The sequence below is a fragment of the Nothobranchius furzeri genome, chromosome 2 (assembly GCF_043380555.1).
Source record: "Nothobranchius furzeri strain GRZ-AD chromosome 2, NfurGRZ-RIMD1, whole genome shotgun sequence".
In the NCBI taxonomy this organism is placed as follows: Eukaryota; Metazoa; Chordata; class Actinopteri; order Cyprinodontiformes; family Nothobranchiidae; genus Nothobranchius; species Nothobranchius furzeri.
The window spans coordinates 50,293,459-50,365,547 of NC_091742.1; the positions used below are offsets into that span (position 1 = coordinate 50,293,459).

Genomic DNA, 72,089 nt, shown 5'->3' on the forward strand with positions numbered 1-72,089 from the left:
GGCGCAACTGGTGTCTGCATTCTGGAGAGAAAACTGCAAAAGGGAAAGGATTTGTTCACGTTAATCCTTACCAGGAAGATGTAGAAGAGCGTTGTCATACAGATATGATTGAGTTTGGAAGGAATGTGGCTGGTGTTAATTTGGGTGTGAAAGGTCCAACAATTTAGAGTTCACTTCCCTTTTTTGACTTTGTTTCAGGATTTATTGTTGAGTCAATGCATTGCATTGATTTAGGGGTCATGAGACAGCTGTCTAACCTTTGGTTTGACAGTCCTTACCACTAAGAGCCTTGGTGTATAGGTACAAAAATAAATGAAATTGATAGAAAGATTAAATATTTTCAACCTCCATCTAATATCACTCAGTTGCCAAGGTCGCTCCTTACCAGGGCTTACTGGAAAGCCTCAGAGTGGCGAGCTTTTCTCTTGTTTTATGCCCCTATTGCTTTGAAATCTATTCTTCCTGGTAGATTTTTTGCACACTTTCTTCTCTTGTGCCACAAACAGAATACATTTCACAGTTAGAGCTTTTTTATGCATCTCAATACCTGAATGAATTTGTGTGTGATTTTTAAACATTAAATGGTAAATTGCATATGACATACAATGTTCACATTCTTCTTCATCTCAGTGACAGTGTAAGAAACTGGGGGGCTTTGTGGTGCTACAGTTTTGAAGGTTGCAATGGGTTTCTGTTAAAACTATGCCATGGTACCCAATCTGTACCACTGCAGATAGTAACATCTTTTCTTTTACTTAAATATGTGGAGAATATTGGGGAGATTGTGATGAAAAATTCCTAACCAGCAGTAAAGCAGCTGTTCTATTCTATGAGGCAGAGCTATAGTATAAATAAACATTCAAGAAGAGTGGACGGTACGGTGCTTTTTGGTCAAGGTTATTCTAGACCACTCAATCTTTATGAAAGAAATGCTGTTGAGAAACACCTTGGTCACTGTGTAAGAGATCAAGTGATGTTTTACCGCAAAGCAGCACACAACTTTCAACTGTTTTTGAGTATTCATTACAGAATGAAACTTAAACGAGATAACAGTTTGGTCAGGATATCTGATGGCAGTATTTGCCAAATTGCCTCATTTGTCGGTGTCACAAGCCATGATGGTACTGAATTGTGTTTAGTAAAAAAATATGTGTCAAAACCAGCGTTGTTCCTTACAGGCTACTATGGACAATCTAAGTGCCAGATTAAACATGTTATTTCTGTGCCATGCACATTTACTGAGTTGTTTGCTTTAGATATTGGGCAACTGTCTGAGAAATGTGTTGTATATAAAAAGATAATAGTTATATAATTTGTTTGCTAGCCAATAGCTTAGAACGAGATTAATGTGCAAGCTCTGTGCTACCCAGATTTCATACTGGCTTTTCACTGATTTAGAAATGTTTAAAAAGTTCTGAATCCATCAAAATCTGCTTTCCATGGACAGAAAACTCTTGTCCACATCATAATCTTATAGTCTTTTTGATACCAAATTATAACTTTTATTGCTGCCAAAGTAATATTTTTGTCCTATTTTTATTGTACTTATTTAAGTATTATATGGTGTCTTGTGTGTGTAGTGGTGTTAATAGTTGTGTACATTTTTCAAAGGTTTGAGTATTATAACTATTTTACTGCTAAACTGAATATATATGTATTTATTATGTATTTAATATTAGGGATGCACCGATCAGGTTTTTTGCTGCCGATCACCGATACCGATATCAAAGAATGCTGATCACCGATACCGATCACGTGGATTGGCCAGAAATTTTCTACAACATTATAATGAGTGCCACAAACTACATAATCTGGGAATAAAGGAAATGTAACCTAATCTAAAATGGTCTGTATTAGGGTTGTCACGGTGTGAAGATTTAACCTCACGGTTATTGTGACCAAAATTACCACGAATTTCGGTATTATCGCGGTATTTTTTTTAAACGTGCTACATTTTCACACAATTAAATAAACCCTGTATGTCAGGAAATATTGTCCTCAGTTTGTGTGTAAATTTTGTCTAAAATGTGTTATTTTGTAATTATGTTGTTTATTTCTTTACATTTTCCCCTTTAGTCTTTAAAATACCAATATTTTCCCATAACTTCTTATTTTATGTCTGTTTGATGTCATCATTTTAAAAATATTAGATCAGATGATACTCAGTACTCAAGTAGCCTTCTAATCAGATACTTTTTAACCTTACTTGAGTAATAAACCCTATATCAGGAAAATATTGTCCTCGGTTTGTGTCCTTCCAGTGAGCTTTGCAGATGTGGGAAAATGTCATCAGGGAGTGATCATTGTTAAATTCATAATTATTCTCAGAGAGAGACCAACTCTTATCTGCCCCTGGGAGCCCCGTAATGCATAGCGTCAATTCAACATGGCGGTGTCCGTGACACGGTTTATATGCAGGTAGCGGCGCTGCGGCTGCTTTATATAGCGACTCGTTGCATTCTCCCTCAACCCAAATCCTCGGATCACGCATTTTAGCTAAAACGCTAACGTTAACTTGCCTTGCGTTGACTGTAGAGTTGTGGGTGATGGTCACGCAGATGTGTCATGAGATTTGAAGCATTGCTGCCTTTCACAGACACTTTTTCTGCACGTGCTGCAAACAGGATAGCCGTCTTCTATCAACTGTCCCTCGGCATTCTTCAAATATCCAAAAGATGCCCGTACTTCCCACTTTGTCTTCTTTGAGGGATAATAAATGTCCTGAACACTGCCATCTCCTCCTTTGACCATTATTTCAGCTTTAGCTTCAAGAAAGTTTTGGTTGTAAACAACAAAGCGCGCATGTGCCGCCGGCAACTTCAGCAGATATGGTGGCTGGTAAGGGTCACCGCGCCTACACCGCAGCCACGGTAAACCCACCGAGATAATATAGTTTTTTTTTAAAACAAGACGGTTTTTATTATTGTCAACTTTTTTTTTACCGGGGTTTACCGCTACACCGGTTACCGTGACAACCCTACTTGATCGGTCTGCTTTGGTCTATTTTGAAAACTCCGATCAAAACCGATAGGGGCGCTATCGGCCGATTGGGATCAAATAACGATCATCGGTGTATCCCTAGTTATCACCCATGTATGTTTTCAAAGGTTTTAGTTACTATGAAAATCATGCTTTTATTTTAAAACTAATGGTGTTAGTGGGAGAGGGAGAGAGTTGCATAGTGTGGGAAGGAAAAGAAGGGAAAAAGTGAAACCCATTTTTGAAGCGGAAACATTCTTAGCAGCTGCTAATGAATTGAATGTTTTTGCTTATCAGGAACCAGTTGTGAATAAGTTGATTCTGACTGAAATATCAGGACAAATAAGTGATTTAGATGATGTTGTTGTATTGTCCTTTAATAGCTCCAATGTTGTTTTATTTAATGAATCTAGTGAACCATCAGTTCATGACAAAGATTATATTTCAAAGGGTTTAATTAGATTAATTAGGTTTTTGATGATTGGACCCCCCTCCCCCCAATTTCATGTTCCTCAGGCAAATGAAAAAGTGACACTTCATGGGTTCAGTTAGCCTGAGATGATGTAATGCTAACGAATGCCAGACATGGTCGTTAAGCTCCGACGATCCACATTTAGCTTTACACTCCCTTGCTTTAAGCGGTTTGTGCGATAAGACAAACACAGGGCTTCCAGTGGCTCGACAACCCACAGGGAATCAGCAGAATTTACTTTCCCTCATCGACAGTCCCTCAACAAACAGAGCCAGCAGGACAGGGATGAAGGAGCAAATTTATGTTGTGAGACAAAGACTAGCTGTGGGTGGAGGGACAGATCAGCATTTGGGCCAGGCTATCTGGCTGGAGGCTCCCTTTGGTGGTCTGTGTTACTCCCATCCGGCTTCATTACTGTCTTATCTCTGGGTGAGCAACACAGCCAGCGAGAACAGGCCAGAGAAGCTCTGCAAGGTTGTGGACCCGACACACCTGCCACCTCAGATAAAATAAACATCAGAAAAAGACACAATGTAGGCTCCTGCTCCTCCACGTTTTTTTAGTAGCTCCGGTTTCTTCCACGTGGCCTTGTTGATTAATCCCTCTCTTCCTGTCTTTGTCTCTGTGTTGTTTTATCTCCCCCTCCCTATGTCCTGCCCTTTCTCCTTCCCAATGGTCCCTCCTGACAGGAGTGCAATAATGAGACAATAAATTAGGACCATCTCGTTTCCCAATACGCCACCAGCGCAGAAGCTTGACGTGACCCAGCTCACCAAATAAAGGTTAAAGGCTAATGGGTGGAACGCCGTCAGTGCTGCGGTTTGAATAATCAATCACTCCAATATCACGGATGCCACAAAAAGCTGTAAACATCCCTGTGAATTCCCTTACTCCCACAAAAACACCTGCTGTGTTTCTGCTCATTTCCATAAAACAAACAGGAAAAGGTTCCACCGACACAAAGACTGAATGACAATCACATTTAATGTGATGTATTTAAAAAGGCTTTTATTTAACAACCTGTTTCAAGATGAAACAGAGCGGCTGGTTTCGCTTCTATTGTTTAGAAGTTTGAAGTTTTTGGGGTTTTTTTTTGGTCTTCAGTTGGCTTTTACAAATCCTCCTTCAGTGGTAAATCTAATCACCCTTACGGGTTTAACTTAATCACACGAAAACAAAAAAACCTGAACTATCGAGTCGCTTTAATCCACTTTGTGAATACATATTGGAAAACACAGCTTCCAAATTCCAAAAGGGATTAAGCTCTAAACGACAGAGACAGAGAGGAGGCCTCAGAGAGGAGCTAAAAATTACAGGTGGAGTGATCCCTTCTAAAATTATCCAACTCTTTTATATTGCGCCCCTGAAGAATTCATGCTCATGTTTAATTCCCAAGCTCTGATAACGAATGTCTCCTCCGAGCACCTGAAGATTAACAGACTTTTACCAGGTGCTCTTTGTCTTTTTATAACACACTCCAGCTATTTAAACGCTCAGCTGTCTGGCTGTCAGCTTGCAGCATGGGGTCATTTAAAGGAAGCTATCTTCAACCCACGAACATCCGTACGAAGTGACACTCGACCACCTGACTAAAGGAGTAAGAAAGGTGGCAAGTGGCAAACAGACAAGCAAACACCATCACCGGAGCTCGACTTTCAAAACCACTTCAGTTTTACTTTAAATTACTTCTGAAAAGGAAAGACTACAGACCCAACTAAAAGATTTTCACGAAACTTTTTTTTGTTACAACTCAGTGAACAAGTCAGGTACTGTTTTATAGAAGAGATGAGGCATAACCAGTTTAAAAATGCTTTTCTGAGTTATTGAGGTGAAGCTTTTTGAGCAGAACTTCAAATATTTCTTTTCATATTATGTGTCATACATAAAGGGATAAAAATGTTACTTGTTCTGTTTGTGTGGAGACTATTGATCAGACAGTGGATGAACTTGTTTTTACAAGAGATTTCAGTCTCAGAAAATTAATGAGTTCTATTGTCCTTTATGTTTTGTAGACCTAAAAGGTGGAATAATTACTGATGGACTATTACTTTTGAATCCACACTAAACTGGGTTTTTTTTCTAAATATTTTAAACATGCAAGTTAGAGAATGGTCATATATGTTGTTCATATTATGGACCACAAAGAACTCTGATTAGAAAAATGTTTAGTGGTGAAATAAATGCTGAGTACAAGGAAGCAGCACAGTGGTAATGGTAGCATGAACAACACTGAGTGTAATCTGACAGAGGAATGAAATATTACAGCTATCCATGCAGGGAGGATGATTGGATGACAAACAGCTGTGGCAATTGGCAGATGAGAAGCAGCTGTGATTAGGCTGATCAATAAGGGGAGCTAACCCCTCATTCACACCACGCACGGAAAAGATTCGGTCCAGTTTGTGCACAGCTTCTGAACTGACTGCCAGTCATGCTGAGCTGCAGCTTCAGGGTTGTCGGTGCCTGTCGCGGTGGCAACCCCCAAACTCGCTAGTACACCACCGGTTAGGGATGTCGTCAAGCTGAATGTGGCATGGTGGAGAAACAAGGGCTCGGGCGGGATTCAAATCCCACCCGGGCCCTTGTTTCTCCACCTTGCCACATTTGGCGTTGTTGGCAGGATCCATGAAGTACTGTCAAGTAGGTCCATGGATTTGAAGTTTGTAGCACCCTGCACGTGAGCACGGGGACATGCTTGTGGAAAAAGGAGGGAAGATGTGACAGCGTGAGTGTCACTGTATCCCAACTGATCAGACGCCCTGGTTACTTGGCCAAGGGGATGTCCCTTTGGCTGACTGGTAAGCGCGCCTGATTCTCACCCAGGAGTCTTGGGATCGAATCCCGCCCGGGCCCTTGTTTCTCAACCTTGCCACATGAGGAAAGAGTCCTATCTGGTCTTTTGGCCTGTGGGACTCCAGAGGCATCTGTTGGGTACCAGCAATCTGAATGGAACGTGACTCGGGTGGTCGCAGAGGAAAAATCTCAGGTGTGGGAGGAGTTTAGTGAAACCATGGAGCAAGACTTCAGTACGACGTTGAGTAGATTCTGGTTACCATCTGGCACCTCGTAAGGGGCAAGTGGTGTGCTACCAACACCATTTATAGTGAGCATGAAGACCTCCTCAATCATATTGGTACGTCTTCCAGTGAGGGAGCAGAGTCGGGGGACTTTGGGCTGGTCTCTCCAATCTCTAGGGCTGAGGTCACTGAGGTGGTCAAAAAGCTCCACAGTGGCAAGGCTGCAGGGGTGGAGGAGATATGCCCAGAGTTCCTTAAAGCTCTGGATGTTGTAGGGCTGTGCTGGCTGACGGGGCTCAATATTGCTTGGACACTGTGGAAAGTTCAACTGCATTGGCAGACTGGGGAGTGGTCTCCATATTTGAATAGGGGGATCATATTGTGTGTTCTGACTACCGAAGATCATACTCTTAAGCCTCCCTGGAAAAGTCTATTCAGGGGTCTTGGACAGGAGGATGCGTTGGATTGTCGGACCTCGGATTCAGGAGGAGCTATGGGTTATTGTCCTGGCCGTGGAAAGCTGTACCAGCTTTATACCCTTCACCCAGACAGACAGACGGAGTAAAATCAAGGTAATTTTGAAAATAAAAGTACTGCAGTGATGCAATTTCACAGAGCTGCCAACTCACGCACTGAGCGAGAGACACACGCATTTGACCCTCTTCACACGCTCTCACGCCACACCTCCAATGTATCACGCTAAACCCGCGCCTGCACTCCCCAAACGCGCATCACACACAGTGTGTAGGGGCTTATGAAGAAAAAAACCCATGATATTAACTATAACATTAGCTACTGAACAACATTAGGGCTGCACAATATTAGGAAAGCCTGCGATATTCGATAACAGTGCTTAATATTGCGATATCGATATTACTCACGATAAATGAACAAATACTAAAGTATACAGTGTTGATGTCGTCTGGGGTGTGACGTCTGCTCTGGGTTCAAAGCAAACAAACTAATGCATGAATTCCATTACAACATAACATTTTTATTGAAAAACATGCAGCTGCACCTGCTACTGTATTAGCAGCAAAACAACAAACTGCAAGCATGCAGTTTCTCAGTGACTTTAAAACATCACCTCCACCATAAAACCTTTTCTGATGCTCCAAATACAGAAAAACATCCCTTACCAGGGTTTTTGAATACATAAAAATATCAGAAAATAAGTTTAAATGTTAAATAATAGTTAACATCACTTAAATGCAACAGCAAATTCTCTCATTGCTACAGAACATTTTCTCCACTTATGTGGTTATGATATAAGGCTGTTGCTGTAATTGGGAAGTGATCTGCGCTGGGCCAAACTAGGAGAATATTAAGATTTTCTGAGGGAAAGAGAAAAACAATTGTCTACCTTTCGGAAGAGGAACTGGCAAAAAACTACATGGAAAATATGTGAAAACGTTTGATTTTAACCCCAAATTGAACAAGTTTACCTAGATCTTAAAAAGCAGCTCAGATGATGAAACTGCAACTATGATTCTGATAACAAGCTAACAAATTGAACTAGCTCCTCTTAAGATAAGCGGCTAGCAGAGCTTGTGACTGACAGTTTATGTGCAGCAGCAAATCAACTATCCTGATTAACAAGGTTATAAAAGCTCATAAATGAAAAATCACTTTGATGTGTGGGGGAACTTTTCCAGGCCCTCTTTAGCAGGGTGGCACTGGGAGGAGAGTGCTGTAGCCTTTTAGCTGGAAGCTAACCAGAGCCTGGGGCTAACGATGGGTTGGTTCACCGGCACGTGTCGGAGTCAGCCCGGTTATTATCAGCTGCTTAACGACACCGAGCGGACTCACGTTCACATTTGAAAGCAGCGCTGATTCCAGAAACCTCAGCACAAAGTGTGTTTGTTAATCTGAGCCAGCATGACGAACAGGGGAAGCGAGCGGCAGCGGAAAGCGGGGGCGGGGCGGAGATAGTGGAATTTTGGGGTAAGGGTCTACGTAGGGGGTGGGCGTATTACGTGAACGGACCCATCTGATTGGCCGCATATCAGAAGGGCTACATTTGATTGGTTAAATAATACTTCCGCGTAAAAAAACAGAAATGGTTTACAAAAAGTTAATGTATGACACGGATAGAAATGTTTGAACCAAACATTTATCGCCGTTTTTGACATGCTTTACGATGAGCCTATAGCACGTCCAGTTATCGCGATGACGATAATTTTTCGATATATTGTGCAGCCCTAAACAACATGCACACAAACAACACTTAAGTAATATAACTGGCATTATTTCACACACAGAATCCCATCTGTATAATGCAAGCCAATGTGCTTTTTTCCGTTCTGGTTGTGAGATGGGCGGAGCGGTGAGCTCCACCTGCTGTTGATGGGACGGGCATGCCCGGTTCTCCCAGAATCGTGAGCTGTAGCTGAGCGCGCCACCAAAATGACATGCTATATTTAGAAATGCAACCGCATCGCCAGCCGATTTTGACACAGTTTTAATCCCGAATGTTTTTCTTTTGTTTTTACTCATCAGCCACAGATCGCTGCTCACAGCAAGCTGGGCTTCCTAACGTGGTGACTCACTCTCATGTTCCCTCTCCTACATTAGTTGGAGACATGGTGAATTAATACATCAGGAATCCTAATGTTTTAATTCACCGCTTCACCACTGTGTTTTTCCTGTTTGTGAGACGAACCCCTCCTCCATAACCAGGTTTCTGGTACGGAAGCCTGGAAGGGCCAAAATTCCTCTAACTTTTTTCTGCTGCTGATATGAATTACATTTGATAGAACAGAGTAAATTTTATTAGTCCCACAGAGGGGAAATTACACAGCAGCACATAATATATTGAATGACATGATATTGCCCACCCTAGATGGAATTAAAACATTTACCTTAATTATAATTAAAAGTTCCTGTGTGATATTTCTGACACGTAGCTGTAACTCTTTACTGCTGATAGATAGATAGATGATAATAGATAGATAGATGATAGATAGATAGATAGATAGATAGATAGATAGATAGATGATAGATAGATAGATAGATAGATAGATAGATAGATAGATAGATAGATAGATAGATAGATAGATAGATAGACAGACAGACAGACAGACAGACAGACAGACAGACAGACAGACAGACAGACAGACAGACAGACAGACAGACAGACAGATAGATAGATAGATAGATGAAAGATAGATAGATAGATAGATAGATAGATAGATAGATAGATAGATAGATAGATAGATAGATAGATAGATAGATGATAGATAGATAGACAGATAGATGATAGACAGATGATAGATAGATAGATAGATAGATATAGATAGATTGATAGACAGATAGATGATAGACAGATAGATGATAGATAGATAGATAGATAGATAGATAGATAGATAGATAGATGATAGATAGATAGATAGATAGATAGATAGATAGATAGATAGATAGATAGATAGATAGATAGACAGACAGACAGACAGACAGACAGACAGACAGACAGACAGACAGACAGACAGATAGATAGATAGATAGATGAAAGATAGATAGATAATGTGAAGAAGTTCAGGAGAGTTGGATGTTAAATTTTCCTCACGAAAAGAAAATTTGTATTAAACAAAGGTCAGTTCCCTCTGTAAAGTCAGAGGTACATGGCCATTGAAAAGGAAAAACAAAAAGAAACTGAATTCTGACTTTTTCCCCAGAATTCTGAGACAAAAACTCATAATTTAGAGAAGAAATTTGGAGAAAAAAAGTCAGAATTCTGAGAAAAGAGTCAGAATTCTCTTTCTTTTCTTTCTTCGGTAAAGAGTAGTGTCCCCCCCCCCCCCCCCCCCCCCCCCCCCGCTGTTCTAAACGGTTGGCGAATTGTCCGCTCCCAACCCCATGACCCATCTCACTCTTTGGGATGTGCAAAGCAAAAGTTGGCAGCCCTGATTTTATATGTATGTAGCTTACATGTTACCCTACGGCTTATTTACTCCCAGTATCGTTCCAGAAGTGCACGGTGTGTTTTCCACCTTTAATTCTGGCAGTGGAGTGGAACAACATCATATATGACATCAAACAGTGATATCAAACAACATTTTCTTCATTTTGGTTCAATGGCGGATTGCATAAACTAACCGGACCTTTGAAGTCTTGAGGGATCTCAAGTTTCTTGAAGAGCACAGCGAGCAAGTCGTGTGATATTTCAGTTTTTCTTTATTAATAACTGCAGAAATTTATAAAATTCTGTGTTTTCCTGTCAATATTTGGTGCTGTGTTTACATTAATGAGGAAACAGATTTATTTAATTGATTTTAGCAAAATAAAAAAAAGAGTAAAAAATTGATGGGGTCTGAATACTTTCTGTACCCAAGCTTCTGGTTACAAGCGTTGGGTATTGACCGAAAAAACGAGATTGCGGATACGAGCGGCCAAAATGAGATTTCTCTGCAGGGTGTCTGGGCTCTTCCTTACAGATGAGGTTCAGTCATCCTGAAGGGGCTCAGAGTAGATCCGCTGCTCCTCCAAATCAAGAGGAGCCAGTTGAGGTAACTCAGGCATCTGGTTAGGATGCCTCCAGAATGCCTTCCTGGTGAGGTTTGCCTCAAACATCAAACCAGGAGGAGACCTAAAGGAAGACTCCGGACACGCTGGAGGGACTATGTTTCTCAGCTGGCCAGGGAATGCCTTTGGACTCCCCTGTGGGGCTGGTGCCTATCTCCAGCTGTCTTTGGGCAAACAGGTGGGGTACACCCTGGACAGGCTTTCTTTTCCTCAGGTTTAAAGATAATTGCCAAAAATCTTTAAACATCTCATGTTAATTCATATATTTTTTCTTCGGTATCTCCTTAAAAAGAAAGCAATAGTTCAAACTCCTGGATAGTAAACACATCCCAACACAAATTCATAGCTGCTGCTCATCGTAAAACCTAACACTCCTCTGCTGCTGCTGCAGCTCCTCTCACTAACTCAAGCCAAACTTTGAGTGATGAAAAAGCATATTCAGATTTCACACTCCAATAACAACAAGTAATCAAGGCCAACGGTAGAGGCGCCCCGACAGAGGCAGCAGACCGAGGCGGAGCGACGCTGCCGCAGCCCTGAGTCACATCTAAACACCTGTCTCCAAATGGACACATCAATCCCTATTTCACAGCCCGCTTGGCTTCCTACAGTCATTCACACACACACACAGACACACACACACATGCTCATGATATAGCTTACAGATGCATACAAACATAAACCTTACATATATCCCTACATATCTGTTCAAAGCAGATGTTTTCCTTTTTTAGAATCAAAAGCGGGTTAAAATATGTGGAGAAATGTATTTGCCGAGCTAAAACAGGAGAAGGATGCAGGTGAGAGTAAATGGGTTGGAATGCAGCTTGGTAGAAATCAATCTGTTGCAATGCAGCACGCGGTAATCTCCCTCTTCAGCAGGAAGGACTGATTCACAGCCTTGGAGTGGTGGTGGTGGTGTGGAGGGGAAGGGTATATAGGTGTGTTGTGAGAGAAAATGGTCCTGGACCAAAAAATAAATAAGGTGGGTAGAGAGAAGCACTTAGCACCTGGGATAATACCCATTCTCTCTCTCTTTTTCTCCTCCTATCCCTCTCTTACTAACACACACATACACACACAAGCACTTTGCCTAATAGAGTAGCAGCAGTAGTCAGCGTTTCCCATGGCAGGCTGTAATCGCATGACTGGACTCGGTGATGGATTTTGGGTTCGAGGCAGCATCAGCAACACTGCAATAAACATGCACACACACACCGACGTACAGCGTTCAAACGTACATACACTTAGGCAATGTCACAAAAGGTATTTTAGTACTAAAGAGATAATGTTATGTGGAAGTCATATGAAAAGGGAAATTTAATGGTCCGCATGCAGCGAATTCAATCATCATGACAATCATCAAAATTGTCCGAAAATTACCTCTGACACTTTTCACATTACCTTAACGAGTCGAGTGGCTTCTGACCGCAAATATCCACACGTCAAATACAAGCACACATAGTGTATGATTTAGTGTTTTTTAAAGACAGTCTTTTAATAAAAAACATCAACAAGTTGATTGAATACGTGCCTCTCCTGCAGGGCCATTATATTTCATCTACACTGTAACCGTTTCCAAAATGAAATAAAAGTCAAGTCTGATTTATTTATAAGCGCAATTAAAAATAAAATCGAAGACTTAGCGTTCCTTGAAGGAATGCATATTGCCAAAGTCTTAAACTGAGATCCGCTTATGGGAAATGATGGAGTTATGGAACCTGATGTCATCGAGACTCCGTGAACCACCGTTTTTGGATAGAGGTTTGTAGTTTCTGAAAGTTTTACTGAAATCCATAAAGAAGTTCATGGCATATTTTTAAATAAAACACAAAAAGATGCAGGTAAAAGCATCAGACTTTAAAATTAGCCATCACCTAAACTTATGTAAAGATGTGTCATTGACACATCAGTAGATAAAAACTACCGTAAAAAATGTTTTTGGGTGTTTTAGGGAATTTATAGAGTTGCTTTTGGAAATCTGAAGGAGGTTTGAACAAACTTTTCCTTTATAGGATGAATCTTTGTAAAGGTGACCACTCAAAAGACAAGAAATGTTGTCTCTGAACATTGCTCCAACACCATGCTGTAGTTCTTTTTTAAACACAGAGCAGTTTTGTTTACCTGTTTTCCCGCTAAGTTTCGTTTGCGGCTGCAAACTTCCTCAGGCTGACGCTGATGGTGGCGTCACTTCCTTCTCCGTTCATCTGCGGGCAGCAGAGGACGTTTTGGCCCTCTGCTGCCCGCTCTCCCCTCTCTGACGATGCAATCCCATGCACGATCCAATGTGTAAACTCCATCGTCCCTGTTCATGGTCCCACATCCACGTCTCCTTTTCTCGATAGCTTCTTTTATCCATCTTTTGTATTTTTGTTGTTTGGTGTTTATGATCCTTGTGTTGTCCCAGTCCATTACGTGGTTTTCTCTTGTGCAGTGATCTGTTACGGCTGACTTCTTTATTGTACTTTCTGCTTCTTCTTTTGCTGCTCTTGTGTGTTTTCGACTTGCCTCTTTCTCGCACTCCTTTCTATGTTCTATTGTTCGTGTGTTGGCGTCCGGTCTGTTTCTAACTGTTGTGTATGGTTTTGTTGGTGTGTTTATGCTGTGTTTATTCATTGTTGCTCTTATTTTTTATGTTATGCCTTTGATGTATGGTAAGCTTACATAGGCGTCATTTTAACCGGGGACGCCGGGGACATGTCCCCGGCAAAATTCGTGATTGGCTGCTGTGTCCCCCCCACTTTCAAAAAAGCCTGCTGATGAGGATTTTTGTTTTACCAGCTCAGATCTTATACCAGGGGTCGGCAACCTGTTCCCATCAAAGAGCCATTATTACCCATTTCCCACAGTAAAGAAAACACCGCAGTAGCCGCAGCGTTGTGGGCGGGGCCTACCCTCAGACAGCAGAGCGCTGCTCACAACAGGTGACAGCAGCCGGGGGCATCGCACCCGTGGGGGATTCAACACCCACACTTCTCCAGCTGTTTGCTCACCTCCACACCAGTCTGGTTTCTTTATGTCGCACTCTCTCTGTTTGCCTCATCTCCTTCTTCACCTCCCGCTTCTAACAGCCGATGTTGGGTTTCCAGGAGAGCAGGAGAGGGAGGGACAGAAGAGCTCGACTGAATTCATAATTTTACATCTTGATATTAGCTGTACAAAGTCTGAGTTTGATAAAGTGAAGAACAACAATTTGCAGAGGTTTATAACTGGCGCGGCGCCAGGTTTTTATTTTTGGGTGGGCCACGGTAATTCTGGATGGACCTTAATAAGCAGTGACTTAAGTGAAGCAGGCAGGTCGCGCTATAAAATTTCGTTTAAAAAGACGTCATAAATGTGTTCCCCCGTCATTTTTATTTCTAAAATATGAAGTAAAAACTCCCAATTTAATTTTCATTCATTTGTCATTAATATGTAGTCTACACCCGTGCGTTAAGTGGACCATCTTTCAGTAAAAGCAAAGCATCCAGTCCACCTCTCCAAATGCGTAAAATGTGCATCAGCCGCTAGTTAGGCGAGCCGCGCGCACCGTCAGCTATCAGCCCAGACAAGAGCAGAGCAACTAGAGAAAGAATAGAGGATAATTCTGTCTGGATGTGGATGGAGATTACATTTTACAGCAGCCTGATCATCATTTAAATACGTAAACCATCACCTGTCTTCTAGTCCATGCTATCAGCATTATTTTAATTGGTGTATGTGTGTGTGTGTGTGTGTGTGTGTGTGTTTTCCACTTCAAACACTGGTCTAACCAACCAGACCAGCGTGTCCAGTAACACATTAATGTTACAATTAAACTTGATTAACCCCAGAGCCATGTGCACTGCACTGTACTGACTGTAAATGAGGGGGAAACGATTTAATCGGATCCTTTTCTTTTCAACATGGTTTAATGTAAAGTTTCATTCAGTACAAACTTTAGTTACACCAATCTAACTAGACAGAGCCTGGATTTGTATTCTGAACAGTTTAAACATGTTTAAAACGGAGACATGCGTGACGCGTCTAAAATTCGCACCTGCTCCGCTATTATGGAAATTAAACTAACAAGATGAATAACATGAACTTATTTTAGGCACAGACAACATCCCCCACACTTTTGAAAAGCTTGCAACGCGCCTGATCGCTCGTGTACGTCAAAGTTATCTTTCATTAGACGATAATCAATAAAATGATTTATATAAAGTGGATCCAGAAGTTGTAGCCCGTCTCTGCCTTCAATTTTTGGTATTTTTCACCCTGTTAGTGGTTTTACTGAGCAGGTGCCACTTTTGTCATACGTTTCTTTTTAAAACATGTTTAGACTGTTCAGAATACAAATCCAGGCTCTGTCACGTTTGATTGTTGTAATTAAACTTTGTAGGTGGGGAAGGTCAGAAAGCAGCTCAGAAGCGCCTATGATTACACACAAGCGTGAGGCGTCAACCCGGTCTCACAGTAAGACCGGGTTGGAACTGTTCAGGTTTACGCAGACAATCTTTACATGTAGAATTGGCTTACAGATGTAAAATTAATGCAGTAAAATATAAAGCATTTTATTTAAATATCCATTCATTATTTTACAAGCAAGAGCCGCATGCGGCTCCAGAGCCGCGGATTGCCGACCCCTGTGCTAGCCTACTTTATTGTCCCCAGCAATTTTTAAACACCACTCAAGTGTATGGTTATTGTCCCCAGCAATTCTGAAATTAAACTGACGCCCTTGTAAGCTTATCACTGGTTTTGGTTGTTGTCTTTCTGGGTTTCTGGTTCTTTGCTTAGGTTGTTCTTTTCTGTTGTTGTTTGTTGTTTTCCTTTGTTTATTGCCCATGTCAGGTATCCGCAGGTCTTTAAAGCAGTGGTTCCCAAACTTTTTCCCAAGGGACCCCTTTTTTACCAGTAAAATTTTTGACGACCCCCTCCCATTCTCTCTTCCAGTACAAACAGTATTAAGAAATGATAAAATTGTTCAAGCACATTTTAATATGCTTTGATTCCATAGATAACAGTAATAGTAGGCTCCAGTACAGAACAAAGTCATTATCAAAACCAAACAGAGCATAATGTGCTTGACAGTTTGTATTACTTTTCTGAACACATTGTTTCTTGTAAACACTGATAAATCAATCATTCCTTTCAATAAACGTTTGACACATAAAAAATACACTGAGAAAAATGTACTTAAATGTGTATATTACTGTTTAAACTAGATTATTTACTGTAAACGCTGTGATTAATCAATCAGTCCTATCTTTAATAAACTTTTGACACTTGAAAAAAAAAACGGTGAGCTGAGCAAAAGTGTCTTAAAAGTGTGTTACTTTTTCTGTACTAATTATTTCCTGTCTTAATATCAGTAAACTTTTCACTCATGAAAAAAAAGTTAGCAAAATGTAGGCTATAAACAAGTAATAAATGAAGTTTTAACCCCTTAAAGAGCAGGTAAAGTGTGCCTCGTAGTCCTTCTCCACCCACGTATCAATTTTAAAAAAATGCAACATTAGTAGGCGTTGCCTGGAGGACCGAGAGGGCGGAGCCGCGACAGTGAAGAAGACGATGGCTAACTAGACAATGCTAGCTCCCTTCTCTCTGAGCAGTTATTAGAAGTGGAGGACGTTTCTCCCCCTCTTTACCCAGACACTCGAGAAGAAAGGGACCAAGTCTATTTGGAGGAGACAAGCGGACCTGAGCCTTATTGTTTTGAGCTTGTGAGTTGCCTGAAACTAGCGGAACCGACCCAACAGAACCAGCTCTGAATGGTAAGTAGCCGTTAGCCATAGCATTGGATTAGCTGCAGGGTTTGGCTCCACGGCCCTAAAAAGCTAGTATTCAGCATGTTTTAGAGGTTTATCTGCTTCAACACACCTGGTTTTAATCAGCAACAAATAGCTGAGCTGCTTAACAGCTAATCTAACCTGTTAAAGCAGGAAAACCACTGAAACGTGCTGGATAGCAGCTCTCCGGTAGCCCTGGGCTCAAGCTACAGTCTGCTGCATAGAAAGTTATGAAAATACCCCATGAGAAAATTATTCTGTAATGTGTTCAGCCCACTAAAACTGCCCTGATTTCATTATTTACTGATAACAGCTGCTCTCTTGGTTCTAGGTCCTCTGGTGTCTGCAGCTGGTCTGGCGTCGTCAGGATCAGGAGCTTCCAGAAGAATGTGCCTTTCAATGACTCTTTCCCCCTTATTTGTTATATTAATTAAATAAATCTCAATTTATATATTTCCTGTTTTTGTTCATGTCCATAAATACTTAAACATGCTTGAAATTAAAACGAGCTTTTAACAGTGAGGTGCTAGTTTAATTCATCACAATAGAGCTAGTTAAACATACAACAATGGGATAATCAATGTAATTTATAAATATCCATTAAAATATCAAAACTGGAATCAAAATGAGATATTTGGCAGCACAAAAAACTTGTCAAACACAATATTTATTATAATAATAGTAGGCAGACAGGAGACAGAGCTGATGGAGGTTCTCAGTCATCGAAGGATGGCTGAAGGCTTTCCAGGAACAGGAGATGTGGTGTTGTCTCTTCTCTCTCTATTCTGCCAGATGAGCTGATAGGTTACAGGTGTGTGAGGACATCCTCATGCTGTCACAACCAGATGACAGGAGTTATCAGGTGATCAGCCAGGCTAAAGATGAGATGCAGAAAGAAAACAAATCATGCAGAAAGAAAACAAATATAGGACAGTGTACAGTAATAAAAATAATATGTGGTGTTGCTCACCTTATGTGCTCTTATAGAGTTATTAACGTGTTCCTGCCTCATGGTGTAGAGTCCATATTTTGCTGAGTGACCTGCAATAATGCAGGTTATTAGTTAATTTACTTTTGATTGCAAAGAACAAAATATTTAATGTAAAAGTTATTTACCAGGTGAATCAGCTCACAAGTCACCACCAATTGTCACAGGGCCAGAATCAGTAGCCTCCTTCATGATGTCATGATGTAATCACATACGTTTATTTAATTGTTAGTATCTTAAAAATTCAGAAATGTTTTACTTTTTTTTACCTTGAACAGTTCACTGAGCTTGCACTGTCACTGAGGTGGAAGCTGGAATCAACAGCAGACACCTCACATCTTGGTCTTTTCAGGGGGTGTGGACGTTGCTCTGGGACTTTCTGGAAGATGAATTTCCATCATGGTCCCTGTGTCACCAGACACACTGCGGCTGTGAGTTCTATAAAAACAAAGAAGCAGCACATTTATAAACGTTTAAAAGAGCATAAAATCATGTGCAACAATCTGTAAAACAAATTAAAACTAGAAGGTAATAAAATGTTTACATAGAAGATTATTAAAAATAATTCACCTTTGCTACGGGTAACGCTTCACGTCAGCCTGGACAAGTGCATTCTTGCAGATTACTAAATCAGTCTGACAGCCAGTGTCTTGGGTAGATTTAGCCTGAAAAAAAAAAAAGAAAAAATAGAAGCACATTGTTGTTTATAAAGTCAGATACTATACAAAAGAAACTGTCCTATATAGGCGCTTTATAACATTCCTAGTGTGTGATCGTTATTATAACGTAAAAGTCAGTCGCATATGATGTGGAGAGCCTGAAATGCGACCTACTGAACAGAATTAGGAACCGGGTCACAAGCTGGATTTTGCGCTGTAATGATGTCTGTCAACTAGTGCTGCGTTAGTCTTTTGAAGATGTTAACTTCTATTTAGCTTACTCACCTCAGACTGTAGCCCATCATGCTGGGGGAGCAGAGTCGGTGGGCTGCATCTAAATCGCGGAAGAGCCACGGTAGGCACAGCCTCCCTCTTCAAACGGAGACCAGAATTGCGAGTAAAATGCTGGTTGCAAACTACAGCACCCGGCGGGAGCTGAATGTTTTCCAGACACGCAACCACTGGCGCCTAATTTCTAAGTCCAGCGGAAAGGAGTACAACCCCACAGAGCCACCGCAACCATACTACACTACACCTTCTCACAGCATACTAACACGATATGGAGCACTAAACCTGAACTGCTTTCCTAATAACACTAACAGCCAAACACTAACTAAACTACACTATCCAACAGCCAAGCTAACACTAAATAAGAAAGTATAACACTAAAGGCTACGCTAAAGACTAGCATATGCTAATGCTATATGCTAATGCTGAACTACCACTAACCGTCCTACGCTCGCTTGCAAATCCAACTCCCAACTCGCCACAAGGCGTGGCGGAGATGCTCGTTGCTTTATAACTTTGACACAGAGCTGCTACGTAGTACTCTACTGGGTTACGTAGTATCTTACTCTTTAGCCATTGGCTAAAATTTATTCAAAATGAGTCAAATTCTATGTTTTAAGCTGAAGGTGGCGCTATACTGTGGTATTTAGGCAGAATTTTTAATTTTTAAAGAAAATGCACCAAAATGCTAAAATAATGAATACACACATTTAAAACTCTGTTAGACACTCATTTATACAGTTCATCAGCAAAAAAAAGTTAATTTAGACGTTACTTGCTCTTTAAAGTGGCGACCCACTGAGAGGCTTTGGTGCCCCCTTGTGGGGGTCAGGACCCCCAGGTTAGGAACCACTGCTTTAAAGCATGTTGTATGTGTTTGTCCTCTTGTTTGCGGTGTCTTTCTTCTGTTATTATGTTTGCTCGGTGATATAATGTTCTGATTACTGACATTTTGTGTATGGTTGGGTGTTCTGATGTCCGTAATAGATATTGGTCTGTGTGTGTTGGTTTTCTATATGTGTTTATGTTTAGGGTCTCGTTGGTCTGCCTGCTTATTTTCATGTCCATAAATGCTATACTGCCAGTGCCTTCTGTTTCTGACTCATAAGTGAACTTTATGCTGCCTGTGTCGTCAAAGTTTTTCAAGTGTTGTGTTAGTGTTTCTGTTTGTCCTTTTGGTGTGATTTCCAGTATGTCTTCTATGTAGCGTTTCCATAGTTTTTTTTTTTTTTTTTGCAGTTTGGGGGTGTAGTGGCTACGGCTTTTTGCTCTAGGTCTTCCATGAAAAACTCGCGCAGGGTGACTGGTAACGGGTTACCCATGGTGACATAGCCAATAAAGCCTTCCAGTTGTTTGTATATTGTGTTGTCATATGTGAAGGAAGGAAGTGACACCACCATCAGCGTCAGCCTGAGGAAGTTTGCAGCCGCAAACGAAACGTAGCGGTAAAACAGGTAAACAAAACTGCTCTGTGTTTAAAAAAAAAAAAACTACAGCATGGAATTAGAGATACGACACAGCAAGAACACACCTAAGATTGCTCCAACACATTCTGGTAGAGTTGTTGATCTGTTTACATTGGTTCCAGGAGTTTCACAAGAAATGATGTAGTGCGCATGACTTTTATTTTGAACGTTTGTGGATGTTTCACATTGATTTTGTGTTTGACTTCTTCTCTGGCCAGATCAGAACTGCAGAGTTTGACCTCTTTTGGAAACACTTAAAAAATAGACTCACAACTAGGGCCGAGCAATAAATTGAAAATTTATCGTTATTGACATTTCAGATTTTTATCGAGATTTTTTTCCCGTGTCAATAAATTTGATAATAAAAAAATGGAAAGATGTGTGTAAGTTGGCAACATTCATGTCCTTTTAAGAGGCTGTACCACCTTGAGTCATGTAAAAAAAAAAAATGACTCAACATAATACATAAGACAGCACCATCTAGTGGACATGTTTTGTTTCTGGGCACACCCGTAGTTGTCGTCCATTTATTGTTATTAAGATGAAATCCTCAATTTATTATGATACTGATTTTAGGCTGCATCACCCAGCCCTACCCAAAACGATAGCGTCCACCATAATGGCGAATAATTGCAGCGTAGTACGTTTTGTGGCCGTTTTGTGACGCTTTCATGTCTGGGTAACCCTTCTGCTTGGACATGCAGCTGTCGTTTTCATTCTTTTTATTCTGTGGACATCTGAAATCACAGTTTTGCAATTCTCCCATGATTTTGTGACTTGATGGGGTCAGCTGTGTGGTGCTGTTTCACTCCAGTTTTGCGTCAGAATCGCTCCCATACAGTAAAAAATGGAGCGTTAAAATTGCAGTGTTAACTTCTTTTAACCTAGATAGAGTATTTACAACTATCTGAAGAGTAAACCTGCTCAAAAAGCAGAGTTAAAAGTCAGTGTTAATTTCTACTCCACAGAGTTAATTAAATTTACTCGCCAATTTCCAAGAAGCCTTGTAGTCTGAACCAAAAACAAACTCGCGGAGTTGCGAGCTAGAATGCTGTGCTAAAATCGGGTGAGCCATAACAATGAAGTGTTTTCTTTGCAAAAGGGAACATGGTGCCAAACAGCCTTATTAAGCACCTTGATGTAATCCAGGGACCCTGCACTGGCTGGACTCTTTATCCTAAATTCAAAATTGTATCAGTTTATTAAAATTAGAAATCGATATCACTCAAAGGCTTCTCTGCAGTTTGTTTGCCATTCATAAACGACACGGTTAAAATCTCATACATAGTCAGGTTGCTTCGAGAAAGGGCCCTGCAATGGGCTGAGACTAAGAGCCAGCAGGTTAGCTTCCTGCGTGGTCCGCTCTCAGCCTTTTTAACAGAATGTAAACAACTTTTTGATCAAACAGAGTTGGTTTAAATCTCCATTTCTGGGCTTTAAATTTGGCTAATTGCAAAAGTAAACTCGGCGCTGAGTAAGAAGAGTGCCTTCAGTTTATTCGGGACTGAGGAGGGAAACACTGCAGCCACCAATACTAGTAGCATGGATGCTAATACAGTTTTTCTCAGTCGCTTTGGTGCGTTTCTCAGATCAGAATTAAAATTCTCATAACTATTAGTTCAACCTCCACAACATTTAGTCATTTCTGGACATCATAGTAGCAATTTCTCCTTTCTCTGAACAAACTGCAAATGATTTTGGACATGTATCAGTTGCTTTCATACATTTCTCTGCTGTTTTTTGACATTTCCATTTGCTTATGTCATGTCAGTCAAAATGAATTATACTTATGGATGCTGAATAGTCATTCTCAATAAAACTAATAGTCTTACTTTCATTGCTTGAGTCATTACACACAAAATTGTTGAACTAGTTATCAAATGTCAAATATTAGTCATCTGTCAAGCAAATTCTATACCTTTATCTTTTTTTCCTGGAAATGTCTCCTAAATTGAACAATTGATCACAGGTGAATTTCAGCTGTCACTCATGAGGAGGTGAATCCTCAATTGGCAAGCATATATGAACTGAGCAGGAGCTAGTGTGTACCATTTCTATACTTCTGTATACTTCTCCACTCCAGGAGATACTTTCCTCGCTGCATTGCGGGGGACGACATCCGTTGTGATGTAGATGAAAATATGTGGCCAGACAGACAGGGACGTCTGGATGTGCCAGAATGATTTACTGTACCTGTATGTTACAGTACTGTGCAATACTGTATGTACTGTTACATGTACTGTATATTGTTCACATTTGTGCACAGCTCTACCAAAAGGGTGATTTTATGTTTACATGTATTCTACAGTAAACAAGTGACTGTAGCATATTTTTCTTTTGCACAATGCTGTAGAATTACAAACACTTCTGTACAGTAAAAATGTAAAACGTACGTATTCAGTGTCTCAGTTACTCCCAAAACTCCCATAACATCTACAGTAACTTTACTGCACATTTCAAATGGCTGTACAAGTAGGGCATAGTGCTGTCTTGAGCATTTTCAGGTGTCACCAAATATTCTGGCAAAGGAAAACACTGAAATTATAAACTGTCATAGTGAAAACATGACAAAGCCATGTGACTATCTTGTTCATAGAGATGGTGTCAAGACTCTTCATTTTGATGGCACTGACAGTTTCATTGACATGAATACTTGCTTTTGAGGAATGGATTATCAATGTTGAGCATGTGACGTGCTTTTGCAGGCTATCCACTGGGTTTTGCAGTTTGCACTAATTGTTTTGAGAAATGCACTAACTGCTGTGCAAATGTTAATGGTGTTCTGAGAAACGCATCAAAGCGACTGAGAAAAACTGTAACTGTTAACAACACATTATGGGATGTGTAGTCTTTGCGGCAAAATTGGCTGGTGAGCCAGTTTTAATATATATTTGATATTTGATCTCGCGGTCGAAATAAAAATAGACTGCGGGCCAAATTTGGCTCAAGGGCCTGAGTTTGACACCTCTGCTTTACAGGGTTAATGAAAGGCCACCCAGTCCCTCTCGTCTCCTGTGGCCAGAATATTTCCCTTGCACCTTCTGCTTGGTGGGCCGCTCTGTTGGGATGAGAAAAGAGTTGAGCTGACATACTTGGTGCTGCATTCTGGTTCTAGCACGTTTCCTGCAGGCTGCGGTTGGGGAGACATTAAGGTGTTAGACAAACAATTGCACAGCGAGAAAAGCAACTGTAGGGGTTTGTCCACTTTCTCTATCTTAGATAGATAGATAGATAGATAGATAGATAGATAGATAGATAGATAGATAGATAGATAGATAGATAGATAGATAGATAGATAGATAGATGATAGATAGATAGATAGACAGACAGACAGACAGACAGACAGACAGACAGACAGACAGACAGACAGACAGGCAGACAGAGAGACAGACTGATTGACTGATTGACTGACTGACTGATTTTTATTTCAGCCCTGTGTGGCTGTGGGTAGCATGAGTCTGAGCATTTTACATATATCTGCTCCACTTTTCACAAAACTGCAGAATCCAAGTGCCTACATTCATTAAATATGGACCCAGCTGTATTTCACGCTATTTTATTCCTACATAATTTAAATAAAGTATTAAACTAAGTTTAGCATCAGCAAACTTGCATCCTTACGCTTCTTCCTCAACATTAAAATCTAATCAGAGTGGAAGCCCTGCGATGAGGTATGGCAACCTTGCTTAATGGTAGAGAAATATGTTGAAAAATTTCTTGATGTAATTTTTTTAATCAATTCTGAAAACGGTTTGATGAAAACTGTGACCTTAACAAATAACTTCCCACAACACTAAACACCAATAGGTTCCCACAGTCTGTCAGGTTCATGACCAGAGGTCGGTTGAGTCCAGGAGGAAGAAAACGGTTTTTGTTACAGCTTTGATTTTTGTTTTTAAAAAGACCCTCGAGTCATCTCATGCTGCTGCCGTCAGTTCAGAAAACAGTAGAGCCTCTCTAGATGTAGCTGATAAACTTTTTTTTTTGCCTTCATGTTTTTTTTTTTTGTTTTTTTTTTTTGTCATCACTCCCTGTTTCTGGGCTGCGACCGGTGTTTCACCCAACTTCTCCTGTGATAATCTGGTTGTAGGGGTGTCCTGCTCCATCCTATTATTCCATTTTATTCAATGACCACAAAAATAAAAAAATCAATGATGAACAAGAGTCTGTTTCTAGACCTGCAGAAATGGGACACACAACAATTCAACAGGAGCAAACTATCACTGAGTCAGCTTGATGAGGAAATATAAAATCAACATTGTTTTACTGAACATTCACACGATAATAAATCACAGTGCATTTAGTGCCAACCACAGCCTTAAGACATGTGTTGAAGGTGCCCAAGTCCATATTTATGAGAGCATCATGTGAACACCTGTGTGTGTACATGCGCTTGTTTATGTAAGGTTTCTGTATGGGAGCGCCCAATAGAGAGTGCCACAGATCTGCCCCCTAAAGATGTGTAGGAGATGGAGGGAGCTCCAAGTCCCAGAGATCCATTTTAAGTATCAGGCGTGACATTAAAAGCAGAAGCTTTGATGCTCCACCTGAGAGTAAATCTGTAAGGCTTGTCACCAGCATTCAGACATCAATTCTGTTTGCTTCACAGCCAGACAGGACATGGGAAAAAACAATCTCAGAGAAGGTTTCATGTTACTTTGATTTTGTACAACAATTAAACTTTATTTGTAAAGGAATGAACTCAAATTAGCAGCAGAAATAAACGTGTTGTCTCGCGTGAAATAATGTTTTTTTTTCCATAGGAAGTTATGTAGCAAACGGGTCAAATTCATAAAATGACATTCAGAGTTGCTGACTGTGTTGTGAACACCTCTAAACCACCATTTGTAAACACTGTTAGCTCTTTACTTCACCATAGTGATGCATGGCGTTGCTTTTAGCTGAATTGTGTCTATTTAGCTTGTTTAACTACCTTTGTATCTCTTATCTGTCTTTTTATTAATTAGTCTTTATTTTCTTACATATTAATATTAACCTTTTTAACCTTATTTGTATTGTCTCCTTTTGTATTGTCATTAATTACATGTTTTTACTGTTTTATCTTCTAACAGTGTGTTTAGTTAGTCTGTTATTCATCCAGTGTCTATTATTAGTTTAGTCTTGTGTTATTAAGTTAACCTGTTATTTTCATTTTTTGGTTTTACCCAAGCCCGTATAATTTGGGTCTGGAAATGAAGCAAAACAGGAAGTGACAAAAATTTCAGTTCCATCCTCATCCGCAGTTCCAATCCTCATGTTAAAAATACCAATTTCACAGCAGAAATAATTATGTTTACAGCCTGGTTCCAAAACATGGAAGGGGTACTTCTGAGTTACAAAATGCTCATGAAATACGTATGTGGAGTAACCAGATAGGTGGGTTTTCACGTTGCAAATTTGCAACGCCTGCCTCCAGAGGGTTAAATGTCAAAGGCATTTTATTTGCAGTCTTTGGATTGCGTCTTGTGAGTGGAGACAATGCTCATATTTGTTAAGTATACCATATTTTATTATCTTTTGCATTGTTTTGTTGTAGTAAGATGCTTAGTAGCACAACAGCATGTCACCATTTCAAATTAAGCTGCCACTTGGTAGTTAACCCTTTCAGACTACTGCTGCCATGAAAATTCAAGATTAGTCGACTACGACAGTTACTGGACGTCAAAATTTGGATAGGTTAGGATGGAGTGAGGGGAAGGTTAAATAGCAAGAGGGTAAAGGTCACAATTCAATGTGATCTTCGTTTTACCATGGGCGTCTGATGGCGATGCTCTGGGACAGCGTGTCACCTCCCGACGCGCAGGGGCTCCCTACATGTCCGAAACAGGTGCTTGGTCACACCGCGTCATTTTTTTAATGCTTATGGTGTGAGAATGTGTTGGATCATATGTGCAAGGCTGCCAACTCTCACGCACTGAGCGTGAGATGCATGCATCAGACCTAGTTCACACGCTCTCATGCCACACCTCCTCTGAAAAATTACCATGCCCCCCACTCTCACGGCGGAGAGACGGAGGCGAAGCGGTCTGCGTGCTGCCGAAATTATACTACTTGAGTAAGCGTAGTACTACTTCAACATATTTAGAATCAAGAAAAAGTAAAATAAAACAGGCCGTCCAAACACAGGCGCTGAGTCATGATTTCATTTTTGGATGGGCCATAGTAATTATGGGTGGGCTTTAATTAATAATTAATAAGTCATTTAGAGAAAATATTATCAATATACAGTAAGTCATACAAGCAGGTATTTATAGTCTGTCAAATGTACCAACATGCTTGAGATTTGTATTTTAGGTTCTTTTTCTAAACACAGGAAAGGTTTTTTACCTTTTTGATAGTTTTTATCACTCCTGCGATCTTCATCAGAACTAGCTGCTAATGGCAGCATCACTTCCTTCTCTGTTTATCCGCGGGAAGCAGAGGACAGTGTTGCCTGTGGATAAATGGAGAATGAGGTGGCCTGAATTTGTTTTCTGAACCGTTTAAACATGTTCAAAAAGGAGACCCGCGTCAAAAAGCCACACCTGCTCAACTATTATGGAAAGTCAAACCACTAACAAGGTGAACAACATCAAATTATTTTAGACAGATGCTATTTCTTATGTCATTATCAAGTTTTTGCATCTTGTAATAGTGTGACCAGGCATGGCAGTTCTTCACACAGTGAGTGTACCATTTTCTGCATGTTTATAAGCTCACAGCACACAAAGTGACCAACGCTTCCATTGTTTTTTTACATTCAGCTATCTCATGATCCACTGCGCTACAGCACCCGATACGTCGCCTGACAGAGGCCGTTTGCAGATTATGGGAAAAAAAGGGTGGCGACTGCTCCCCGGTCTCACGCATGGAGAAGTTCATAAGTTGGCAGCCCTGTATGTGGATGTATTTATGTTATTTTGATTAGAATGAGTGATATTATTACAAACCTAAAATGTTAATGAATTATTAGTCAATCTTTGCTCCATTAAACATGTATTAACCCTTTGGAGGCAGGCGTTGCAGATTTGCAACATTAAAACCTACCTACCTGATTACTCCACATACATATTTCATGAGCATTCTTTAACTGAGAAGTACCCCTGAAGGACTTTGTTGTTCGTCCTTTTATCAAAACTTATTTTGAGCCTGAGAGGGTTAACTATATATGGCAGCTGGGAACGAGGGAACTACATCCATCCATCCATCCGTTTTCATCCGCTTATCCGGAGTCGGGTCGCGGGGCAGTAGCCTAAGTCAAGAGGCCAAACCTTCCCTCTCCCCAGCCACTTGGGCCAGCTCCTCCGGGGGAATCCCAAGGCGTTCCCTGGCCAGGTGAGAGACATAGTCCCTCCACCGTGTCCTGGGTCTACCTTTAGGCCTCCTCCTGGTTGGACGTGCCCGGAAAACCTCACGAGGAAGACGTCTAGGAGGCATCCTGACCAGATGGCTGAGCCATCTCAACTGGCTCCACTCGATGTGGAAGAAACTATATATTTAATACATTTGATTGAGCCTTTTATAATTTTGTTTTCATATTTTTAGCAGCAGATCTGTCATGAGCCGGGGTGAGTACTCGTCTCATTTTCTCACTATCTCGGAGTGCTTGGTTTCAGGAGAGGGAGCGACAGCTGTTCCAAATCAGCTGATCAGCGGGCCGGCTTATAAGGAGGAAGGTGGACATGACTCGACGCCAGATGATTACTACTGACTGGTAGTCTCTAGCCTTCGCTTGCTTTCAAGTTCTAGAACTCTCGTGTTTTTTTCTTGTGACCTCGATTAAATTTTGAATTATTGGATTACTCACCTCAGGTTGGATTCTCATCAGGATTCACCCCAGCGCTGGTTGGACCTTTACCCGGCTCGCTTCCTGGTTCACCATCCACCACGTACCAACCCGCTCTCCTCCACACCTCGCTCCCTCTCCAAGAACCACACCGGCTCGGATCCATTTCTCCTACTCATCTCTACCGCTCTTCATTCATTCCCTGGACTATTACCCTGGCTCACCTCTCCTTCGCACTTCTCCTCTTCCCAAACCGTAAGTCCCTCCGTCAGTACTTCCCCCGTCATACTACAACTCCCATAATCACCTCTGCTACTCTCTTCTCTAGACGCTGCTTCCCATTCCCTCACCTGCTGGACTTCCAGTGCGCCTTTAGTTCATCGTTTTTTAATGAAGTTATTATTTTTATTCATTCAATCCGACTCCGTCTCCTGATTCTGCATGTCCTGGGCTAGACTCTTGCCTCAGACCATGACAAGATCACAGTCTTGCTTCACTTGAAATGTCATCAAATAGAATATTTGCTTTATCGACAGAGAATTCGATACAATAATTGAATACTAAAATATTCAATAACTGAAGCCCTATTTGAGACGACAGAGCAGAATCAGAAGCCTACATAAAAACAAACTGATGAAATGGTTTTAGAACTTTCCATATTAAAAAAAAGTTAAGAAGTTAGGAGTGTAAGAACATTCAATGGTAGGCAGTAGTGTGCCAGCCGATGGCCCCCTCCAGAACACCAGACCTGGTGTAGCTTTCTGCTAGCCTGGCAAGCCAGACTAAAAAAATGTATTATTTAGTCTGGCCATGCTCCATTGACGGCTCTCGGTTGTGGGGCGGGTTCTACCGTTGTCTTTCAAATGATGTCCGCATTCCACTAGACATGCTCTTGTTTCACTCTGTTGCATCATCCCACCCACCAGGCATATAGAGTGCCCTGATTGGCCCACAAAGCGGATAAAGCTCTGTGATTTGTTCACTAAGCAGATAGAGCACTATGACTGGCCCACCATTATGGACCAATCACAGCTCTTTATGTGTTTGAAACCCCTCTAGAGAGCTGTGATTGGCTAGCCAGAGTCCTGGTAGGAGTTGCAGAGGTTCCAATGGAGCATGCCTAGACCAAACTTTGCAAAGCAAGAATTTGGTCTAGTTCACTAGGCTAGCTTTCTGCATCAACACTGACACAAAGATACAAGTTACAAGTCTGACCCGCATTTAATGAACATTTTAAAACTGTTTAATGACATTAAGACATCTCAACATCTCAGTTTGAATAACAAGGTAAACCCAGAAATGTATTAAAGAAGTTAATTTACATCTAATTAAGGACCCGTGAGACATTAAGATTCCATAGTGGATATGAAATCAATCTTATGGACCGCTGGGTTATTTAACCAGAAGATTGGAACATTTTATTGCAGGGATTATGTAACACTTTGCATTAACTGAGAGACAAGAGAAGAGAGAGTCCTTTAAAACATTTAAGATGATTTATTTCTAAACAATTTTAAACAAGACTAACTCTAACTGATGATGGATGGATTTGGTGTAATGAGACGTGAGATGAATGGTGTATGTGTGAGTGATGTTATTATCAGAACTCTCGTATCCGGAGAAGCAAGTCTGAATGATGTTGTGATGTTTTGCTTCTAGCTATGATCAGAGTTTGATCAGAGTTTCATAAACACATGAGACGCCATTTTTGTCGCTCCACACATACCCTTTGAAATGAGACTTCCGTACAGATCCAGAAAACCAGGTCCTTGGACCCCCCCTTTGGTACAGGAGCCGGTGAAACAGCGTCAGCAGTACGACAAACTAGTCTTTGGATCGTCTCCAGGTAAAAAGCGGCATGTGGTTCACAGCGTCAAAGGGACCCCCCTTGGGTCAGTGAGTTCAGCTTTTATTCTGAAAGGAACCGTTGCTTGATTGGTAAAATGCAACAGATTTTATCCAGCTTGTTGGTTCATAGCTTAAAAAGGAAGTCCGGATGGCCGGTCCGTTACTTCGCTTAGCATGCGGTTGTGGTTCTTTTTGCCTTATCAAAACACAAGAGACAGACAGCTTGTCCAAACTCAGCGTGGGGCATTTATTTACACAATCAATACATCAATACATCACCACACTTGGGGACAGCGCCCAGCCTGGAACTGAGTGAGCCTCCGGCTGGATCTTTCTGCCAAAGCCCTCCTGCCACGAAGATGCAGGCTTATTTTATACTGCTACTCCCACAGTCCTTTGAGAGAGGATGGGGTGATGTTTTACACTTCCCAATATGGTCAAGGCACCCTTCAGCCCAGAGGTCGACCAGCCCTGTTATCCCGACATGATTCTGAGGGCTCAAGGTCCACTGGAGCTGGTTTACACAAGCTGGACATGTTAATCCTCACGTACACAGAACACAGCTTTCTCAGCAAGCTTTTAACCTAAGGACTCATAATTCAACTCAATATATGTTGTAGATGACCTCTTGACCTTTTTGGCTACAACAGTCCTCCCTTTGGCGGACTTGTGCGCCACACATTACCATCGTAAACGAATTAGCAATGTAGGGTATATCAATAAATGAATGCTTAACTAAGTAACAGAAGAAATGAGCAGCAAATAAAGATAATGTAACAAAATGACAAAAGATGGAAACAAAAGGGTATAACATATGACCTTGAATCAAAAATGCATAAAGTTCCCATACCAAAACACGAGATGATGTTCCAGAATAACACAGCAACTTCAACTTGTATATGCAATGAACAATGATTAAGTAACTGAAAAACAACCGATGAGCTTACAGCTGAGACAATGAAAAACTGTGAAACAGTACATGAAACATGATTTTAGCATTAACTGAACTCATTACTTCACGAATGTATTGCATGCGCACTCAGTATGGAGGCAAAAACCTGTCCGCTGTACTTTAACAGGGAAAATTCCTCCATGTCCTCCCCAGCCCAAAAGGGGACGAACGCCACGGCACAGAGCGGGCATGCGAGGACTAGCTTGAGGACATCAGGTGACAAATATCCTCATCAGTGGTCAAAAGAAAGAACACACAAAACAACAAAGGCACATGAAAAGAAACTGGTGACAAATATGATGAATAATGAACAATTAGCTTTAGCAAAGACATAATGAAACAGTAATAAATCCGGTTGAAGATTTCATTCAAAAGAATAGAACGGAAAATACAAGTTCAGCATCCATGTCGTCGTTGGAGGTCTTCTGCTTGAGGAGGGCTTTATGTGGACAAGTGTCCTTTATTTGTCAGCAAAGCAAAGGCATAAGTTCTTGGCTCAGTCCTCCCTTTGTCCATCTGCGTGCAGCGTGGTGGTGCCGACTTCATCCTCCCCACGGCGAGCAAAACGCAACATGTCAACAAGAAAAACTTGAATTAGCACGCCAATTGCCTACAAACCTATTACCACAAAAACTTCCTAAATTTTAAGACCCATAGACAAAGCATCCATCCCCACATTCACACCCCCTTTCTAACCTACCCACTTATCCTAAATTAAAGAGCTAATTCTGTAGTAAGGCATGCAATGATTTACTCAAGCATTTATGGGTTAACGGTAAAATCAAAACTCACATGATTGTCTTGATAACAAGGAGTAATGTAATGGCCGCTCGGTAAAACGACCAGAAATAAGTCCTTAAAACCAAATTAAAAATCATTCAGCAAATCCGATCTAAACTCAACCAGAATCACCTATTCTGTTCCTCAACCTTCGAAACCACATTCAAAACCCATCATGCAACATCCACACACCCTCAAAAACGAACACATGCTAATCCATCACAATAAGAAAACACTAGTCAAAACATGAGATCCAGCACCCACCAGAAGATCTGTTGCACCTGAAACGGAGTAGTAACAGTCATGGTTACGTTATCACATTAAGTTAAAGAATTTTGACACAAACGGGAACAAAAATGATGTGAAACCTATGATCATACGGTAAACTCACACGTTAAGTCGCCTATCATCTGTAGGTCTGAATCCTCTGCACCCGAGGAATTAATCTGTAGCATTATGATCTGTAACTTTGTTCTTAACGTGCTCTAAGCACTAACCAGAAACATGTCAGTTCTGGGCTCATTATTGGTAGTTTACCTGGAACACACACATGCTATATTCTGTTAGGATTTATCTCTTTACTACCTCAGATCTACCTGGCCCTTCTGGCCCACGCAAAAGCTTTATGTACACTTTAAAACTATGACCCTATTCGCAGTAACCTCCCCTCGGACCATTAAAACAATACCAGTACTACTCAGGAACTAATTCAAAGTCGTAAAACTGGGACAAAAGTAAGCAAACATCAGCTAAGTGACACAGTCATCGTATGGTTATTATGCTAGTAAAGTCCTGTCATCTGCATGTGTGACTGTAATAGTGTGAATGCAGGTATGGGAACCAGTCTAGGGTGTAGAGTAGTTGCATTTTACTCATCTTCCATCGTGAACAATTCCTCTATTGGTGTCGCGGTCGTCAGATGGCCTATAAAACGATGATACATTGTGGTGATATCTTTTCCTCTTGTTATGCTCGTCCATTGGTTATCCTCTTCACCTCCTCCAGCAGAAACCCCATTGTAATTTATCAGAGATGGTTCCTGGCAGCATTCAAGACAAGAACCGTCATAAAACTCAGCAAACTTCTTCTGAAGTTAGTTAATCTAGTCCCAGTAAGGTGAGAAGCAACACTATCCATTAGTCTTCGCCTCAGGTATCGACGTGAGTTCATGAGAGTCCAATCTTCATCTTTTTCCATCCTCTCCCTTGGTCACCTTGCAACACCAGGAAGACTCGCACTCCGGCCGGACCAGACGTCTCCCGAACCGATCGCCTAGGGATTAAAGGTTATGCACAAAAATGTCCTAACTCTTACTGACCCTAGCCTCTGATACCTACAACATCAGACACATACAGTTACAAACAGCAAACGCAATTAAAGGTACAGTGACATCATGACACGGACACACATGGACACACAAACACATATACATGCACATACACAGAGAGAGAGAGAGAGAGTAAGAATGTGTGTGGGAGGAAGAAATAAGTGGGATCCGCTTCGCCACCAGCATCTTCACCTGTGTCACAGAGAAAAATTGCAAAGAGATTAAAACATAAAGCAAAAACAATAATTCAATGAGTATAAATGATTTAACTAAAATATACAACCATGCATGGGTTTTAAAACAGTTCCAGTAAACCTGGAGATGATGCCTTGTACAATGAATTCTTAAGATGGTCTTCACCAATTAGAGATTATAACCGAATTGTTTCAGGATCCTGAATTTGAATTTAAATTGGTTAATTTACTCAGAATAGTCCAATGGCTTTGTTGATGTTTCTCAAGGCTCGGCCACGCCCATATAAATAAAAGAACAAACAAACAAAACAAACACAGTCAAACACACGGTCCATACACGTCTCTATGCCCTCACACACCAAGCAAATGTCAGACTGAAGTGAAAGTGTGAAATTCCTCATTTAAGTGCAACTTTTATATTCGTTCCTCATACATCGAGAGCTTCCTTCCACTTCTTAAACATCTAGATTATTTCTGGAAAATGCTCAAAACTGCAAGAGCGGGACACGCACAACTAAACTACTTATTCTCTCAAGTCTGTGTCTCCACTTGGTTTAAATGAACCGAACACTAAACCAGTGGAAAGAAAAAATAAGACCTAAAGCGTGTGATCAAATTAATCCAACAAAACTTCCCATAACTACTGTTCTGAACTCATGTTGCGATGTGATCTCTCCAATTAAAAATTAGGACAACCACTTTACTATCAATTCAACAAAATAGTTTCAGGTTTTCCAATGTCCCTTACTATTCACCCCAATTATGAACCTTCTTTCTTATTTTCTTACCTTTTTCCTTTAAGAACCTCACTAGCACAAGAAATCCTAAGAATTAATTCACTACTTAAGGTTAATTCATAAATAACGAAACTGCAGTTACAGGTTTGTTTGTATATATTTGCTGGTCAAACCACGAATTACTTAAAGCCAAACATCCTAAAACCCTAGTATTGTCAGTAATTTCCCTTATCTACTCATTTAGATGTGTGTTTCTGTTCTACTTCTCCATCTATAACACAAATTAGCATCATCCTTAAAGCATCTGAAATTAAGCTGCATTGCTAAATCAATAACGTGATTTGTGCTAAGAGATACTCCCCTATCCTCTTTTTACCTACTCCTTTTTCCAATGGCACTGATTCCACAACAGATTCAGAACAATTTAACGTTTTATTACTATTATGTTTCCTTTAATTAATTTTCCTTTTTCTCTCTTATTTTTATTTATTTATTTATTTATTTGTTTATTTATTTATGTATTTACCATGCCATCCTGTGATGATAAACTTAAAGACTTTTTCCTTTAGCCAATTGTCGTCCTACCTCTTGTGATACACTGGTTCCTATAAAACATCAGACATCTAAAAACCTTTTTCCCTTTTACCCAACCAAACTAGGGAGACAGATTATTGTTATGTTCTCATTATCCAGCATGACTAACCATTGTTGAGGCTCTTTTGTAATGTACCCGATGAATGTAAAGCGATTTTATGGGTGTTTCCGATTTTATGGGTGTTTCCAGCAGAGCTCATGGCCATGCATTAGTCCCTAAAAAAAAAGGATTATTTCTCCCAGTTTAATTTCTTTTAATAATTTTCCCTACACTCTTTTTACTGTGATATTGTTTGATATTTATTTTTTATTTTTGCTTTCTTCTCGCCGACACATCCACATCTATTTTCCTCCAATTCCCATGCAGCACAAATATAGCTTTGTTTACCTTCAGTGACATCTAATTTAAGTCAAACCAAAATTTCAGTTTTGGCCAATTTCGGCTGTAGCCAAATCCAAATGTTCTCGCAACGTCACTCCCGCAAAAGGCCAATTAAAAATGTTATGTTAAAGATTTCACAAGATGAAAAATGTGAACATAATTTTTATCGAATGAGAGGTACAATTATTCAATATTTTGTAACATTATTTTCTACATTAGAACTTACAGCTCATAGAAAAATATAGGATCAGGTTTGTCTAGATCTGTTGGGAAACTCAAAGGAGCTGAAACAACACTGTTGTTCTCCTGTCCGCTGCAGCTGAGTACCCTAAGACCTGTAGAAATAAGAAAAGTCATTCAGTCAACTAAGAAACCTGATGAATACCGAGAAATTGTTTTGCACCAAGTTATTTACTTTAGCCCTATTTCATTTAAATTTTGTTAATCATATAAGCTATGATAAAAAGCTAGGATAGGCTATAGAGCAACTTGACACTTGCGGTTTTCCAAATCTTAAATCATACTTACAATAAAGATTATATTGACATCCAATGGTGAGTTGGACCAGGTTACTAATCCTATTTTTTAAGGCTAACTTTCTCAGTTAAGTATGTTCTGCAGTAGTTTAGTAAATTTTGCACAGTTCTGACATTTCACCAAATCAACTGATTGTTGCCAAAAAGCCTTTCCATTACCTAACTGCAGCAAACACACTTCCACTGGGTGGACCCTATGGGGAAACTGTCTCTTTGAGCATCTGTTTGTAAGTTCAGTATGACCCCAGTCATTGATTAAAGTTCACATGTTGGCACATGTGCTCCTCCCCTTTGTCTCCATCCCATCTTGCAGCCGGGCAAACAAGCGCCTGTCCCACAGTGTTCATCTCGTAGTGCTGCCCCATTTCGGTGTTATAATTCAGCTTGTGGTGGGGACTTTCTGCTCCATTTGTGTAGAGCCAGATCCAGGAGACTTTCATTTGCAGCTGGTTTCCGTCTGTGACGGGCCAACCCAGTAAAATTCCTGCCGCTACAGTGCACAGCAAACGTCTTCCTTAAATATGTTGATTGGGTTGAAATGACAGAACTTTCTTTTGTACAAATCAACGATGGCTTCTAATTATCCAGAGTTATCTCTGAAGTTATGCTGCTATAGGCTTAGACTGCTGGAGGACATACTGACCACTTTTAAACATTCTCTCTCTCCTGATAATAACTTTTTGTTTTCATTGACTTTTGATGTGCTAATACTAGTTTATCCGTTTAATTATAGATCCACTAGAATAAATACAATAAAGTTTATCTTTTACCAAATACAATATTTACTAAGACATCACAATATAACTATAGACACATTACTTGTGTGTGTGTGTGTGTGTGTGTGTGTGTGTGTGTGTGTGTGTGTGTGTGTGTCTGCTCTGTCTTCTCGATCCCCAGTGAGTCATGGAGGATGGCTGCTTATACTGAGCCAGGATTCTCTGGAGGTTTCTTCCTGTTAAAAGGGAGTTTTCCTCTCCACTGTCGCTGCATGCTTGCTTAGTATGAGGATTGCTGTATAGTCACTGACTTGATGCAATTTGCTGGGTTCATTATATGGGAAACATTATTTCTGATTGACTTAATGAACTGTGAATTGGAATGTTTATTTTGTGAAGTGCCTTGAGACGACTCTTGTCGTAATTTGGCACTATATAAATAAACTTGAATTGAATTGAATTAATAATTAGTCGATTTTACTGACTCAAAGGTAAATCTAGACTACTTTCTATACACAATTGTCCTTAAAATCTGTTCCAAACAGGTTTTAATCATTAGGCACAGTCTAACTCAAAATGCAAGATCCCTCCTTTCATTTTTTATTTATCTATCTTATTTTGGGAAAATAACTACCAGTTTTTAATTTAAAACAGCCTGGTACAGGTTCTAGCCAGGTTACAGGAAATAAAAGTTTATCTCTTTCTCATTATTCAGCGTCTCAAAATCCAGCCACTAATGTTAATGATTCTTAAAGTTCAAGCAAGACAATTATTGGATTTTATTTCTATAGCAAGATTTACATGAATAGTTTTACAACACCTATGCAAAATAATTATAAGTGGGTGTAACTAAACAATCTGGCACAAATATTTTATTTTCCTGACTGATTATTATTTAATTTTATGGTTTTCATAAAGACGATCCTGAGAACTTCAGAGCTTCTGTTCTGCAGCACCCTGTGCTATTTTTAGACTACAGGATTCTTGTGTGTAAATGTGGGCGGAGTCAGGCCCTCAGGTTGAACCTTCAGCCTCATTCCGCTTTCGACCGTCCGGGAGAAAAGACCCTCACACGGAGGCCATCCATGGACTAAGAAGGTATGCCCAAAACACCAGAAGTTATCTTTTCTAAAGTCACAAATTGCTTAAAACTGCATGTTGTACTTCACAGAAAAGCAAGCCAGCCTTGGTCTCACCATGTGTGTGTATGCAGGCAGGAGAAAAGAGAGAGTGACAGACTCCATTTACAGAAAAGCAAACATAGGTAAATGATAGAGAGTCCAAAGTCCAGTTTCAGCCCTCACGGCTCAAAAGCAGATAAAATACCTCCTTTGTATGACCACAACCATGCAACTTTTATATTTTAAACGATTTTCTTGTCATCGCACTAACTATAAATTCATTTTCTATTGTTTTTCAGTCGGGGAAAGCCTGGGCCACACCATGTTTTTTCCCATCAGCTGTCTCTATTAAACACTGCGTCATTCAACAGAATATTCAGCCACAGCAGCATTCACTTCACATGCAAAAAACACTCACAACCACTCGAACAACATTTTTTCTGTTTGTCACAGTCCTCCAAACAAAAGTAAGTCCGTCCGTCACTTATTTATTCTCTTTATATATATATATAAACGTCTGTTTACCTTATTTTTTCTTAGTATCTTATTTCCAGCTGGACTATTATCATTATGTTTTCTCCTAATTTAAATTTAACTGACCCAAATTGGCACTTACTTTTCCTACTTTACACCAAATTGGAAGGAGCTCCATTAACAGCTTTTATTCGTGTACTTGTTTTTGTTTTTTTAAGCACAAAATTTGTATAACACTGCACTGGTTATTTTCAGAATTTAATGCTTACTATGCTTTTAAGCAGGTCCTATGCAACCACTACAGCAAGCCAAATTGCAATTTTTTGAGAGCGCTCAGAAACAGTTTATATATTTATTTTCTACAGATCTGTTTCGACTTTACTGTTTAGCAGCTGTCCGACTTTCAATAAATGTATATCTATATATTTCTATATATTTCTAAAATAAAGCTGTCATTTACAACTTTCCTTGTATTTCTTGTTTTTTTTTTTTTCCCTTTTAATCTCCAGGCTACTTCACCCCCCAAATCTGGGTCACTCACATGCTGCCCTGCACACAAATGATTCTTACGCTTGTATATATATATATATATATATTACTTTAAAACCTTTTATTTATTAACTTTTGGTATTGCAGAATTCGAATTTTGCGTAACTTCAAACATTAAAATTTAGCACTGCAGTGAAGTTTACATATCTCAGTTGCAACTTTTAAAGCTCTTATTTATCTTATTTATTTATTTTTCTGGTACCGCATCAGGCCTTCACACTCACACGTCAACTACAGAACTACAGAACTACAGAACTACAGAACTACAGAACTACAGAATCCCGAGCTCCCGGAAACTGTTTCTACAGCAATTTTGCTGCAAACTACAACGTACAGGCCGTCCCGAGCTCACGGACCCTGTTTCTTTACATGCTTTGCCAAAAAACTCTTATTAAATTTACCAATCCCCAGGGATAGCCGAACTACAGCAAAGCTTATCTCTCACAACTTCAGCGCTTTTTCTTCAAGATCCCCGTCTCTGCTCAAACCGAGTCAGCAGACTGGATTAAAGAGTGTCGACCTCTCAGAACCATCAGCTGTTAAAATTCTATTCCAATTTGCTGTCCCACCTTTTAATTTGACACTTAAAATTTGTCCGTCATCAAAATGACACAGCTGACTTCACACGTGTGAATATTTTTCACCGCTGCTCTGGACAAATGCCTTCTCTTGCTGTTATAACTTCTAAATTATGAGCAGGGCATGTATTTCTCACAGACCAGTTCACAAACCACGGAATAACTCCAAAATTGAACAAAAATTGTTCTTACCTATCAGGGCCCGGAAGTCAAGTTCCGTGGAACGTGAACTGATCCGAAGAGCACGCCTCTACTCCCGCTTCGTGGTCGCCAAATGTGGTTCTTTTTGCCTTATCAAAACACAAGAGACAGACAGCTTGTCCAAACTCAGCGTGGGGCATTTATTTACACAATCAATACATCAATACATCACCACACTTGGGGACAGCGCCCAGCCTGGAACTGAGTGAGCCTCCGGCTGGATCTTTCTGCCAAAGCCCTCCTGCCACGAAGATGCAGGCTTATTTTATACTGCTACTCCCACAGTCCTTTGAGAGAGGATGGGGTGATGTTTTACACTTCCCAATATGGTCAAGGCACCCTTCAGCCCAGAGGTCGACCAGCCCTGTTATCCCGACATGATTCTGAGGGCTCAAGGTCCACTGGAGCTGGTTTACACAAGCTGGACATGTTAATCCTCACGTACACAGAACACAGCTTTCTCAGCAAGCTTTTAACCTAAGGACTCATAATTCAACTCAATATATGTTGTAGATGACCTCTTGACCTTTTTGGCTACAACACGGTGAACTCCAGTGAGATCTTGAGAACTGAACTTAAGATGGCGTAGGAACTGGTTTTATTAATCTGGATGTTTTGATTTCTGGTCGAATCAAAGTAGGCAGATTTATAAACACCATGGAGACTATGCCACACTTCAGAAACGAAGGTTCTGATTGGATCAGTAACAGCAATGTGTCATGTGTTTACATTATGTGTATCAGCATGTGTAATGAACTAGATTAAAGTCATTTACTTATTAAAGCATATTAATCATAACATTGTTATCTCACAGATCGGTCAACATATTATTGACTAACACTTGTTTGATTAGCTTTTATTAAATATAGAGTTCTTTGATTTATTAAAAGAAAAGACTCCTTTCTCTTCATTCTTCTCTTGCTGGAAAGAAAACAGATTTAGAAGTGAATGCATGACCTTGAGGCAGTCTCATGCACTTAGTACTGTGTCAGAGGCATCTGCGGAGAGAGGTTAAATAACCTTGGAGGAATAGCTCCTTCATCACGTTACATACCCCCCTTTTCAAGGGCACAGTGGTCCGTCCAGAGACCACCTGACATTGAACAAACCAGAGTCTTGAAGGAGTCCGACAACAGAGCAGGGTGCAATTCCCCAAGGTCTACCTGAGGTCCCTGAGCTCGGGCCAGGCACTGCCATATGTTCCCGCCTTTTTCCCAGCAGCATACATGTCAGGACCCGACCCCAAGGCCCCACCCAGATCCCCCACACGGGGCCGGCCAACACCACACCCCAAGCCCCCAGGCCCCCACCCAGACCTACTCAGGGGCATTGCAGCCGCCAGGCAGTAACCCATGGCCACCGCCAAGACCCCCAAGGGGCCCCACTCACAACCGCCAGTAGTCCACCCCCCGAGGCAACCCAAGCACCTCCAGAGGGGTCAGCAGCCCCCCAGCCCCAGACGCCCCCAGTGAACCCACCCTCAGGGAATGTCTGGATACTCCAAACTCAGACCCTCCACCCCATCATCCACATCACCCCGCAGGACAATATCAATGACGCCCCATCATCGCAATGTGATGGAACCGATCAAAGGAGCCCAAAGAGATCGACATGAAGTGGAAGCAGAGGCTGTATCAAGTGCAATAGGATCTAATAAAATATTTCTATACTGGTTAATGCAAAGAGTATCTCTATTTTTCCAATTCATGAGGACAGTTTTCTTAGTGATGCATATGGCAGTCAGAACCACATGAACCAAAGATGTTTCATTAGGGACATCGTCCAGGTTTCCCAGCAAACAAAGAGAGGGGGAAGTTGGGGCATGACATTTCAGACAATTTGACAGGTCTTCACATACTCTACCCCAGAATTCCTGGACAGGTGGACAGCACCACAGTGCATGAAAGTAATTTTCAGGAATGTTGTTTGTGCAGTGTGTACAGGTGTCAGACGACACAAACCCCATCTTGAACATCCGATGACCTGTATAGTGTACTCTGTGTAGGGTTTTGTACTGAATTAATTGTAAATTGGGGTTTCTGATCATTTTAAAAGTTTTTAAACAAGTTTGGGACCAGAAATTCTGGTCATAGCTGACTGATAGATCCACCTCCCATTTTTCAATAGGGATTGCTATTCTATCGTCTACTTTGGACAGTGTCTTATAGGGTTGTCACGGTAACCGGTATAGCGGTAAACCCCGGTAAAAAAGTTGACAATAAAAATAACCGTCCAGTTTTTAAAAAACTATATTATCTCGGTGGGTTTACCGTGGCCGCGGTTTCGGCGCGATGATCCTTACCAGCCACCGTCGCTTCAGCTGAAGTTCCCGCGGCGCGCACACGCACTTTTTAATTTGCAACGGCACCAAAACTTTGAAGCTGAAATAATGGCCGAAGGAGGCGACGGCAGCGCCCAGGACATCCATCAGCCCTCAAAGAAGACTAAATCGGAAGTATGGGCATATTTGGGATTTCTGAAAAATGCTGAGGGACAGTTAATAGAAGACAGCTATCCCGTTTGCAGAACGTGCAGGAAACAAGTGTCTGCAAAAGGCAGCAACACTTCGAATCTAATGGCACATCTGCGTGACGATCACCCACGTCTCCACAGCCAGTGCAAGGTAAGTTAACATTAGCATTTTAGCTGAAATGCATGACGCGAGGACTTTTGGTTTAGGGAGAATGCAACGAGTCACTATATACTGCAGCCGCAGCGTCCTCTGCCAGCATTTAAACCGTGTCACGGACACCCTGTTGCTGGATGAAGCATCTTATTTGTTGATGATGAAGAGAAATATACAATTAGTTCCTTGTCATTGATTTGTTTACTTATTCAATGCCATTTATACTTGAACATTTGGATTTGATTACATGGTGTAGTAGTTATTTTAGTAATTTGTTTAAAGTGGCTATTTATATTAAATACATATTTTTTAAGGTTGACTTGTACAGTGCTCAAGTCAAGTGTGGACTGGAGTTTTAGATTTTCATTTTGATAATGAAGAAAACAAGTATATGAGAAAACAAGTGGTGTTTCTTTGATTTGTTTACATATTGTTTATGTTTTGAATGTTTGGATTTGTATAATTTAAACCTGCACTGACTACTGTAACATGTTCCAGAAAAATAAGCTATTTGTTCCTTTACTTGTCAAAAGTTGCAGTTTTGCTAAGGCTTTGTGTTATTTTAGGTTTAATAAACACTGTTAAACCTTTTCAGAACTATTTCAGTTTGTGTAGAACAGGACTATCAATGCTTTCTGAACATATGCAACACCGTTTAAAAAATACTGCGATAATACCGAAAACCGTGATAATTTTGGTCACAATAACCGTGAAGTTAAATTTTCATACCGTGACAACCCTAGTGTCTTATAAATTTTAGACCAGGGGTGGGGAACCCTGGTCCATCGAGGGCCGGTATCCAGCATATTTTAGTTTCAACCCTGCTTCAACACATCTGATTTCAATCAGCAGGTGATTAACCGGCTTCTGCAGAGCTTGATGAGCTGCTGAACAGTTAAATCAACTGCTGAATCAGAAGTGTTGGAGCAAAGACATGCATGATACTGGCCCATGAGGACCAGAGTTCCCCACTCCTGCTTTAGACAGTAGTTTGGGGGGTTGAGACTTTAGAAGTCTAATGCCCTTGGTGGTGTTTCTAATTCTACTTTATTGAGCTTAACTTTTTATTCAACTACAGATTTAATTTGGTGATATTCTAAAAAGCTATTCTTATCTATTCCAAATTGGGAGACTACTGTATTAAATGGGATGAAGTCCAATCCTTCATATATGTGTTCCAGGTATAGGATTCCTTTACTTTTCCAGTCTGGAAGGTTCATCATTTTGTTATTTTGCAAAATATCAGGATTATTCCAGATAGGTGTGTGTCTGCATGGTATTAGTGAAGACTCTGTCATTTTTAGATACTCCCACCATGCTGCCAGAGAGGTGCTGATATTAGCAATTTTGAAGCCTTCATGTTTTCTCATGCTTGAGCTAATAAATGGTAAGTCTGAAAGCTCTATCGTATTGCAAAGTGTCTGTTCTATATCTAACCGGGACTCATCTAATGAGTTATCTTACCACAGTACGGAGACTGCTCTTTTAAGAATATTTAACGATATATTTTTATCTATCGATTCCGGTCAATCAGCTGTATTGATCCTTTTAGACCTAATGGCGGCCTTTGATACGGTGGACCATCAGCTCCTTTTATCCCGCCTAGAGCATGGCATCCGGGGCACAGCGTTGCAGTGATTTAAGTCCTACCTGTCAGACAGGACTTTTACAATAAATATGGGGCAGTGTTGTTCATCTCCAGCGAAACTTAGTTGTGGTGTCCCTCAAGGTTCAGTTTTGGGCCCACTCTTGTTCTCGCTGTATATGTTGCCTCTTGGCACCATCTGCATGGCATCTCGTATCACTTCTTTGCGGACGATGTCCAGATATATGCCCCACTACATTCTCGAAGGCCATCGTTTGACAAATTACTGAATTGTCTAAAAGATGTTAAAAACTGGCTACAATTGAACCTTCTCACTTTAAATGACAAAAAGACGTAAATTGTCAATTTTGGGGACCCTGGGCTGTTGCACGGGGTAAACAGTGTATTTGGCCCTTTAGAATCCTTTTGCTTGTCTCAGGCAAGAAATCTGTGTTTTTTTTCATTGTTTATCAAGTTTAAAATGGCCAACAGACAAATTCTGTTGTCCAGAGTGTGTTCTTTCATTTGCGTGTTCTTAGTAAAGTCAAGCCCTATATACCACTCAGAGACTTTGAAAAGGTTATACACCTGCTAATCATGTTGAGACTAGACTACAACTCTCTATATCATGGATGGGAGCAGTCATCCTGTATGACCTTGTATGACCTTCTTCAACCACTCTTTATTCTGCCCTCCCCACCTTCCTCAGGATCCACTGATTTCCCTCTTTCCTATTCACTCTTTTTCTTAAGATTTTTTCTTTTAAATCTCAATTGCTTATTCTTGCTCATTTAATATATTTTTAAACATTCTCTAAGTGCTGTTTTATATTTTTACAATTTTTTGTTTTTGTGAAGCGCCTCATGATTTTTATCTTGAGGCGCTATAGAAATGATATTTTCTTCTTCATCAATTTACCTTCATTATGTTCTATATATAGAGCCCACTCTTTAAAAAATTCTATAAAACCTTCATCTTTAAGCAGTGATGTATTAAACCTCCAGTTTTTGCTTGGTGGGATTGTCTTCTTATTTACCAGAATTAAAGAAACCGGAGCATGGCCGCTGACAAGTATGGGGTGTATTTCAGTGTCTGAAATGTCAGTCAACAATAAGCTGCTGACTAGAAAATAGTCCAAACGTGAGTGAGAGTGATGGACATGTGAGAAAAGTATACTCTCTACGGTAAGGGTGAAGAGATTGCCATGCATCACAAAGCCCATCATCACTCATGTACTGTTTAATTATGTTAGTGGATTGCCAATTGCGCTGAGTCCCAGCTGTACTGAGCCTGTCTGTTAAAGTATCCATCCAAAAATTAAAATTGCCTCCATGAATAAAACGGACAGGCCAAGTGTTTGGAGAGTACTGTCACGATCAGAACTCAGAAGACCCGTGAAGATGCCAAACACAGTAAAAAGTAGATAAAAGTATTTTATTTGAAGTGGAGTTACCAGAAGTGGGCGAGGCTGAGGCAGGGTCAGGAGGAAGCATGGGTCAAACCCAGAGAAATCCGTGAATGCTACAAGGGGAAGGCAGGAGGCAGAATCAGAGAATGGTCCGAAGGTCGAGAATCCAGGTGGTCAGAAGCAGAGAACAATCCAGGCAGGGAGCAGGCACGTGGGCAGGTAGAGATACAGGAACACGGTCAGGATCTATGACTCAGGAAGAGGTAAGGAATGCTGGAGAATTTACTGGCGTGAGCTTTCAATAATCTGGCAGTGAACTGGTGGCTGGCTGGTGAATATAAAGCAGGAGGAACAGGTGTGGTGAATGAGGCTGATGACAGGAACAGGTGAAATGGATGAAGCTGATTGCGGTTGGCAGGGAAACAGGGCTTGTCAGGAGCTTGATGAGGGAACCAGGTGTGCTGTATAAAGGCTGAAGGCTAGATGAGGAGGCAGAGGAGGGTGAAGGATTGGGAGTCATGACAAGTACAGAGAAAAAATTATGAAAGAATGAAGGGTCATCAATATTTGGACAGTATATGCTGACGATACATAAGCTTTGGTTCTGTATAGATATTCTTAGTATTATAAATCTACCCTCTGGATCCGAAACTGTGTCCAATACTGTGAAATTGATGTTTTTGTGTATTAAAATAGCTACACCTCTTTGCCTAGAGTTATAGCAGGCAGAGAACATGCTGGGAAACTCAGATGTTTTAAGTTCATCTGCAGATGTGGCAGATCTATGGGTCTCTTGTAATAATATTACATCTGCTTGCACTCTTTTTAACTGACCAAACATTTTTAATCTCTTCTCTCTGGAGCAAGCTCCATGTACATTCCATAAGACAAACCTTAGTGCACCCAAAGATGTGTGTGTGAGTAGCTATAATATGACGCCTTCATGTGTATGAGATAAAATAAGCAATTAAATGCATACATTAATCTGATAGTAAATTATAGAGAGTAAATAACAATGCTATCATTATAATCATTATTATCCTTTGCAATATTAATAGTAGCAATATTAAAAAATAATGATCATATTTTAACAATATTAATATAAATATATTAATGTGGATAATGATAAAGTATAAATAATAATAATAATAATAATAATAATAATAATAATATATAAGACAAGCCCAGCAGTGTTTTGATTGTGCAATGAAACACCTTAGGCTACTTATCGTGTGTGACTGTGCGTATGGATTCTATATATGTGCGTGTGTGTGTGTGTGTGTGTGCGCACGTTGTGTGCGTGTTGCAGCAGTGTAAAAATAAAAAGCTAATTGTGCCATGCAAATGTAAAGATCCAGAAGCAAATAAAACAGGGAAAGAAATGAATTATAAAGGTTAAGAAAAGGAAAAAAGAAGAAAGAAAAGAAAAAGTGTTGTGGGTGTGAGGTGGTGAGGGAATAGGTGAACATTTCTAAACGGATCTAGCAGCTATTAATCCTGACATGTTCAAACCCAGTGAGTGCTGTTAATAATAATAAAGTTGTACTTGATGTTGTCTAATGAAGCCAGTCTGCTACTCCTCGTTCTTTGTAGATCTTATCGTCAACAAACAGTTTATCAACAGAGATCACAGCCCGCTTCCCATCCTGGATGAACTTCTTACGCAGTGGGAAGAGAACTCGGCGGCGAGCCAGAATTTCTTTAGGAAACTGGTCGTTAACGCTGTAATCTTTACCTTTAAGCTCCCTCCCGCGGCTTTTAACAAGATCTTTCTGCTTGAAGTGCTCAAATTTAGCAACGATGGGACGAGGTCTTCTGCTGTCTGTTCTCCTGGCTACAAGGCGATGTACCTGATGAAAGGTGATGTCTCCAACAGTTTCCTCAGGTATCTTCATGTGGGTGTGGAGAAAGGTCTTGATTATTTGTTTGCAGTCCTCCGCTTCTCCTCCGGTTTGCTCAGGAAGGCCTGCGAACACCAGGTTATCTCTCATGCTGTGTGCCTGGAGATCCAGAACTGTCTCCTTTAGAACTTTGTTGTCCTGGGAGATCCGATCAAATCCTTCAGTCGAGGAGGAAACCGATTCCCGCAGAGATGTGTTCTCAGCTGCGAGTCGCTCCACCGGCTCCTGGCTAAACTCGAGAGATGTTCGGAATTCCTGCAACTCCTTGTGAAGCACCTCAAACAGGTGGAGTCGCCCCTCAAATCCCAGGGGACGGCTCCTCTTGGTCCCCAGTATTTCCTTCTCAGCTGCTGATTTCTTCGGTCCCATGACAATAAACTGAAAAACTTCGTCAACATATGTTTGCAAATCTTCTAAATTTTCTCCACTTACCTCCAGGTTGAGGGAGTTATATTTACCAGATTTTTTATTTTTTTTGCATTGTCAGTGAATAAATTAGGCGAAAATGTGTCTCAATTGTTTGTGGAAGTTAGTTAACGAGCTGCCATCTGCTTCAAACCCTCCGTGTGTCCGGTGATCGGCCGTCAATGCATGCTCAGTCCTCCACTCCAATTGGTGAAATTTTAAGTTTATCCCAAAAACAATTTTTGGAAAAAAATATGGTTTTATTAGATGTACGCTGCTTAACATATGTCTAAAAATTTGATGTAATGTTTTTGAAGATAGATAACATTTTGTCACAGGCACAGAGTGTAATATTGCCTTCTTAACTTACATAAATGCTAAGCAGTGACTATTTTCCAGACAGAAATCTTTGGTCTCTGAATGTCTATGATGCTAGCTGCTTGGTGTCTATTACACGAGTTGTCCTCATTCTGAAAACTTGACTTTTACATGACGCCACTCATCAAGACGCCAGAAGAAAGACTATATTTAGTAAAATGACAAAAAAAATTGTAACGACAAATAACTGTAATTTGATTACTGGTTTAAAAACAGGCGTGCTAGATTACATGTTAATGAAAAGTGGTGATATTAGAGTAATGCATTACTATGATCTGTTACTGGCATCTTTGTTCAGGAAAATTAAATCAACCGTTTGACAAGCAACCATTTTTAGTTTTAACTGATAAGGGGCAGATGGAGAAATACAAATTCGACTTGAAGTATCAGACCCATAAAGAACTCCATCAGAGAGTTCCAAGAGGATACGCACCAAATTTTCTGATGCATTTCTCATGCCTGATCAATTTTTGAGGTTTTGATGGACCACTGAGATACTCTCTGTTTACAAATGTCTGCAATTTTATTTTCAAAGCTGACACTGTTCAAAATCAGAGCTAAGGAGTTGGTCCTTGCCGAATCTCTGCTTTTCAGAAGGTTTTCTTTTGTGTCGTGTTTGTGATTCAAAGATGTTCTGTTAATGGAGCAGTGAGTATGTGTACATGAACAGAGGAAATCAGAAAAAAATCCTGATTGGAGTAAAAAGCTTCATGTAAACACTCTATTAGGAATACTCAGACAACACACTAATTTGGATCAATATTTCCTTCCAGTTCAGAGGAGTGGGTTATGTGGACTGTTATTCAGATCTCTGTGCACATTAACAATTCTTCCCAATGTGGATCATCACTACTCTGTTATGTCATGCGTAGACATACCTTACATTGGTGTTTAAGGAAGCTAGAGGAAAACTTGGTGGTTTCATCTAGTTTATACTGTTTGGCTTGTAGATGTAAACCCGTGACATCGTAGGAGTCCATTTTAAACGCACGCAGCCACGTTTGTTTGCAATGGAAGTCTGCCACTTTTTCTATGGCCATTTTCAGTATGTTGAGAAGAAGTGTGAATGTCAAATTGATTCATTCTAATAATACTTGTGATGGATGGATGTCAACTCTTGTCATATTTGGAAACCTATTTCAGGGCTCATGTACAAAGTCATGTTCTAAATCAAACTGTGATCAGATGAAAGTCATATCTTTTAGCTGCTGGAATACAACTCTGGAAGCTTGAGGGTGAAACAGAACTGGTAACTGATTGCTCGTCTTAGTGCTTACAAAGATGAAACCAGCACCATGTTGATGAAATCTAGAATGAATGATTGTATTTCTTTGACTCAGTAGGCATGAGCAACAGAAATATGCACCCAGACAGTAGTCAATCTCAGGTAATAAGCTGGGAGCCTATATTGGGGTGACCATATTTCCTTTTCCAAAAAGAAGACAGGGGGTCTGTGCCTATCAATGACATCACACTATGGCAATGCCGCACAGACCACATTGGGACCCCGTTTTTTTCAAGTGCTAGAGCTAAAATTAATATCTGATTCTGCCCACAAAAGGGCTCTAAAACAATACATATGTAAATATTTTGCATATTTATTGCAAAATCTCATTTTTCTGCTGCTTTAGTGCTGCAACATTATATTAATAAGAAATTATGTTACGGCCGCCGTCATTTTAGAACTGCTGAGGTGTGCATCCACCACTTCATGTGCCGCACCTGGGACAGCTGCTCCCTGAAGGACCCCGCTCTGATCCAGCTCTGATGGACAGCTCCAGAGCTGGAGACTAACAGCTGGGTTTCCTTCCCTTGATCAGCCTCTTCCTCTGGCAGCCAGCTGCAGATCATCAGGGGGAGAAGGGAATTGGTTGGTAGTTACAACAGTAACTTGTGCTCTCTTCTCCCCCCCTGATTCTTGACGTTGGTCTGCGACCGTAAAAAGCTTCTGATAACTTGTAGCTTGCATGAGTTTAGTGCTTTAGTTGTTTGTGATAACCCTTGGGAGTTCAGTATTTTCAGTTTGTTTGGCTTTTAGAGAAGCCTTGTTTCAGTTTCTTATAAGAACAGCATTTTTGTCAACTCAGAGATAGTTTTGGTTATGGCACTTCTCTGATCCAGAGGGTGTTCCGTTTGGCCTTGGCCCCCGAAATGTCTTGAAACGGCCCTGATCTGAATTGTATGAAATGTATAACTATGTGTATAACTAATTGCTTTATACAGGTAAAAACATGTAGTGGAGATAAATCTACCTACACTTTACTTTTTAAACACTTTGCTTTGTTTCCTTGTTTGACTATTTTCTTTTCTTGGCATCTCTCATCTTCCTGCATCTCCTCTAAATTCCCCGGTAAAACTGCTGCCTGGCTTCTTACTTTTTCACCTCATCAGTTACTTTGAACTACGCAGATCAAAGGGATCTCCTGACCGCAAAGCGGAGAGCGCGTTTCGATGCTGCGTCAGTGAGGTGAAACACCTCAGGACATGTGACGAGCTCTGCAGTAGTGGAGTGCATTAGGCATGATTAAAGACAGAGAGTACCAAAGGATATGAACGACCATGTGATAACAATAATTTTTGGGTTGTCCCACTTTGAGAATGTACCGTGTGCCAGAGAGCGCACCAACAATCAGCAGTCTGCGTCCTCTCCACTCAAAAGATTCCCATTTGGAGTCCCTAAATATTGGAATATAGGTAGAAACAGGATCTTTTTTGGGCTCTCCCTGAATGTGTGAGGTGTCCAGTCCCCATAATTCTATCCCTGCTCCTGAATGAAAAACTGGACATTTTGAGTAACATAGGACCCCCCCCCCCACCCCCCCACCCCACCCCCCCACCCCCACCCCCCACCCCCCCACCCCCCCCCACCCCCCCCCCGCCCTCCCGGAAGCCCCGGACAGAGAGTGAAAAGTGGGCATGTCCGGGAAAAAGAAGACGTCACTCTAGCCCTTAGCCTGGTTTACATGTACATTAGAAAAGCAAACTCAAATGAAGTGTGTTCCACTCCAGTACAGTAGGTGGTGATATGCGCATTCTTTCAGTTAGCTTACAGTAACACAAATAGAAAACAAACGACGTTGGGCGAGAAGCGGGTTGAGTAAAAGCAGGATGTGCTCAATGACAAAAGGAATGGATGACAGCAACGCTGCAGCACAGCTTATCCTGTACTGTTTGATGGTGTTGCTCATGTTACTTGGTGGCGATGAGGTTATCAGAAGACCACCTCATGGTTCTCATCCTTTCTGGAAATTACCAATACCAGCTTGACTGATTTTTTTCCCATACAGATGAAGCCGGAGTCCTACCGCATTAACTGCATTCTTCAGCTCGATTAGAACCGGTTCACTTTCAGGAAGACTGTCGTAGTTTCATGCATTTTAAAAAAGTGACATCAGTCTACTTAGGGTAATAGTTCAGTTTTCTGATAGGTGTGTAAAAACAGAGGAGATGAACCAAATCTGCCATGATCAGTCTGGTCTTTATTACTGACCATTTTGTTGGGGTTATTAGGAGCGAACAATTCGTAAGCTTTAACTTACTTTTGGATTCTTCAATAAATTCTGTAAATATGGAACTATTTACTGATTTATTAATTAATTAAGATATTCTTAGATATCTTCGGGGCACCACCCTTTAATTAGAAAGGGAAATGAATCCAAAACTCTTATCAGTCTTTCTTGAAGTTCGTAGAATCCTCGGAGCAGAGACTTCTCTTCGACACAACAAAGCTACTGGACACAAAAATCTGAATTTTATAACATTTAATTAACAATTTGTCAAATGAATAAACAGTGGAATAGATGAATAATAACCGTGTGATATGATTGAAGATGGATGTGTTTGCATGTGATGGAGGATGTATGAATGGGGTCCTTTGTTCTCACAAAGGAGTAGTGTGTGTGTGTGTGTGTGTGTGTGTGTGTGTGTGTGTGTGCGTGTGTATGGATTCAAAATGGAGTCTTGAATACAAGATGGCTGACCCCTTTGTCTGGCTAAAGTGTGGGTGGCAACTTGCACTTTAACTTCCAAAGCACTTAGAATCAGTAGTAACTTAACCTTAAATCACTCAAAACATTTCAAAAGATCATGAAACAACACAAAAGATTAATCACAAATTAATATCTTTTAGTTTCAGCCTGGCCATGACAGAAACCATTTTAAGATACCAAACAATGATCAATAAGCAGTTTATTCTTTCAAAATGACCCGACGGACGTGTTTGGGACGAAAGAGGAAAACACGAAGCTACTTTTTAAGCAATAGCGCGGTTTTATTGCTTATTCTGGACTATAGAGTTAACGGAAGAAGAAGGAGAGAGAGAAAGAGATGAGTTGCTGATCACCAGAAGAGCGAGGCGTCCCTCCCTCTTTGATTTGACGGTTCTCCGTGTTTCTCCGCAGCTTTCGGCGTCGTCCGTCGGTTTGATGCTTTCTCCGTTGTTTGGCGTTCACGAGTGTTTCTCCACGGGCTGGACAGAGACAGCAAAGTTTCTTTCTGTGCTGAGTTATAACTTACAGCGTGCTTGATGGAGTTGTTGCTTTCCTCCGCAGTTCTGTGTCCTCAAACATCAGCTGGAGGGGAGCAGAAACGAGCAGATCTGATGGGCTTGCAGTTTAGTTTCCAGCAGTTCCGTGGGCTCAACTTGGCACTTAGAGCTTCCGCGTGCTCAAGGGAGTCGGAGCGTTGACAAGCGTGTCCTTACCGCCAGGTATCCTGGGCAAAAGAACGAGGATTCTTTGTCTCTGCTGAAGATTTATGGTCTTAGTTCACGGGAAAAGCTCCACGGCTTCCCGCACATGCGCAGAACGTGTTTCTGGTACTAGGCGGTGACGTCATCACAATGCTTCCGTGTGCAAAGCATCATGGGAAATGAAGTTTCTTGGCGCTGATGTGATTATTTGCTTTTCAGAGCAATTTAAGCACAGTCATTTTGGAGAAAATCACTGCATAGTAATTTCCTCATGAGGTCAGACCCTCAACAATTTAAAGGAGGTTTTTTCCTCTCCCACTGTCACCCCGTGCTTGATGTGGATTGTGGGATTGTATCAAAGTAAAGGTTTGTGTTTTCCTGGTTTTCTTACCAACTGGCCTTTACTAAACTACAGGATTTCAATCTAGTTCTGTTTTGATTTAGATTGGACTACATGTGATTTGATCTAGTTTGTTTTTTATATAATGACTTATCGATTTGTGCTAAATGAATAACCTAACAAACCTGTTAAAAGTCGGATTTTCATCTTCTATTATCCAACATTTATCCTCAAGCAGGATTCTTTGGTTTGATGGTATTTCTCTCACACTTCTGGGTTCCTTACCTACGAAGGTGCCTGTTTATCAACAGTACAGGCCCACCCTGTTCGAGAACATGTTAAAGTGTTATTCTGAGGTGAAGAAACATGAAGCTGTGATTAGAATCTTGTAGGCTGTCTGGCCTCAGGTGCAGCAAAGGAGATAAAACATGTTTGCTTAGGGAGATCTATAGCATAGAGACAGCTAAATTATTCACAAACAAGCACAGAGAAATCCCCAGCTCCAAGACACACATGGACCTTGAACAAGTAGCTAAGCTGTACACGGACTTGTGTACTCTTTCAAATATGACTATCTGCACACGTGGAGCAAGCAGTCAGTGTGGATGAAAAATGAATGGCAACATGCTAAAGGAACCAACATTTGTGAGTTGAGGACCAAGGCAACTTGGTGAGTTTCACAAAAAGTCTGTAAAAATCAAGGCAGGGTGATGGGGTGAAAACCGAGACTCAAGAAAAAAAGAGAGGGAGGTCATAAAACGACAAACAGAAACAGTCATCTCCATCTTATTCAGCCTCACTTCCATTAGTGTGACAATTTCATTAAACAAACATAATGTACAAAATCATTTCCTCGACTTGGCTGGCTTCGAGAAATTAACAGCAACATGGAAGTCATGCATAATGAATGTGAACATTTGCCATCTACAAGTCTCCCACAGTCAAACATTAATTCAGACTTGTGCAGGGTGTGGAGAGGAAGGAAGGGGACAAATGGAATACCAGAAGGTGGGAAAAAAATACAGAAATCTTTTGGAGGTGGTCTGGCTGAGCGATGCACTGCTGGGTCCAACAAAAAAGGAGGCAGAGGCTGGATTAATTGCTTTCCTGATATAAATATCAAAGATAAGATGATAGAAAATGTCTTTCAGTGGATAAATTAATCAGTATTTGCTGTTTTCATCAAAATCCATTAGTTTATATCAGAGGTGTGGACTCGAGTCACATGACTTGAAATTCAGTCAGACTCATTATTTTGACTTGACTTGATAAAATCTATAAAGACTTACGACTTGACTCGGACTTGAATGCCAACGACTTGTGACTTGAATCGACTTGCATCTGTTGACTTGATGATGACTTGAACATATTTGATATTTTAGCACAAAAGTAGGTTAGATCTTGTTCTGCTAAATGCAGCAGCACTTTATTTATAATCAGTTTCAGTTGCACTTTCTGCTTGTTTGAGCAAATAAATGAAGCTTTAAGGAGCTTTTATTCTGGAATTTATTCATTATCATTATCATTAAATTGAAGTTGGACAGATGACTTGATTATGACTTGAAAATTCAAAGTTAAGGACTTGGACTTGACTTGGACTTCGACATCACTGACTTTGGACTCAACTTGGACTTGCTGGTCTTTGACTTGGACTTGACTCGAGACTTGACTGGAAAGACTTGTGACTTGCAAAGCAGTGACTTGGTCACACCTCTGGTTTTTAATAAAGAACCTAAAGCTAGACCGCAGACAGTGACAAGGATTTTTGAAGACAGGAAGAAACTGTTTGGTGTCATGCTGATTATATTGTGTAATGCTCTATCTAAAAGGCTTCAGCAAAACAAATATTACAGGTCATGTGGGAGGGTGAAAAAAGACAAATAACAAATCATTAGATTCAACTTGGCAGGGAATTAAAAGTACATGTCAAGTCAGCTCTGTGCTCTTTTCCCATAGATCAAAAACAGGAGAGTCTGACACGACTCTCATGACCGTGCCAGAAGCACTTGGCATCATCTAATTCTCTTTGCATAAATCTTGCAATCATTTATCTCGACACAACACAACAAAATGCTAATAGTAACATTTTAGGGAGGGGAACCAAAAAAGAGAACCTTTCTCACCAGGAGTGATTTATTACCCAGTACAGCAGGGTCACACATTAATTTCGCTCTTTATATAAAGTGTCTGTTATGCCCTGCTTGATAAACAAAACGCTCAAAGACGCACACAGGAGCACACGGCTGCAAACGTGCACACACATCGCCATGCACGTTTGCAGCCCTCGGTCTCAGCTTGCATTGAGGAAAATGTCATTGTGTCGAGAGGATGTTTATCTGGAGGAGACGGAGCTGAAGGCTTGACGGGGGCCCCCGTGGCTCTCCTACCTTCTCCATGATACCACGCACATGTGTGTTGGCGCCTGCGCCATTTTGATTGTGATGTGTGCTGTCTTTGACTGACACCAGACGATGGGAGATGCCAGCGAACGGCACCGCGCTCCACCAGACGCACATCAGATGTGACACGGCCGAGCCACCGGCGTGACAGGCATGTGACAGAGCAGAGCTGGTCCTAAATAACTTCTTAGGCTCCATTACCCTGCCAAAACACTGGACACGCCATCTCCCATTTCCCATTTATCCTTCATGGTCACGGAGTTCTCTACTATTCACAAATGGAGTGCTGATTGGACCCAACCTTTCTCTCAGTATGGATGAATCACATGTAAACACAAGCCCTCATGCACATTGGAGAAGACAACACCCCCCTCTGCTGCAAATCAAAGAGTGAAGCTGAGCAGGGTGCTGAATGCTGGGACCGGGCCTGAAGCAGTGGTGATTACCTTCAGTTGTTGCTATTTACACCGCCAGTCCACCCTCTGATTTTATTTATTTATTTATTTATTTTTTGACACTGATGGGCGACCTTGAGAAAGTGAAGGCATTTGTCAAGAGCTGCTTTGAGAGGGTTGAAGGTGACCGAAGATGAATGTGCCATTAGCAGAGACACAAATTGGTAAAGGAGAAGAAAAGAGAGTAAAGGAGACGGAGAGGTAGAAAAATAAATAATAACTTGCATGTAATAGAGCTTGTAAAAAAAGGCATGATGAAAGAATCATTAAAGGGATACTTTGCAACTTTTTCATATTTTTAAATCAATTTCTTGAGCCAGTATGTATTAAATGACCCTTTAGGGTTAATGGAACACATTACCCCAGTGGCTACAATATTCCACTTGCATCTGCATCGTCATGACTCTCAAATATTGTTCTGAAATCGGTCTACCTGTGTATTAGTGAGCACTTTTACTTTACCAAGATAATCCATCCCACCTCACAGGTGTGGCATATCAAGGGGCTGATTAGACAGCATGAATAAAGTACAGGTGTGCCTTAGACTGCCCACAATAAAAGGCCACCCTGACATGTGAACATGTTTTGCGTTATGGGGGGTGGTGGGGCAGAAAACCAGTCAGTATCTGGTGTGGCCACCATTTGCCTCACACAGGGCAACACATCTCCATCACATTGAGTTGATCAGGTTGTTGATTGTGGCCTGTGGAACGTTGGTCCACACCTCTTTAATAGTTGTGTGAAGTTGCTGAATATTGGCAGGAACTGGAACCCGCTGTCATATACGCCAATCCAGAGCATCCCAAACATGCTCGATGGGTTACTTGTCTGGTGAGTATGCATGAGGTGATGGTCGTGGATGAATGGCACGACAATGGGCCTCAGGATCTCGTCACTATCCCTCTGTGCATTCAAGTTGCCGTAAATAAAATGCACCTGTGTTTGTTGTCCATAACATACGCCTGCCCATACCAGTACCCCACTGCCACCATGGGCTGCTTGCATTCATCCAGTACGCTACTCAGCTCTGATTGGCTCGGTTAGAATTCTCAGGGGGCAGAGTTATTTGAACAGGAGAGTTCCCAGACCCTTTCTCTGTTCAGAATTAAACAGAGGAGGAGTCTGGCAGGCCAGCCTATATCTTTCCTTCACTTGTGAACAAGACCCCGAGATACTTAGACTCCTCCACTTGAGGCAGGACCTCATCCCCAATCATGGTCTTGGATTTAGAGGAGACGATTCTCATCCTAGTTGCTTCACACATGGCTGCAAACCGCTTCAGCGAAAGCCAGAGATCACGTTCTGATGAAGCCAACAGGATCATCTGCAAAAAGTAGAGACCTGATCATCAGGCCACTAAAACAGATCCTCTCAACACCTTTGTCTGCTCCTAGACATCCTGTCCATAAAAGTTGTGAACAATTGTTGAAAATGTTGCTTTTATACTGACTTTAGCGTCAACATGATAAAAGAAAAAAGTCTTTTACAATTACAAATATCTGTGAAAACCTTCAATCTTCATTTCCTTCCTATAACACATCATTGACTACTGGTGTTGCTGGTGCACTGGTCTCTCCAGGAGTCCACATTTTACCCCCACAGATACCTTGGAAGTATTTGAGCAAGTGACAGTGCAGTTGAAGGGATTTTACCTTTCATCCTACAAGACGCTGTTAAAAAACATAAACGCAAGGCTTCTGATGGTTGTAGCCAAGCTCTTATACAGTGTTTAGGTTTGGATGCTGTGCCAGTTTTGTATACTTCCTGTTCCTCAAAAGGAGTTTTTGATGCCTCGTCTATTTTTCAAGCCGAATGTTCACTTTAGCCTCTCCTAATGAGGATAGTGAAGAGAATGTTAAAGCCTGAAGCCTGTTAGTCTGTGTGTCTGACGGGGAGATTGCTTGTCATCATTTAGCGAGTTTAGCTCATTGGGGTGTGGTGACATTTCTAACATTACCTCCTTGACTGTTTTGTGAGCTACTAATAGCAAACCCCCTAATGGAAAGCCACATCCTATTTAAACGCAGGAGAAGTAAACAAGATGAATTATGAATTCCGCCATCAGATGCAAAGAAGCATGAATCATTTATGGAACAAACATGTTTGCAGACACGTGTTGAGGATAGATGAGATCTTTCAGATTTGCAGAGTTGTTGACCGTGCAGGACCCCGTTTCCCGGATTAGAGGTTGATGTGTGATAACTAGCAAACGTGGACTTCAGAGGAGGATTGAACAAGACAGAGAGGAGTAATTGTTCATGTGGTTGTCCAGGTGATACTGTGTCTGTGGAGCAGAGCTCAAGGCACGTTGTTTTAAATGAGCTCTGGTGATTTCATTGTATCCTGTCTGCTCAGCACTGCATGAGTCTCAATAAACACTCCGGTTTTTTGATTTTATGCTTCCCAACGTGCAGCATCCATGCAGCAACACCACAGCAAGCAATCAGAGATTCAAATGAAAAGAGAGAGGGAGGAATTCATCCTTCACAGCCTTGTTTAATTTGCCGCCTCCTGGGCAACTGAAACGTGCTTCTGACTGAAGGTGTGTGAGGCTCCGAGACGATGCCTTACAGGCACTTAGCTGGGAAGGGAAAAGGGCAGACAGAGAGGAAAGTATAAAGGAAAAGGCAGGTGTACATGAAAAAAGACAAACTGGATAAACTTTGTGCTTGGTTTCTGCCTTCAAACTGAAGTTGGAGCTCAGTCCCACACGTGTAGACCCCACACATCCCGCGGGATGGAGCCGCGTGTGTTAATGCCTGGAGCTCTCCATCCGTGCAGCTGCCTCAGGGGACTCATCCCGGTAATGCAAACGAACTCCAACTTGCTGTCCCATGAGAGGGAAAAACAAAAGATAAAGCTCCATCTACTTTTATCTCATTAAACAGTCTGTAACTTGCCTAATTGTTTACGAAGGGATTTAGAACAACATCCCACCCAAAAGGTTTGATGGTTTTGGTGTGTGAGTGCATAAGTGTCCCTGCTCACTCCTGCCCACACATGTTGGGGATGCGTTTGTGATTCATAGCCGCTGTGAATCAAAAGGGGGTTTTAATTAGGACGAGTATGGATGTGCAACCTAATAAGATATAAGGAGGGATTAGAAGACAAAGGGCCGTGCTTTAATTCCCCCTCACATCCATCCGTCACTTTGTCTTTGCAGTCGATGCCGCAGCGTAAACACTTTTAGGAGGACTGCTTACACACACGCTCACATCTGACTCAAACAAAGCAAGCTTCTATAACATCTCATCATTAAAAGATATTTGGCTTTTGCAGCCAATTCACGTCAACCTCCTTCCCGGCCTTGTCTCTCTCGTCTCCCCCCGTGTTTGCTACAAATGCAGCCGGCAGCACCCTCCTCTGACTTTCACCGACCCTGCACTTTTCAGTCTGTGCATCGGAACACCTGAGCTTTGATCTTCTCACCCAGGTCTCCTCGCTGCAGCCCTGGCAGACTCCCTTGCTCTCTCTCCCTCTTCCCTCCCTTCTAACTCTCCTCATCTTTAATACCTCCCATATCCATCTCCATCCCTCTCACCCCTGGATTCATTCCTCTTCCGCTGCTGCATCATCATCATTCCAACCAGCCCACTGTCCTTTGCTTTGACCATGCGCTTGATGAAGAAATTGCCCCTGAGGTACTTATCAGCGCGGTGCTTTTAATTACTGTTTGCAAATCGATCAGCTGCTGCGTTACTAGTTGGTCCCCGTCGTCCGGTTAATGTGGTGATGGATCATCCTGCGAGGTTCCGCACTAGTCACCTGTGACAGTAGCAGATTGATCAAGCGTAGGGAAAGCCAAGCTCCTCTATGATGTTGACAGTGTCGGATTAGAGTGTGATGAACAGCAGATGAAGGTAGATTTAAATGGTGTGGATCACAGAAGAGAGCGGGGCAATGAAAGACCAAACTATCCACCTACAACAATCACCGTTGCTGCAGTCCTGTACTTCATTTAGGATGCACTGATTCCCTTTAATGAAAGAGAGTCTAGAAGTGTTTTAACGTAACAGGATGGAATCTCATTTGCACACAGGACTCAAACGAGATTGGATTTCTGCTCAGCAAGTAGAGTAACAGCTCCACCACCTGAATCTCACAGCCCAGAGCCTGCCTCTCCTCCTATTTATCCTGCTGTAGTCTCACCCTCCATGAGATTACAATCCCTGACTAGGACCAATGTATTCAAGCACATCAGCAGCCTCTCCCTGCATCCATAATGTGTTTACCACTGTTGTCCGACGGCTTTCCCACAGCCTCCCTGCATCGCTTTTAAGTGCTTTTACACAAACACATCCAGGTACATTCACCTAAAGACCAGACGAGGGCCACATGGTGAGATCAAGCAAGAGTTTAAATGCTGATAAATAATGAAAAGGACATGTCCTAGTCAGTAAATTTGGTCTTTCAGTAGTTTGGCTGCAGCTGCTCTCTCTTTGTGGGAGGTTTTGGAAAGAGTGGTTATTGATGAAGCAAAAAGGAGTCCTTTAATGAGTCCCTCTTTTACCCCATGCATGTGCAATGACACAAAATCACAGCAAACATGCTCGCTCATACAGGAAAACAAACAGGAAAAGATGTCAGCATGTTGTCCTGAGGCAATAAGCAACATGTATCAAAAGGCAAAATGATAGCAATAATGGCATTATCTCTGTCTGTGTTTATTTGCAGTTTTAGCTAAAAATCTTATGAGTTTGACTGAAAACAGCATTTTCATTAGGGTTGGGAATCGAAAACCGGTTCTTGTTGAGAACTGGTTCCCATTGGTTCAATTCCTATGAATCCTTCACCACTTTTGCAAACGATTGCCCTAATCAATTCCGGTCGGCGCGAATGACGTCACTGCGCACGTTGCGTAGCTGACGGAAGCACAAAACATGGCATCTAAGCGGCACAAATGCTCACAACTTTGGTTATATTTTACAAGAAAGAATGACAACAGGGTAACTTGCAGTAATTGCACAGTAGATATTTCATCAAGGGAGGAAGCGTTACAAATAGACAAAAGCATTTGGGTGCAAAATACGCCATAACTTCAAGTTATTGACGTGTTTTGACCCGCTCCGGATCAGCAGCGGTGACGTTTGCACATCCTCTCCACCAGGTAACTAATCAACTAACACTGTTTATTCTCTACCTTACACAGTATATCAACACGTTCTCACACCCAAAGCATCTAAAAATGATGAAGGGTGACCAAGCGTTTCTTTCTCCCAACGCAATGGGAGGTGACGCGTTGTGCCAGACCGTCTCTTTCCGACGCCCGGGGTAAAACGGAGATTTTAGCAAACTGTGACCTTTACCCTCTTGCAATTTAACCTTCCCCTCACCCCCATCCTAACCTTAAGCCACTTGCACATTTGAAAATTAGTTTCTTCTTGTATCATTCCTCTCAAACACGGTCAATGGGAAATTTAAAACGAGATACTGGTTAAAGGTTGGGATGGGGGTGAGGGGACGTTTACATTGCTAGAGGTTAGAGGTTAAATGTCGGTGAAATCGGAAAAAAATGCTTGGTCACCCTTTGTCAGTTGTAGATGCTTTGGGTGTAAGAATGTGTTGAGTGTGTGTGTGTGTGTGTGTGTGTGTGTGTGTGTGTGTGTGTGTGTGTGTGTGTGTGTGTGTGTGTGTGTGTGTGTATATATATATATACACACATATATATATATATATATATATATATATATATATATATATATGTATATGTATATATATATATATATATATATGTATATGTATATATATATATATATATATATATATATGTAATATATATATATATATGTAATATATATATATATGTTGAGGGTCTGACCTCATGAGGAAATTACTATGCAGTGATTTTCTCCAAAATGACTGTGCTTAAATTGCTCTGAAAAGCAAATAACCACATCAGCGCCAAGAAACTTCATTTCCCATGATGCTTTGCACACGGAAGCATTGGGATGATGTCACCGCCTAGTACCAGAAACACGTTCTGCGCATGTGCGGGAAGCCGTGGAGCTTTTCCCGCGAACTAAGACCATAAATCTTCAGCAGAGACAAAGAAACCTTGTTCTTTTGCACAGGATACCTGGCGGTAAGGACACGCTTGTCGAACGCTCCCTCAACTTGAGCACGCGGAAGCTCTAAGTGCCAAGTTGAGCCCACGCAACCGCTGGAAACTACACTCAACTCCATCGGGACCTGACTGGGAACGAGCGGAGCTCCATTCAGCTCTCAGAGACGCTCCGTGGAGAAACACTCGTGGAGCCAAACAACGGAGAAAGCATTAAACCGACGGATGACGCTGAAAACTGTGGAGAAAACGGAGAACCGTCAAATCATAACAGCGGGGACGCCTTGCTGCTTTGGTGATCAGAAAACTCATTTTTTTCTCTCTCCTTTTCTTCTCCCGTTTCCTCTATAGTCCAGAATAAGCAATAAAACCGCGCTATTGCTTAAAAAGTAGCTTCGTGTTTTCCTCTTTCGCTCCCAATTCGTCCTTCGGGTCATTTTGAAAGAATAAACTGCTTATTGATCATCGCTTTTAGTCGTCAGCTCTGGCCAGGCTGCCGACTCCTTTTAGATTAAATAATTTACAAGTGACCTTTTGTTGTTTGTTAACTTTTGAAGTGTTTGAGTTAAGTTTTACTGTGATTCTAAGCCACTAAGTGTTCGGGAAAGTAGGAAACTTTACACATCCAGGTCTCCTGTTGAATGCGAGGGGAGGGGCAGAGCCCCACACACACTCACAGCTCACTTTCCCCCACCTACTCTGGGGAAACAAAGACCCATTCATCTCTCACACACACACACACACACACACTCACTCACACACACCACACAAACACCTTGAACATTATTTTGAATATACATCCTTTTATTATATCACATGGTTATTATTCATTTATGCCACTGTTTATTCATTTGACAAATTGTTAATTAAACGTTATAAAATTCAGATTTTCGTCTCCAGTAGCTTTGTTGTGTCGAAGAGAAGTCTCTGCTCCAAGGATTCTACGAACTTCAAGAAAGACTGATAAGAGTTTTGGATTCAATTTTTCCCCGGTAAAAGGGGAATGGTGCCCCGTATATCTAAGAATATCTTAATTAATTAATAAATCAGTAAATATTCCCATATTTACAGAATTTATTGAAGAATCCAAAAGTAAGTTGAAGCTTACTAATTGTTCGCTCCTAATAACCCCAACATTTATTGGTGCCCCGTGTGAGGCTTGGATACACAGAGATTTCTATCCGGCACAAACAAACAAATAAATCCAAAGAGCTTGAATTAAAAATAATCAGTTGTTCAGCCTTGAACCAGCAACAGAGTGGTGCTGATTTCGCTGAGCAGGAAGCTGCATCGAACTCTCACCAGTAACTCAGTGCTTCTTTAAAGGTGCAACGTGTAATTAATTCTGGCTAACCTTTTAGGTTAAAATTCAGCTTTTCCTTAAAGGTGCAACGTGTAATTAATTCTGGCTAACCTTTTAGGTTAAAATTCAGTTTTTCCTTAAAGGTGCAACGTGTAATTAATTCTGGCTAACCTTTTAGGTTAAAATTCAGTTCCTCATTAAAGGTGCAGCGTGTAAGTAATTCTGACTAACCCTTTTAGGCTAAAATTAACTGCTAATTTAGCGACTTTAACTCACAGTGGCTATTATAACTAACTGAAACCTTCACTCAAAGACTGATAACACCCTGTTTGCTAATATTCTGAAGGAATAACTAGCATATTTAACACTGCAAGTGTTGTAAGACGTTGCTACGGCAACGCACCAGCTTTTGCTAAAATACTGAAAGGAATAGTATTTTAAGCATCAGTCACGGCATTCCGTGCAATCTTAAAACGCTAAAACCTGTGCGCACAAAGGTTAATTTAGTGTTTTTCTGCTACAAAGCTAGCAGTTTGCTGCCAAAAGGTGCAGTTTGAGCTATCTGCAGAAGCTCTACTGGGCTATTTTTGGTTCGGTTGTTAAATGGAGGGACAGAGTAGTGAACTGACCAACTCCCAGCAACCAGGTGGCGCTGCGGCCCACGACTATGAACCTGGCCTACTTTCTGGACAAATATTGTCCAAACTGGTCGCGGTTGCTCGAGAACCCGACTACCCTTCTAGGGATTTCACTGAAGAACAGCGTAGCGTCGAGCTAGAAGCTGTAATTGATCAAATAGGAAACCCGGATGGTACAAAACCAATCCAGGTTCACTTAGCTAAGTTAGCCTTGATCCTCTATCAGAGAGAACTCCAACATGATCGAGAGATCATGAACCTCCAGAGTATGCTAGCTGAAAAACAGCGAAATGGAAGTCTGAAGGATGAGGAGGAAGACAACACCAGCACCGATCCTGGGGAAGATGGGGAGGAGACCCCGCCCCCCTCTGCTGATGACAACAGACAGTGGGAAGGGGGGAAACACCATGACTCTCTGGACGGACGCACGCCGCAGGGGAGAGATGAAGCTCATCTGTCCCAACCTTCGGCCCCGTTCCCTACACACACTCTAGGGCATTCAGGACCACCTAGGGGCCGAGGGCAGTTCGCCCTCGAACCCCAGGTTGGACCACCACCCTCATCTTCACGGCCTTCTCAATCAGTGAGAAGTCGACCAGCTGAGCGGCACCTCTATTTAGACCGCTCCCCCAGTCCACAAAGGGTGCAAGGTGCCGATTGGGGTTATGCACAAGCCCAAGCTGCACCTCAACCATCCACCCATCCTAGCTACTCCGGTATTCGGCATGCCGATAACCAGCTGCATGACCAAGCATCATACGCCAGTCCGTACCCGGACAGAGCGTATTACGCAGAAGCCCCAGTTGAAAGACGCAGGCTGCACTACGCAGACGTGCCCCGGGAGGAGGACCTCCCAAGACACCCACGTGACGTGCCAGCAGCCCGCCACAACATGCCGAACCCCGATTTGGGCCCCAGGAGTCAACATTGGGAGCCCAGAGCACACCAGCGATATCCAGCGCCTTCTGAGACAGACCGTGGGTCAGAGTCAGAGGATGACGCGCCGTACCGTGAGTCAGGGCTCCGTGTACGTCAAATTGAATCGCTAGCTAAAGACATAGAACGCTTTGATCCTAACACCAATGAATCCAACGTCGACGATTATCTCAGGGAGATAGAACGTTGTCTGCTTGATCTTCCAGCACCCTCTTCAAGGGAAAAGCTCAAGCTAATTTGGAAAACCACATCTAGAACGGTGCACGGTTTCATGGAAACTCTACCACCTGACATTCGTGATCGGTACTCCTCGCTCTGCCGAGCGTTGAGGGATGAATACGCCACGTATGCAGACTCTGCGTCAGCTACAATGGGGGCCTTCTCCATCAAACACGGGAGAAACGAACCCCCCAGAGAGTATTATCGCCGACTCAAAAGTGCTTATTTCCAAGGTCGAAACGGCCCTGGGCTCGAGGAAGACCCTGCCTTCAGATCCCTGTTCATTCACAACCTCCACGAGTGTGTTCGCTCCGAAGTCTCAATGTATTGTCGGATGAAAAAACTGACAACTCAGGAGATTAGGAGATACGCTCAACAGGCTTGGGAAGCCGGCGGAAAGCCCCAAAAGCCTGACGCACATCACCGCGTCATGCACCTAGCTCCCGACGCCGAGCCGCGTTTGGAGCTCGAAGGCACAGAAGCTCCACCCACTAAGCCAAAATCTGCTAAACCTAGACCTGCTAAACCGCAAAAGCAGTCCCAATCTCCTCAACAGGGGAAGGGGGGTGCTGATTGGCCGCCTAGGTCTGGACAATCAGACAGGAAGTGGCCCAACCAAAACCAACGGCAGGCAGGTCGGAACAGTGGAAGGTTTAAGGAGCGCCGCCAACAGGTAAGTCCCGAACGCAAGTCTGCAGGTGAGTACTTGACCAAAGCCGACCTCCAGGAGATGTTTCAGCAGTTCCTAGCTAAACAGAAGGAACAGCTGAGATATGCAGATGAGACCCCTGCACCAAAGTCTGCTTCTAAGAAGCCAGACCCAGAGCCAACGTCCGCATGACTAGGCGTGGCTCAACCTCCCAGCGTGGCCAGGACCTACCTGATCAGCTGGGGGAACACTACTGGTAGATCACAGGAGTCTCCTGAAATCTACCCCCCAGAGAAACCTGATACTAAATTTCTGAAGTTCCTTGGTGACTTAACAAACCATGATCATGCTCGCCGTTTGTACTGTAGCACCAAGGTAGGTGGGTGCATACAGGTTGATGCTCTGCTGGATACCGGCTCAGAAATCACCCTGATGTGCTCCACACTGTTCCATCGCGTGTCTGACACCATGCGGTCGCTCGGGAAACCAGTCCAGGTAGAACCCTGTGACCTGAAAATCACCAGCTACACCCAGACCCGGGAGTGTATCACTCACCGGGCGTGGCTGGACATCACCTTCCAAGACATGACTCTGGTTCACCCGTTTTATGTCTGCCAGCTAGACACTGAACCACTTCTCATTGGTCAGGACCTGCTTGAACTTCTAGCTCCCCTCATCGACTGCCAGAAGGGTCAACTGTGGGCCCAGGTGGACACACCTAAGCCCTGGAACCCAGATAGCAGCCGACCATCCTCCATTCTTGAAGTCAGCATAAGTGAGCCGCAAAACCCTTGTTCCAAGGTCATGCCCCTCCCTACGGCTCCCACAGACGATGACCGCCTGCAAAGGCACGAAACCGCTCCCGGAACTCCGCTCCGCGCACATTCATCTTTTCTCTGCTCGCTGAAGAACGTCAGCCTGCAGCCATATGCACCACACATAGTTGGTGGTCTTACCATCAACTGCACCCACATCTCAGATGCTCGCCTTGCTCTTTGGTCTGAAAAGTCAGCCATCAGCCAGCAGACGTTTGAACACCTGCGTCAGAAGGACCCCCTTCTGGTCAGCGTGACACGTAGCCATCGGCTCTTGTCACCTACTTGGCCGCAGAGGCTCCTGAAAGCGCCAGAGGTCTGCTCTCTGACTATCCAACTTGGAGCAAGACAGCTCACACATACATTCAGCATCATACCACAGCTTGATCCACCTGCACTCATCGGAGCAGATCTGCTGGTTCGACTCGGTGCCCAGCTGGACACTTGCAATCAAGTCCTTTGGGCCCGAGCCACACCATCCTCTGAGCCTCGCTCAGAAGGCCCTGAACACTTGCTGTCCGGTCAGACCATTCCACAGGCCTGCCGTGCAGTGGTTGAGGCCAGCACGGTTCTGCCCCCACAGGTCAAAGGAGTGCCTGTTCGTCTGACTCTGATGAAGCATCAGAAGCTGCCAGGCACACAGGCCTTCTTCCAGCCATCACCACACTTCTTGGAGCTCAACTTAGCCGTCTGTGGCACGCCACTCTTGGAGCTGAACAATCGTTCTGCGTACTTGTTGGTCGAAAATCCGACCCAGAGTCCTATCCACCTGCCGGCAGGAAAGCCCTTGGGCATGCTGATAGATAGCTCATTCCATGACTTCGAACTTTCAGTCCCCGTGATCGGACAACTTCCGTTGTTCTTGAACGACAGACAGGTTGGTGTAGACACATTCAGTACTTTCCCTTCACAAATGATTACCATCAAGCGGCATGAAGCCCTTCCTGAGGAACCTATTTGCAGTGCAACCTTAGATACTGACTGCGGTCAGTGTCTAACGGTTTTCGCAATAAATACTCAACCCTCTGAGTCACCGGTTGAAAGCCCGGAACATCAGAGACCCTCCTCCTCTGAACCTTATGACGGCTTCGAGGCCGAAGTCAGCCAGCAGCTTGACAAAGCGGATGCGCTGGAGTCAGAGGAGCAGAGAGCAGAGCTTAGAAGCCTGTTCTATGAGTTTCAGTCCGTCTTATCCAGGGACTCCCTGGACTGTGGACTCACAAACCTGCATACGGTTCGCATTCCAACGAACCCGAATGCCCCTCCTACTTTTGTACGTCAGTACAAGATTCCCCTCGCTGCTTATGAGTCGATCCAAGAGATCCTCGATCAGCTGAAGGAGAAAAACATCATCAGAGAGTGTAACTCCACTTACAACTCTCCCATCTGGCCGGTTCTGAAACCGACTGGGAAATGGCGTCTCACCATAGACTATCGTGCACTGAACAAACAAGTACCTCTCTCCAGGTGGCCTATGATCCATTTAGATCAGGAGCTAGCCAGAGTCAGAGATGCTCGTTTCTTCTCTACGGTTGACGTAGCCAACGGCTTCTGGACCATGAAGGTTGAGCCGGCGGACCAGTATAAACTGGCTTTCTCCTTTGGAAATCGCCAATATACTTGGAACCGCTGCCCCTTTGGCTACTCTAACTCACCTGCCGAGTTCAACATCTTCCTCCACAAAGCCATGTCAGATGCTGCTTCCAGAGGGAACCTCATATATGTCGATGACATCTTGATGAGGAGTCGAACCTTCGAGGAGCACCTGGTTGAGCTCCGTCATGTGCTGCAACAGCTCGCTGACGCCAGAGCTAAATTGGCGATTCTCAAGGGACAGTGGTGTCGAACCAAAGTGGAGTATGTTGGACTGCTGGTTGGCCCTAATGGAGTCGAGCCCCAAGCGGGACGCATTAGAGCCATTCAGGACATCAAAGCCCCAGCTAATCTGACTGAACTCAGGAGCTTCCTCGGAGTCTGCAACTACTCCAGGCAGTTCATTGAGGAGTACGCTGAAACAGTGAGGCCCCTCACTGAGCTGCTTCGGAACGACACACCTTTCGTGTGGGACAGACCCCAAGAACTCTCCTTCCAGTTCCTAAAACAGAAGTTGGCGTCCGCACCCTGTCTGGCTTACCCAGACAAGGATAAAGAGTTCTACATAGAGGCTACTTTCTCCTCTCACTGCCTGAGCGCTGCTTTGAAGCAGAAACACGATCAGGACATGAGAGTTGTGGCATACGCCAGCAAGCCTCTGAGCAAGGTGGAACTCCAGTTCTCAGACTGCGAGAGAGCTCTCCTCTCTACAGTCTGGGCCGTCGAACACTTTCGTAGTTACATCGGTGGACAGAAAGTGATCATTGAAACGTGTCATCAGCCTGTTACCTTCCTAAACAGCCAGCGTCTGCGCGAAGGAAGAGTGTCAAACAGCCGCATTGCGACGTGGATGATGGTGTTCCAAGGATATAACATTGAGGTCAAGTATGGTCAGAACACCAAGCTAGCGCTAGGACAAGGGCTAGCAGGCTGCCAGCACTGTGACTCTGACTCCGTCATGGGCCCCCTGGACACACCTGCCGCAGTCTACCCAACCGCATCCAATCATCGCTACTTTGATGAGAACGTTTGCCAAGGGCTTCCGAAAGTTTACACTGACGGATGCGCCTACCTTCACGAAGGCCAGCTCCGTGCCGGGGTTGGAGTCGTTTGGGTGGACTGTGACACTAAGCAACCAAATCACTACCGGTTGGGCCAAAAGTCTAGTCAGTACGCCGAAATTGCTGCAGTGTTGATAACCCTCCAGCAGGCGGCAGCCTTGGACATCACTCAAATCGTCCTTTGCTCTGATTCAAACTACGCTAGACACAGCTTCATCTCTCACTTCCCCATGTGGAAGGAGAATCACATGAAAAACGCCAGGAACAGAGACGTGAAACACTCGGAGTTATTCCTAGCGTGTGATCTGCTCACCACTGAGAAAGGCATAATGGTCTACTGGAAAAAGGTCAAAGGTCACTCCAGGACCATAGGTCCGGAGAAAGATGGTAATGACGAAGCTGACCGCCTTGCTAAGCTCGGTGCTGACCAGGGAACCTGCTGGGAATTCAAAGACGAGTGGCTTCCTCCCAAGGCCGTTCACGAGGTCTGTGCGATTACTCGTCGCCATGATAAACAGGCAGACGAACCTCGGACCGTTGAGGTACCAGTGTTTCTAGGCAGACAACCACAGGATGTGGACCTAGTCACCATGCAGGAACAAGATCCTGACCTGAAGCTCATCCGCGAGCTTCTCCAAAAGGGCCCGATGTCTAAACTACCGTCACCACCTACTGGCGCAAGCCGAGATTTGGTAACCCTGCATCGTCAACTCGCGCATCTGAAACTACAAAACGATTTGTTAGTTTACATACGTGACGATCACAGCCCGCCGCGCTGGGTTGTTCCACTCGACCACAGAGGAGTGATGCTTGCCTACGCCCACGACACTCCGGTTGGAGGTCACCGCGGAACAAAAGCTACCCTCGCGTCACTGACAGAAGTAGCATATTGGCCATCGATGTCCAAGGATGTACACAGCTATGTCCAAGGCTGCCTCATCTGTGCCCAGTTTCAACCCTCCCAGCCGCTTGCTAGAGCACCACTGCAACGCAGGGGAATAACCTTCCCTTGGTCCCACCTGCAGATCGACTGGGTTGGACCGGTTCCCAAATCGGCAAGAGGAAACAAATATATGCTAACTGTAACTTGCAGTTTCACAAAGTGGGTGGAATGCCTTCCAGCGCCAAACGATACAGCCGTCACAACCGCTGTACTGCTGATTAACCACGTTTTCAGTCGATGGGGACTTCCACTCTGCATTGACTCTGACCGAGGAACTCATTTCACATCCAGTGTAATGACGTCCCTGTTTGAACTTTTGGGAGTGGAAGTGAGATTCCACCTCCCCTATCACCCACAGTCATCCGGACAGGTCGAACGGATGAACCGCACGGTCGTCTCTATGCTCAAAAAGTGCGTCTGCTCCACTGGGAAGGACTGGGACGTCAAGCTCCCTCTGGTCCTGATGGCCATACGGTCCACTCCACAGCGATCCACGGGGGTTACGCCCTTTGAGATGATGACCGGCAGACTGATGACTCTACCACTGCACCTCATGTATCACCCAGAGGATGTCAGTGTTGCCACTGCCTATACCGCTCATCAGTATGTGGCAGACTTCAAAACACACCTCAGAGCTACGTTCGCGCACGCTCAGAAGAAACTGGAGACCAACGTAGAAGGCGCTAAAGCCTACTACGACCAAAAGACAACCAGCCGCGAATACGAGGTGGGTGACAAAGTATTCTACTTTCGGTTCGCCCAACCGGCACGCAAAGCTAAGAAGTTCCTGCCCTGCTGGTCAGGACCATTTGAGATCGTGGCAAAACTCTCTCCAGTTGCATACAGGTTACGCATCACCAAAGCGAGACAGGAGCCTGTCTACAAATGGGTGCATGCAAACCAAATCAAACCCTACGTCAAACCATCCCCGCGGGTACAGAGACCAGACTCCCCGCAGGAGGTAGACGTAGTCGCTACATAGTTCTATGCATGGAAATGGAAAAGGGGGGGAAGTGCACGTTTAACCCACTAACATGTACTAACCGACAAAGAACCAAGCCCCCCCCGCCGTCATTTTCACTAACCAAGAGAAACTCCTCCTAGAACGCTAACAGGAAGTACTTACTAAAACCTTACAGGGTACTCTTGTAACTGTCAACCTACATTCTGCTCTGATTAATGAATCTCTACGTGCAATCAAGACTTTGTCTGAAACCATACATCAGGATATTGTGTACACATGAGTGGTGAGAGATTTGATGCAGGACCTGCTCAGGGAAGTAAGTTCCACGCTGGACAGCTTGGTTGAAAGTCGTATTTCCCCGTACTTGGTACCACTGGACCTGCTCAAAGTTAGCTTGACAGCTGCTACCCCTCTACTGTGCACCTTTCACAAATCCACCTAGCGTACAGCCTAGGTAGTGCAATTCCCATTCACGTTGATGCAGAAAAATTAGAACTCGGTTTCCTGTTACATGTTCCCATAATTGTGACACCTCAAATCTATAGGTTTAAGTCGATGCTTAACATTGGTATTTGAAAGGACGGTAGGCATTTCCACTTTGAACTAGAAACCTGACACTCCATCACCTCAACCTCGAACAGCATGATTCGGAGATTGAGATCATGGACGCTTTCCAGGGTTATAACTTTACCATCGATTTAGAAATTGACCAACAATTACTGATTGAAGGAACCAAACTTGTTAAGTTCACACAAACCCCGCGTGAACTTACTTTGACGCCCATGAATAGATACCCAAGACGCTACATTGACACAGATTATACCACCTTAATCTGCACATTGGTCGCCCTGGGGATGGGATGGCTCATCACGGCCGTGATAGCTTATTCCGCCTACAGGCGTGTTAAGAAACTCCAAGATAAGATGCACTTGCTCACCTACGGTGTGCCTCGTGACCGCGTTCGGGGAGAATCCAAGCGTGAATGTACCACACCTGTTTAAAGGGGGTGAGCAACATTTTCTTTATTATTTTGTAACCCTAAGAGTAGTTCTCACTTTAGTCTACCTCACATTTTTATCTGAGTGTTGCATTATGTCACATTCTTTATAAGCTACACACTGAATGTATGACCTAAGAATGTATTTTATGAGACCTCAAGGTTGCTATGAATTTTCTTGGATGTTATATGTTACATGTTTTTTTTTTTTTGGGTTTTCTGTATTTTTGTTTCTTACTTGGTCACATATTGACTAGTGGTTATGTGCCGGCCCAGCTCAGTCTGTCAATGACTCTGTCTGACACACCAGCACATTGTAGTACCTCTTAGTTTTATGGTCCTTGTTTTAGCCCAAAGACTGTCCTGATCCACCCTTTGGACCAAAAAGGGGGGAATCTTGGGACCACATAGGTCAATGCGCGTTTGCGAACTATGGACCTCGTACATCACCGCGTGCTCCATAAACTGAACTGTATGGCCGGCGGTGAGATGCCTTTGTGTCCACTCGTGGAGTTAACCGCCCACCGACCTTCCTCCTTCTACACTACTACCTCTCGCATGGACGACATCATCATTGCGTACCACCTGCGTGAGTGGCTTCTTCTCGTTATGCGCGTTGGGGACTATCCCGTTTCCTATCCTCTTTGTGCCTGACAAAGACAAAGACCAAAGGCGCCAGGATCCAAGACAAAGACCAAAGACAAAGGCGTCCAAGGAGACCAACGTCCTAAGGGACAGACCCACCTGTGCTTCCGACAATCAAGTCGACCTACGTTCATGAGGAACAAACCCATCTGTGCTTCCGACGATCGAGCTTTGGGCGCGA

The 72,089-nt window shown here is 42.4% G+C and overlaps 2 long non-coding RNA genes across 2 annotated transcripts; one reads left to right on the plus strand and one right to left on the minus strand.

Annotated features, from left to right (window-relative positions):
- Window positions 1-29,979: 29,979 nt before the first annotated feature.
- On the minus strand, window positions 29,980-39,455 carry LOC139066381 (uncharacterized). The gene is made up of 3 exons (XR_011519276.1): window positions 38,889-39,455; window positions 34,949-35,057; window positions 29,980-33,007 (listed from the first exon to the last, which is right to left on the minus strand). It is a non-coding gene; the product is annotated as an uncharacterized lncRNA (long non-coding RNA).
- LOC139066380 (uncharacterized) lies at window positions 36,099-38,893 on the plus strand. The gene is made up of 3 exons (XR_011519275.1): window positions 36,099-37,072; window positions 37,146-37,238; window positions 37,395-38,893. It is a non-coding gene; the product is annotated as an uncharacterized lncRNA (long non-coding RNA).
- Window positions 39,456-72,089: the final 32,634 nt, after the last annotated feature.